Here is a 54,783-nt window from a genome sequence, read left to right as displayed (position 1 = left end):
TTCAGGGTGAGTAAATCATCGGCTAATTTTCATTTTTGGGTGAACTATCCCTTTAAAAGCGAAAGCACAGTAAGGGGGTGGGGGGAAGATAGTTTTTTTTTTTTTTTTTTTTTTTACACACTTTTTGCACACTTGTTTGGAATTATTGCACTTAGGCTAATAATCAGTTATAACCCCATCAATCTAAATCTAAAATAATTCCCTACATACCTAGTAGCCGCCCCGCCCTCAACAGGGATACCTCATGAATATTGTGACATTGAATATAATACTGGGGGTTCCTTGGTTGGTTTATTGAGAGTCTGGGTGGGATCTCACTTGGTTTTTAGTACACAGAAACATATGACAAACAATTAAGTTGACAATGCATATGAATCTTGTATATTGCCTTTCGGTTTTGAATCACGAACTGTGCTCGCCCTGGGCAGTCCAGCCTGGCAGCGGTGACGTCATCGAGAGCTGGGTCGAGCAGCCAGCAGAGAGAGAGAGAAAGCGCGAGAACGCAGCGGTGGAGTTCCTAGGGCCTGCGAATGAAGGACTAGGAGGACAACGGCAAGCACTCTGAACGGTTTTTCCATCGCCCTCTTCTGCATGCACTCACACCGAACGGCCGATTCCATCCGCATACCTTCGTTTCCTCCGATCTGTCCAGAGGCAACCTGTAAAGGTAAAGAACGACGAGCGCATAAAGTTGGTGCGTGAGCGTGTTTGGCAGCTTCACGGGAGGTGTATTCGGTGTTTCGTGGTTCACTGCAATAGAGGTTTCGAGAGGAAAAAGTCTTGCTGAAAAGCGAAAGCGTTATTTAATTCGCTTATAACCCAACATAAGACTCTTAAAGTCATCACACACAGTGATTTTGTCTTCTGAATTTGCCGCTGGTTAAATATTGAATGAAGCTTTTGTGTGCTCACGCCAGTACAATAGCAGCGAGGTCAGTAAGAATCGAGTCTTCGAATCTTTCCTTGCGAATCAGAGCGCATATTAGCGGCTATGGTGATCCCGCAACCAGTTGACGTTTTGCGATATTGTTTGTTTTTCTGTGACACCGTGCAACGTCTCAACGCAGAGCGCATGTTTTACTTGTCAGTGTAGACTTTCTTTTTGTCATCGTAATATGAGATAATCTTGCAAAGAAACACTGCTATCGTAGAATGGTGCACTAGGAGGCAATACCTGTGGGTCCTACAATTGTTAAAAAAGTGTATATTTATTAGGAAGCGTATTCTTTTTGTTTTGTCTTTTTAATATGTATTTTTATTTTATTTTATAGAGAACACTTTTTAACTTGAACAGATACTGATAGCAATTATTATTAAGTGGCCAATATTATGCAGAACTCAATTCAGTTTCTTGACGGAATATTTATTATAAATATTTCATAATATTTTGGGTTAACCTGTTTGGGTGTAAAGATGTTACATGCATTCCTGGAATTGTTATTTACGTTTTCTGCTCAGTGCAAACTATTGCCCTGTAATTATTCTTAACAAACCAGTTTTTATCCTCAAGCTCATCTAAAATACTTATTGCTTAAAAAATAATTCATGCTTAAAAGGATAGCCTGTGTCATCAATGATACTCGCCCTCATTCCAAACCTGTATGCATTTTTATTTTATTTTGCGATGACATTTTGATGATGAAACATTTTGAGGAACATTGGCACCCAAACAACTTTGGACCCCATTGACTTTGACTTAATGGATAAAAAAAGTATTCTGTTGTGTTCAACAAAAGAAAGAAAGCAATACAGGGCTGGACAAAATGGTGAGCTTTAATAATTATCCATTGAATGGCAGTCATCCTAAAGTCAAACTTATGCAAACAACACAATAAAATATTAAATGACTGAAGTAATTGACCTAGCTTCCTGTTGAACATAAAATTGTGTAAATGTTGTTGCTTGGTGGTGTTGTTTTTCTGGGACCCACCAGATGGAATTGATTGGTAGACCTGACAGTTGAAGTAGAAAAGTTTGAATATCGAATTGCAATATCGGTCAAAATCCTATGTCTGCCTGTCTCTTTAGCGTCTGTTACTCAGCCTCTGCCCTCCTGTGAAAATTCTGTGGAAGGGAGCATCCTTGGCTCTCTCTGCTGTATTCTAGACTGTGTGCATGCCGGAGATAAAGGAATTGGACTCTAAATCCTGTAGTTCTCTCATTTGCTACGAACAGGGCAAGAATAATGAGCTGGCACCATTTCCCTTGGTATTTTCATTCGTGGGCTGTAGTCGATAGTGAAAATCCGGTTGGTCATACATGCATTACACCAATATCATAGGATGACTGTGCTAAATTGGTCAACTACAGCTTATTAGGGGATGTGTGATTTTACCGTCTCTCACTCTGCATCAGGGTTGGATGCCGTTCAGCCCATTCATAGACTTCTCCTTCATAGATCAGATTGAAGCTCAATTTAAAATTGTTTGTAAATGTAAAAATGTCATAAGTTTAATGTGCTTGTCATTTATTGGAGTAATACTATGCTGTATAATCCATCTCTTGTCAGTTTTAGATTTTAATAAAACACATTATCACTCCAAGCAAGTTTTAATTTAAATATGAATTAGCTGTGGCTCTTATCAGAATCTTTTACAATGGCACATTAATGGCCTGTAAAGCCTGACATGAAATAAGTCAGAAGAATATTTTTGGAACAATTTTTTAACCCTTTACGAAGAGCAATTAGTTGGTGAAGTGGATTTAGCTACCTACTGAGTTATCATGAGCATTGTAATGTTTGAAGCGGATGTCATAAATGTCAGTAGACTGGGAAGATTTTAAAATGAGCGGTTCATTCATAAATCCGTAAGATCTCACTTGCATGCTGTGGACATTACAATCCAGAAGACAAGACAGAATACAATGAGAGCAGCGCTGAAAGCGGGTGGGGCTATTGAAACATTATAAAATACATTAAAATCAGTATTTTTTTCAAAGGTTAGAATTTGTTGTTCTAAAAAACTAGCCTACAGTGCCATCTGCTGTCAAAAACTAAGCTCAGAATCGATTGGAGAGAGAATCGCGATGCACACCGAAAATCTCAGAATCGATCCACGAATCGCGATGCATCAATTTATTGTCCCAGCCCTAGTTTTTATTGTGTGGTGAAAAACATATAATATGGCTAATGCAATGCAACGACGATTGAGAGATGTACAAATAAACATGCCTGATGTATCATTATTGATTTGCGCATTTTAACAAAATATATTTAACAAATATGATATACGTTAGGCTTTAAACTGAACTGGGTTATGTAAATAGAAGTTCTGTGGCATCACTGTCAGTATCCCCTTTGGTCAAGGGAGTGTGTGATAATAATTATGCTTTCACTCTCTCCTGATTCTTGTCTCTGTTGGGGTCAGCTCTGCCAAAAATAACATCCTCTCTCCAGGTTTGAACTCTGGAATCATGCCCCATTGGGAGTTTAATTGCTGATCATGAAACAGCATTTCAAAGCCTTTCCTATTGATCTCAATGTAGGTAATGATGAAGCAGTCCACACGACTCAGCATTTATGATGGCCCAACTCTGAACCCTAAGAATATTTTAAATTACACCGTGCAGTTTCAAAGCATTTAGTATACATGACATTTTTGTTGGTTAATGACATGACACTCTTTTTTTTGTCATAAGCTATTAATTCATTCAAAAATACATTAAAATATAGTTTTTGCATACATTAAAGCTACAATATGTAAGATTTTTGTAATAAAATATCCAAAAATCACTTGCACAGTGTGATATATTTCCTGCAATTGTGTACTTGGAATATCCCAAAACTTCCCAAAGATTTTTAATTTCAGAGAAATTCCAGTTTTAAATAATGGCTCGTCCCTGTCGCCCTGTCCCACTTGTCGCCATTAGATGTTATTCTAATGTTGATCTAGCTTACTGCTAGTCTCATACAGACAAACTAACACATAGAATAACATTATAACTTTCAACACAGTCAAATGCAGTTTAGTGTGATAGTGTAGACCAAGTGAAACAGCGCTGCATTGTGTGAGTATTAATCAGCACTTGCGGGTAGTTCGGTAGAATGAAATGTCCTTATTCCTTTATATCCGCGGGACTCGCGTGTGGCGCTGATATCTCTCTCATTAGCAATTGCGACCTGCTTCATACCACAGTCATGTTAAAATGTAGTCAATGTATTCACTCATCCATAAACATTATTAGATCCATCAGCATGACGGCAAGTTCCATAATTCCACTTATGCGTCATCAACTTGCACCTTTTTTATTGTTAGTGACTCCTAGCGGCAAAAAAATGACATATTGTAGCTTTAACCTAAATACATTTTTTTAAATGACTATCATGTTTTTAATTTGTGAATTCAAATTTATTTCGATTTTTTTTTTTTATGCTTTACATTGAAAAATATATTTAAAAATATATTTTAAATAATTAATTAAATGTATAGACTCGCATGTTTTATATTACTATCATATATTATATTACCTATCATTATTACACCCTGATAAAGGCTTATTGGCCGCAACGCGTAGTTGTGCAGTTGCTTGTCACCTGTTTTTAAAATCTAAGCCATGAAAGAATAAAGGCTTTTTATATTTTTCTAAAAACGAATTACTCGAGTGCCTTGGATTGTTTTTTCTTATACTAGACCATGCAGGAGTGCATTTTACACACACACACACACACACACACACACACACACACACACACACACACACACACACATTCATATACATTATATATATATATATATATATATATATATATGAATCCATAGGTAGGTAGTGCAGGGCCAACAAGTACAAACTCAATAGCTTATTATAAGAAGAATTCACTAGAAAAGTTAGCTGACATAAATCAGTACATGACAAGTTATTGTTTGTTACCACCGTTTGCTCGTGCACGTCTGGGTTTGAATGCGTTTCTTATGAAAATTACCCGTACACATGACAGGTAGCAACATCGCAAGAAATGCTTTACGTGTGCTGGCAAGTGGCAACTATACATGATTTAAGGGTATTCTATTCATTAGAATATTGAATATTAAAGTAAGTTTACAACCATTTTATTAATGGTTCCCCTTTAAACTGGTATAAAATGATTAAATCAAGGCTATTTTCCCTCATAACCAGATTTAAAGTAAACAACTAGTATTTCCTTTGTTGACTAGCAGCAGCATGTATTTAGATGACTAGTCTCACACATCCCTAGTTTTAAGCTTCTTTTTAAAAAGATAAAACATTTTCTTTAACATGGACACTCTTATTTGTCTTACTAGCAGTGTTGTGGGCTATCAGATTACCCTTTTTTCAAGTAACTAGTAAAGTAACGCATTACTTTTAAATTTAAAGCAAAATATCCAAGTTACTTTTTCATACAAGTAATGCACCTCTCCTGTCCCATGTTGAGAAAAATTGGGAGTAAGGTACAGAGGCGTTGTGTGTAAACATGATGGATATTGTAGTTCTAGACTAAATGTGAGCATGCATTTACTCATCTCACTTGCACAGAACAGATTTAGTATTCCTCAAAATGAATAAAAACAGTGAAATACAGAATCAGAATATTATGCAAACATGCAATTATTAAATATGTTTAAAACAAATATACTGTATTTAATCTCACTTTATTAACCATTGTCTTTTCTGCTGTCCTTTTGATGATCCAATTCAACCATACGAATAAGCAAAAATGATTAGTTATACATCACATTTTGTTTCCTTTTTTTATTTATTTTTTATTGCAAGTTAAGTTAAGTAAGAGTGTTTAACTTTCTTCTTCAACAATCCAGAATGGCAGGACAGCTGAAAGGTTTGTTTGAACTGCGTTCTACTGTATAGACCTGAATTTGCATTTCCTTCTGCCTGAGGCTTATTCATTTGACTTTTGGTGTGAAAGGGCCTTTACATTTGCCAATTTTTGTTTAGTTTTTAAAAAACACTTTTTTTTTTTGTTGAAAAAGTAAGGCAAAAGCATTACTTACTTTCCGTAAAAAGTAATCAAGCTACTTTTTTTTTGAGGGAGCAATGCAATATTGTAATGCATTACATTTAAATGTAACTGCAACACTGCTTACTAAAACATTAGATTCTCAGTTGCAGTTTGTACAGAATTGTTGTAACTGTAAATAATAGCGTCATTAAGAATCTGTCTTTACAGTCTTATGCTCTCTCTCCCATGCAGCGCAGGAACGGAGCAATTTGCAGCTCAGCGATGATGCATATTTTATTAACAGTCTGGGAAAATTTAGCATCTCAATATTTCATCAGTGCACAGCTTGTCGTCTGTGCCAGGAAAAAGTATGAAGCCCTCCAAAAATAGGCTCTGTTAAAAGTTACCTTGAAGAGGACAAATTACTTGAGTTGCGACTCCTTGTTTCTGACAGGGCATTGTTAAAAATCTGGATCTCCAGAATGAACCCCTGCCGAGCAGTGATCTCAGAGAAGACCTTGAGAAAGTTACCTAACTTTGGGCACTGTTTGTGCTGCTAAAAATATTTGGAACAGAAAGATAGCGTCAAGGAAACATCAGGAAAAGATTGTTGTTGATTAACTTTGATCTGATTTTGAATGTCAGATTCAAAATCTCAGGTCATGCTAATGTAAAATTGACAGTGGCAGATTACACAACGTCTGTGTGTTTTGACTTTACGTGATGTGCATGAGAAGCTTCATGACAGTTTTCTCAATGTATACTTCTTTGTTCCAACGTGACTGACAGTGCAAAGAATGTTATGAAACAGATAGTTCTGATCTTTGGCCATTGCGCTACATCTTCCACTATTTGAAAATATATATACAACCCTGCGTGGTGTGCCCAGTTGCCCATGTGATTAATTCTGATTAACACTATCTAATGTATGGTGCTTAAAAGGAATTTTCTGAGTTTAGTACAAGTTGAGCTCAGTCAACAACATTTGTGACAAATGTTGATTACCACAAAAATAATTTTGACTTACAAAAGAAAAGGTTATGGCAAGGCACTTAATTGGGTCCCATTTTTGCAGGATTTAACAGCACATGTAGTATTTGTGCTGCAAAGTTGTTTAACCTTGTAAACCCTGTTTATGATATTAACTGAATTACTTAAAAACAGTATCTACGGACACCGTTAGAAAATGGTTTGTGTTTCAGGGCTGAGAAAGAATATTAAGGCCCCGATATACTCACGGCAAAGTTCTTTCTTCGTTTAGGGGTAGAACGAAGTTCATCCAAGAGTGATGCTTAGGTGAATATGTAAATATGTGATGTGCGTTTTTCTTAATAATAAAATAAGCACACAACAAAATTGAGAAAACAACAAGCATTTTTTTTTAATAAAGCACAAGAAAAGCATCTGATCATAGGAAAGTGGATATGTTTGCACAAGCTCTGCATTTCGGCACTCTAGTAAAGTCACGTTTATTTATATAGCACTTTATACAATAGATTGCTTAAAATCAAGCAGCTTTACATTAAACATGAGAAACAATGTCTGTCTCATTTAATCAGAATAACAACTTCATTTTTTACTATAAAGCAGCTCTTGTGTGTTGATGTTTTCACTCACGGACGAATGAGCAATTGAATATGCACCTAATAATAGTGAACATTTATCTAGGTTAACGTTAGAGTGATGGGGAGTGTAAAAATGGCTAACGTGTTTCAAATGATAATCATGATAATTTGGATTTCCTACCCGACTTAATTACCCTATAGACCAGGCAGCTGTGTTAATGATTTGTCCTTTACAAACTGCGGGATTTCAGCTATTTCTGTGGAGTTTTTTTTTTCTCCGACCAATAAAAGATTGGTTGACTAAGGGGCCATTTACACGACACCGGTTTTGACCAAAAACTGAAAACTTTTTATGCTTTTTGGCCGTTCATTTGACATGACAATGCTGTTTTGGGGGCCTGAAAACACAAACTTTTGAAAATGTGTTTCAAAGTTTAAAGGAATAGTTCACCCAAAAATGAAAATGATCACATAATATTTCACCCTTTACTTCTACTTTCATTTAATTCACCTTCAAGCCATCCTGGGTGCATATGACTTTCTTCTTTCAGCCACACACATAATTGGAGTTAACTTAAAAAATATCCCGGCTCTTCCCAGCTTTGTAACAATAGTGCTGAGGTTTTGAAGCTCTAAAAAGCGCATCCATCCATTATAAAAGTAATCCATACGACGCCAGTGGGTTAATAAATGCCTTCTGAAGCGAAGCATTTGGTTTTGTTAGAAACACATCCATATTTGAAATTTTTATAAACTATAATCACTGGCTTCCGGCAAACGGCCATACACGTTCATGAGAGAATCCATTTCCGGCGGAAGAGTGACCTCTGACCTGACTTATGATGACTTTTGCATGTTCTTGCATGTTGACGACATTTGTGCAAATTCAGAGGTATAGCCTAGTGGTTTGTTTCCATCATGGATTACCTTGACTTGTAAGCACATCTTTTGTGATCTAAGAAAAAAAAAAACATCACCCTTCTAAGGCTTCTATGGCATGTTGGAGACATCATTAGCTTGGTCAACCCGTTACTTTTAATTGCACCTAGCTGAATGTTGCCAATTTAGAAATGTACGTTTGTGTGTCCCCTCAGGCAGAGATGCTCCAGAATATGACCTTTGTTTGTATAGGGCAAGAGTTTCTTTTAGATATGAGGAGAGGTTGAAAAAGAAGTCATGTCTGACCATAAAACAGCTTGTCAAAACAAAATTACTGCTTGTCTCCTTGACTCACTCACACTCTCTCTCTCTCTCTCTCTCTCTCTCTCTCTCTCTCTCTCTCTCTCTCTCTCTCTCTCTCTCTCTCTCTCTCTCTCTCTCTCTCTCTCTCTCTCTCTCTCTCTCTCTCTCTCTCTCTCTCTCTCTCTCTCTCTCTCTCTCTCTCTCTCTCTCTCTCGCTTTTTTCCCACTCCCTCTTGAGTGTTAAGTGTTGGCAGACTACTGACTCTTTAAATTACATAATTAAGTAAAATAACCTTTTTGCTGCTTTCATTGAGACGAGCGCAAACCTACTTTCAGCTGCAAAAGCATCTCATCTTCTTTTGAAGAAGCTTGATGTAGAAGCCCGATCTGTAAAAAAATTATACTATTATGTTGACTGTCTTTTGATTTCTGACTTTCCTGGAACATTGAGAAAACAGGCTTCAAGAGATTTAAAGTTTTTGAAAATATTCTTTTTTTTCTTGTCACCTGGTACATATGAACATGATTTTTTAAAATCAGTGCTGTGAGTGTTGATACTGCATAGTAGTAGTGGGGATGCACCGAAATGAAAATTCTGGGCCGAAACTGAAAATTCTGGTTGTACTTAGCCGAAAACCGAAAAAAATAAAATAATATTTATTATTTTCAATGAGCTTTTTTTGTATAATTGTGTTAATATTAGATTTTTTTTTATGAAATTCAATAATTTTAATGATACTGAATTTAAAAAATACAAGCCAATAAAATAATAACATACATTGAAAGTAGCTGAAATCTAGAAAATATATTGGTAACACTTTATTTGGATGGTCCCTTTTGAACATTATTTTGACTGTAAGTAACTTTGTCACTACTGTACATGTCAACTAACTCTCATTTGAGTATTAGTAGACTGTCTGCTTAATATCTGCTAACTCTTTATTGTGATGGTCCTCCAACAGACATTTGGTTGACTAGAGGTAACTTTACAACTACATGTCACTTCAAATTGTTACACTTCAAATAATTTCTTTCCAAAGATGGTTTCTGTCATTTTAGGTCGTTTTTATCACGCTGATGTATTTTAGTTAGGCTAGTTATTTGATGCTATAAAAATGGGAGTGTGGACTTTTTTCAGGAGGACACTTCCATAACTGTTTTCAGATAATTTAGTTTTTTTAGAATTAAATGAGTCAAATGCTTCCAGAACTAAGAATGCAGAACAAGTTTGCAGTCACTGTAATGTTCTATGGTCTGGTTTCTGGTTTCTGTCTCAAATCCCTAAACACTAAACCTCTCTAAAAGTAGAGAGAAAGATGATGTGGTAATGAAGCAGACAGGAACCTTGATGGATGAGTATTGTTCTGATCACTGCATCTGCAAGAGTTCTGGTAGTTCAGTTGTAGCTTTTAGCTGGCCCTACTGCTGAATGTTGATTTTCCCCCTCAGGCACAGTCACTCTATTTTTACCGACTAGAGCGAGAAGAATCCTTACCCACTCTTGAATCATTATGATTTTCCTCTTTCCAGCTTATTTTAGCCAGCTGATGTCTTCATTAGTTCACATTAAGAATTCACTAGATGTTAATTAGCAATCTTTTTGCGCATATTACATCTTTTCATCCATTTGTGCCATTTTCTTCATGGGTCATACTCATACTTGCGTGACTCATGCTGTACGGTTTCCTAATGTTTACACATGTATCTACATTTTAAGTCTTTGCTGTGTGATCTCAGACCATTTGTTTATTTTTTATTTTCCCTGTTCTAAATTGGTTTATTTTCCAATGGCTTTTTTGGCCAGTATCTCATCACCGTTTGAAACATGATGCAATAAGTTGTTGTTGCGTGCACGAACGTCAGTAAAAATATCCATTTCAGCTACAGAACGAACATGCTTAAACCTGTGCTCAACTGTTTCTCCACTGCTTTCATGACATGACTTGGTCTTCTCAATTGTTCTTTTATTAGCTTCTGAATAATGAAACTGCATGTCATTTCTGATCACACAGGAAACAGAGTAGTGGGAGGAAGCCTGCAAACCATGTTTTGTCATCAGAATGTGTTAAGCACTAAAGATAAAATTAAGCATGTGTGGAATCCTTAAGGACACTAAGCAGGCAATTAATGTGGAGTCTGCATTTTTAATGTTTTTTGGTGGCACTTTTCATGAATAGTATAGACGTTTTGTTGGATTTTATATTTTATAATGAAATATTTATTGTCAAACTTAATATTATGAGCTGTTTTATTTTCAGTTCACTGGACACCAAAATATGCCATTAATGTGCCTTTGTCTTTGGATTAAATTGAGCTTTTCCTTGGGTCTGATTGAGAAAAATGTGTTAAACAACATAAAAAGGATTTGATTTTTGGTTGTTTGTTGCCCACCCGAGCCCTTTCAGTATCGGTTTGGATTATTTAAAAGCTCCAGAGCTTGAACTTGTTTTTTTAGATGCAAATGTAGTGCGTTGGCACAATCACTAGTTTCAGCTCTCACATGTAACAGTTCAAGAAAAGTACAAAAAGATTATTGAACGTACAGTATCAATTTAGGACTGCAATTATGTACCTGTCTGATTACATTTTAGTCATTCACTGTTGCAAACATCATCTCCTTGTTGGCCTGGCTGGTTGGGAGGTGACTGGTGAATTAAGAATTACTGCTCTACATGTCAGCTCACAAAATGAATATCTGGCTATCTGCCAGCGTTTATGGGAAAAACTTGTTGACGAAAGGTGGCATCGCTTAAAATGGACAACCATGTGGTGCAGTGGCCCTCTCACAGGGCCTAAAAATGATTGTTCTTATTAGTCATCCATCTGAGAGCGATGACGACAGTCACAACATCTCTGACTCACACACTTTGTGTCTTTACTCATACATGCAAATACTCAGTGTTTACGCACACATTCAAATTAATTCTGTGTTCAGAAAGCTATTGCTTTCTACAATGTTTTAGGGCTCTGGTGACCAGCAGTTAGAAGGGAACATGTTCTGCCTCAGGGTTATTGATCTGCTTTCGTCCCAGTCCGGGAGCAAAGAGGCATGTGGATTGGACTGCATTCAAATGTCATATATGATCTTGAGTCATTTAACCATTTTGATGCTTTTTGAGAGGAGACAGAAGAGAGGGCATTGTCTATCTATTTTGCTTCTATTGTTGGCTCCAGGCATTCCTGAGGAACAAGAAATTTATGCTAAAATTTACTGAAATGTCCATGTCAGTTCTATCATTATGATACCTTAATCCCCAAATGAATTTCAAATTTGATGTGGGAATGGACGTTCTTCAAAGCAAATGATATCAGACAATTTTGAACCAAAATGTCAAACATGAAAAACAACAACATTTGAACAAAGACATGATTGCTCTTTCACACTGTTGCTGTAATGTTCACTTTAGCTTGTCTTTTATGCAAATTGCAAGGAGATTGCACATTAATTCCCTCCTAACGATACATCAGAACGGGTTGTTTTTTACTCTACAAGCTTTTGTCTAGGAAGCCACATTTGCCATAGACACAAGACAGTCAGTTCCAATGCATTCTGAACACATTCCGTGGACACAGCAGACATACAAAAACAAAGAACAAGTATCTAAAACCATTCTAAATTTTCATTCTTCGTCATTCTTCCACACCCTTTCTCTCCTTGTTATGAAGGAAAATGATTTGCATGCCGAATTGAACAAACATTCAGTCGTTCGGCAGATCCTCCTTTGCACCTGAGATGTCACAACTTATTCAATTAGTTCAAGAACGACTATGTATTGTGCTATTGCCATTCTTTAAAGGCAGAAAAGCAGTCGTGTTTCAAAGATGACCCTGCGCAAAGATGACAATGATTTGTTTACTTAAAAGATTCATTCACAAAATTTCACTGGAAATGTAGATTTACTAAGACCTTCTTTTTCTATTTTGCTCTCGAGGCATTTCACTCGACGCTATGTATACATAAAATTGGCATGAAACGGAAGTTGCGATGATTGTGATGTATATCAGAATGAAACTGCTTCTCGAACAAGAATAGTTGTAGGGCGGTATGATGTGGGAGGAAGTTATTTTGATTAAAGATTATGAGGGCACATAAAAATCATTTATAATCAATACTATATTATTGATAAAAAATTAATTAATTAGACTAATGTGAATGTCCTTGCATTTAGTAGTTTTAATTTAAAAACATTCAGTAGCAAATAACTCTATTTGGTGGAACTTTTCCACTGTAATGATCAGCAAGTGAGTAAGAGAGAGAGAAGATAAGGTTCTCAGCAGTGTCTATTTTAACAAGACACCCCTGAGTAACTTCAAGCTGTGGAAATGAGTGACTCGAAAAAAAAGAAGGGTAAACCTGGCACTAAAGCCAAGAGCAGTCAATGTCTCCGCCGTCCTTTTACTTTTATGCCATTATTTTTTCTTTCACTGTCTTGAAGGTAAAGGTTTCTCTCACACCATCTCTCCTTCGCCCTCACAGGAAATTCCCAATCGTGCGGATTCCTATTGAAATGACTGGATTTTGCCTGTGAAAATTTGGCGAACAACGGTAAATGTGTTGACATTTAAGAGAATGTTCGCTCCTCATCAAAGCAAGTAAAGGATGTTGTAGCTAGTTAGTACTTCATGGAGTATGGGAGAGAGTGTCTTCCATTTTAAAGTGTTTCATATTTCCATTCTTTCACTAATAAGATGCCAGTGCTCTCTTTTGTGATTAACAAAAAAATAACATCACAATTACTGTTTTACTGGAAGCAAATAATGCAGATCAACTACAAAGTTTATTATAAATGTGCCATCTGTAAAATGAGTGCAGGGCAGACTTACATTTTTATAGTGATTGACAAGCCTGTTTTTCAACACATCATAGATGAGGACAGGATTGTTCGTGGAGTGTGCCAAGACATGTTTTCATCATATCTTTTTTTGCGTATTTTATAGTCACCAAGTAGTTTACTTTTGTTGTCCCTAAAAGGGAAGATCTCTTTCTTAACTAAAGTCACATGTATTATTGTAAAATTTATAGCACATTTCCATGTCTGGGAGGTTTTTAGTCTCTCGCTATAAATGTGCATTTATCCTTCCACATTCCTGTGTTTTGGTTATAGTTTTCCTAGCATGCACTGTGGAAAGATTTATTTATACACAGCAATAGAAGCGGAGATATGCTGCTTTCTCTTCAACATGGAAACTCAGAATTCTCTATTCCTAATTGGAAAAGTGGAAAAGAACACAAACAAACTTGAACACGAGCAAACTATGCAGAAATCCACAACTCTGATTTCACTGGATAAGCAGGGGCCTCATTTATGAAACGAACGTGTGATCGGATATGATCCTAAATTTCATGGATTTCATCCTACCGCAAAAGTGAGGAGCAAATCGGGTTTTATAAAGGCAATGCCTGCAGTGAATTATTATTATTTTTTGCCAGTGATTAAAATAATCTGACATTGTTTATTAAAATGTAAAGATAAATAGACAACCAAAAATTGCTTAGCCTAAATATTATTATATGTGAAAATGAGCAACTGCTTTGTAATAATAATTACATAACTGAAATGTATTAATTTTATTTATGTTCACCTTTTTCAATTTTGAATAAACTGCAATTTAGAAAGTGGGATGCATTTAGGAAACTTTTCTGTGTATGAGCGTTTTTAAACCATTCATATGAAATTTTGGAAACTGTCGACTTTAGGTACATTCTATGCATGTCTTCATAAATGAGGGTACAGGACACCTTGTTGACAGGCAAACAACTCAAAGGGAACAGCAGTAGCCATTTTGCTTTCTTTATACAAGCAAACCCTTCATATCAATTGTAAATATCCCATATACAACTATAAACGTAATGAAGCATTAGAGGCAGCAGACAAACAGAAAATTGATTCTTGACAGCTGTTTGTAATCTGAATGCCAAGCACAGTGTGGTGTTAAAGGAGAAGTTCACTTTCAAAAAAACTTTTGCTGATAATTTACTCACCCCCATGTCATCCAAGATGTCCATGTCTTTCTTTCTTCAGTCGCAAAGAAATTAAGGTTTTTGATGAAAACATTCCAGGATTTCCCCCCATGTAATGGATTCTATTGGGACCCAAACGGTAGAAGGTCCAAATGACAGTTTAAGTGCAGCTTCAAAGGGCTTTAAACGATACCAGACGATGAATAAGGGTCTTATCTAGCGAAACGATCGGTCATTTCCAAAATAAATAAAAAAGTTTAAGTTTTATAAGCACAAACGCTCGCCTTGCTCTGTTCTGTGATGCGCGTTCGTGACGTCACGTAATACGCAATTACGTTGAAAAGGTCACGCTTGAAAAATTTCTGTCCTGAAGAAAATGTTCTTTTTGGCTTTTTAATATTAAAACACCCAGGATACGCACACGAAATGGGCATTTTAAACGATAAACTGACACAAATACATTTGAAAATGTGTATATGGTCCTCCTTCCGCACATTTGTAAACGCGTCAAGCGTGACCTTTTCAACGTAATTGCGTATTACGTGACGTCACGAACGCGCATCACAGAACAGAGCAAGGCGAGCGTTTGTGCTTATAAAACTTAAACTTTTTTATTTATTTTGGAAATGACCGATCGTTTCGCTAGATAAGACCCTTATTCATCGTCTGGTATCGTTTAAAGCCCTTTGAAGCTGCACTTAAACTGTCATTTGGACCTTCTACCGTTTGGGTCCCAATAGAATCCATTACATGGGGGGAAATCCTGGAATGTTTTCATCAAAAACCTTAATTTCTTTGCGACTGAAGAAAGAAAGACATGGACATCTTGGATGACATGGGGGTGAGTAAATTATCAGCAAAAGTTTTTTTGAAAGTGAACTTCTCCTTTAAGTTATTTTTCCTCTGGTGCAGTTGCTGAGAGATTGTGAAAGATTTAAGTGCTCTCTTTCTCGCTCCTTTAAGCATTCTGGATGGTACTGTCGTGTCACTCAAATTTGTCTGCTTTTTAGTTTCCTGTTAGCACAACAGTGCTGCAAGGCTGTGTTGTGTGCACCTGCGTGATAGATCAGGATGTGAACGACACTGGCGCCAAGACACTGCAGCTGGACCTTAAGGGATCTGCGGTTTGAACTACCAGATTGGGACACAGTCAAGTATTAAACTGGGGAAGCAGATTTTACATCCCTCGTGCATTAAAACCGTGGGAATTTGGAAAGGGGACAGTGGTAGAGAGAGACGATACAGTGAGAAAGAGATGAGAAGACAAAGGCAGGGTGAGACAGAGACTGAGATACTGTGAAAGACCAGTGATTTCTCGACTAAAATAAGTGTCAGGACTTTAAATGACCGCGTGAGTACAATGGCCAATCAGAGGCGTTTACGATTCCGCTCAACAGTGCTCAAAACGTCACATTTTTACAATTTCAGTACCGACTTGGTGCCAAAATTCATTACTTTTTGACAACTCTATTGCAGTGCTGAAATGCCATGATATTTGGAGTTTAGTCATAAAAACCGACTGAAATTTAAAAAAGTAACTGCCTGAAATTGACATAAGTCACATTGACATACACATGATATCCGTGTATATCAGTCCATTCTTTGGGGGTAAGTTTTTATTGTTTGAAATAGTTATGAAAAGTACAACAGCGCATGTGCAAGTGACTTGAGCGCTTGAAAACAAAGTCCACTAGATAGTGTGCATGTGCTCTTTCTGCACATACAGCCAAAGGAAGTATACATTGAAAGGCTCACAGACTCAACAGTGCGCAAGACGGAGCAGAACGTGGAAAATAAAGTATACCCGTGCCTTTAGACAGGAAGAGGCCGCTTTGGAAGAGTTTGTTTGCTTCAGCATCATGTTTAGGGGCAGGTAAGTGTCTCTAAAATAACAGACTAGTGTACTAGGCTGTAAGTACTTGCATGTTTAACTGCCACAGATATTCTCTTCTCAGAGAGTAAGGCCCTATGAAATTCTGCCTCAAGACAAGTCACCTTTACAATACAGATTGCATCAAAGCAGCTTCACAGTGATAACATGAAAATAATACAACAAAGTTTGTTTCTAGAAGAAAATTGCATCATCGTCCACCTTAAGTAAGGCAGATCAATAATATTGTTGAATATTAAATGTTCCCAACTGAGCAAGCCAAAAGCCAAGGCAACAGAGGCAAGGAACCAAAACTCCATCAGTGACAGAATGGAGAAAAAAACCTTGGGAGAAACCAGGCTCAATCGCTCAGTTCTCCTCTGGCCAACGTATGAACAGTGGTATGATTATGATTCAGGCAGCATTACAGAAGTCAGATTGGATCAGAACATTCAGAATATTATCCAGTTCCATCTGGGTGGAAGTCGGAGTCATCACGCCGGTATGGAGACGAGATTGTTGAGGATTAGTGCCGATGGCTGTCGTGTCAATGAGGCCTTCACAGGGCTGATGAGGCTGGCACTTCAGGGATGCGTTGTGGATGGGTCCAGGCGCAGGTCCACCATCTGATCTGGATACGGCCCGGATCCGGCTGACTTCAGTAAACCTCGGAATAAACAGAAAGACTAACATTAGTGTAGATGCCATTCTTCTTATGATGTAACGAGTACATCAGGTGTTATAGGAAGTGTCCCCCAGTTCCGGCTGACCTAATCTATGCAGCCTAATAATCATTTAACTGATTTGAATAATAGAAATGTATAATGTTCTATATGAATGCCTCAGACAGGGGTGTCGCTAGTGCAGGGAAAAGAGGAACTGTGTACACTGTACAGAGGGACCAGAGGGGGACATGAACGTGATTCCTACCGTAGGGGACACAACCCCGAACGCAATTTGCCCCCAGTGCAACAAACTGTACAGGAGACCCAGTAAACCTAGCGATTCAACTGACCTTAGACAAAAAACTATCTATATATATATATAATATTAAAATATATATATATATATATATATATATATATAATATTAATATATATGTATATGTGTATTTTTTTTTTTACTTTTCTTCAAATCCAGTGTTTAGTTGCTCCACTGAAATACTGTAAACAAGGTTTCGTTGGTGGACCGATTATTCAAAGATCGCTGGACACTAGGTGCACGAAAATCCTGTAGATGTCAGCCACTCAGATTTAGACTTTAAAAAAAAAAAAAAAAAAAAAAAGCATTTCCAGTTTAGTGTGCAATGCAGATCAGGTGGTTAGCGAATAACGGTGTGTGTGGGCGGTCTGTGGGCTTGATGTCGGAGAACCAAACCATGGCAAGAAATACTCACAAATGAAACTTGGTTTGAACACTAGATCACTCTCTGAAACCTCAGAGGTTGTGAGGGTGTTGTAATATTAGGCTTGAAATAGGAATAGGACGTTTACAGCTCATTTGTCTCTTTTAAAAATATGCTGTTGTGGTCTTGAAAGTCAATAATAAGCCTCATCTGTCTTTCTCCTCAGCTGCAATAATGTGTCAGGGCAAACCAAAGCACTCCAGCTTATGTTTGTCAAAGATATGGATCTAGCCAGCAGTAATTTTTTCTGTCTAGCTGTTGTGTTTGTACAAATAGGCTGCACTTTATAGTTGAAATTATAGTGTTTTCAGTGAAAATTGGAGAGCAGAGAAAAGCTTCTTGATATCATCCTTTTCCATTCTACATGATTCTACAAAAAAAAAATTAAGCAGCACATCTTGTTAATAAGAAATGTTTGTTTCTGGAGCACCATATCAACATAGAATGATTTCTGTCATGTGAAACTGAAGACTGGAGGAATTAATGCTTATAATTCATCTTATATACATACGTGTATATATACAGTATATCTTAAAATATAAAACAGTTATTTTGAATGGTTACAGTATTTCACAATATTTCTGATTTACTGCATTTTTGATCAAGTAATGCAGCCTTGGTGAGCATAATAAACTTTATTTATCTTACTGACCCCAAACTTTTGAACAGTAGTGTAAAATTGGCCCATATGATATGTGCACTATATTCCAAGTATTTTAAAGCTATACAAAATTAAGTCACAAATGAGATTTTGAGAGGTAGCCCATTTCTTAAACAAAGGTATTGTATGGTTTCAAATGGACTACTTTTTATGCATTTTATCTATAGCTTTTCTCCATTTCTGGGGCCTGAGGCTATTAAGTCCTCAATCCCGTTCATTAAGAGCAGCTTGAGCATTTTTCAGAACAGCCCCTTTCATGTTTAATGGAAAAACAGGAAGTCATACGGATTGGCCGAAATGTACAGATGAATAAATGATGACAGAATTTTCATTCTTGGCTGAACTATAACTTTAAGGTCACATTTCTGACTTCCTGTGTGTCACAGCTGGCCCATGTGGCCTCACTAGCCCCCTCCTCTCTCTTCATCCCTTCTTCACCTCAGGGTCAAGGCTTTCCCAGCAACTGGGTTACAACAGTGCACAGTCACATGGTTCAACTTCACCGCCTGAGTGCTGAAAAAAATAATAATCCAGAGACACTAGTACTACTTATTAACTAACACACACACACACACACACACACACACACACACACACACACACACACACACACACACACACACACACACACACACACACACACAGAGAATAAACTGACTGCAGTGTGAATTAAGCACAACTGCCAATAATGTACACCCCCTACCCCTAATTTCTTTCTATCTTTCCTTCCCACTCCCTAGTCACTATCAATCATCTCCCTCACAACCGACAATGCAAACATTTATGCAAATTGTTAGAGCTGCACGATTCTGGATCAATTGCGATTCATTATTATTATTATTTATTTATTTCTTTATTTTTCCTTATTTTTTTTAAATAGAGATCACCATTCTCCCACCATTCTGAACAGACAAGAGACAACTAAACAAAATAAGTAATTTACTGTAGTATTAGTTCTGACAAAATGTTAATTGTTGCAGTCTATTTAAAATGTTTCATTCATTTGAATGAATGATTCAATGACATACTTTTTTTTTAACTCACTTGTCGCCACATAGTGGCATTACACTGTAATTGTTACAATATTTATTTGAAGTGCCAAGTTACTTTCAAAAGGGGATCTACTCTAATTTGATCGATACCGTAGACATCAGTGTTTATATCTGAAATTAATAAACTTTTATCACAGTACTTGTGTGATCATTCAAATATTTGTAACAGAAATAATACTGTATGGTTGAAAAGACTGTTTGTGAAGCTGTTTCATATCTACAGTCTACATAATAACTGCTTTCTCTGGGTCAGCGTTCACTGTGATTTTGTCAAAGGTTTAATAAATACGGCCGAATCATTGTCATTTAGGAATGAGTTTGAATCAAGAGTGCGATCTTTTGATGATTAATCGTGCATGTGCAACATGTGCATACCCTGAACACACACCACGTCTAATACCTCTCTCTTCTCGTAGCCTTGAGACACACTACACAGATTGAGAAACTTCATGATTCCTCACTCAGTTTTTTATTCTTTATTTTTAATTCTGTTTAGTACTTAGTACTGCTACTTTTAGTGATCTCAGTCAGTCCTCAAGTGTTGTCTGACTGGCAGGCAGCTATTTTCGAACACAGCAGCCATGTGTGCATGCATGAATGATCAAATGTGCTTCTTGATCAAAATGTCCCTTTGGGTGAGGGATTAATGTAAACGCACTAACACAGCGGGTAGGGAATGTAACCAGGACCAAAAATGTTTTAATGTTTCCGATCTTCTGGAAAATATCAGATCTGTGCATAAGTCTTTGCGATGTAAATGCAGCATCTCTGCTACTGTCTATTATGTTGTTTAAAATTACTCCAAAAACATTGACGAAAAAAGAAGAAAAAGACAAAACCGCTTACTGTTCTGGTTCTTTATTACTGACTGTTTACTTGGAAAAACAGAAGCAGTGTTTAACTACTTGGCACATGTGAAAGCTAAATTTTTCATTTAATATTTATTTAATGTAAATATATAATATAATATGAGTAATAATAATATACTAGGGGTGTAACGGTACACAGAAGTCACGGTTCGGTATGTACCTCGGTTTTGGGGTCCTGGTTTGATGCGAGTTCGGTACAACAGGAAAAAGAAACAAATCCCCAATGGGTGTTTTCTTTTCATTTATTTTGAACAGACAGTATGCAAAATACAGTTTGTTCCACCTAATCACTTTTTAAGTAGTAAACAGAATGCACTCTTGCATAGTGAGTCATGTTTTTTGTAGGGCCGATTAAAAAAATAAAGGCCTGGTTTCACAGACAGGGTTTAGATTAAGCCAGGATTAGTTCTTAGATCAATTAGGGCATTCAAGTAGCTTTTATAAACGTGCCCTAGAAAAATACATTACTGTGTGCATCTTGAGACAAAAGAATTGCACTGACATATTTTAAAATGTGTCTGTGCAAGTTGCTTTCAGTTAAGACAGCTCAAACATGTATTTTAGTCTGGGACTAGGCTTAAGCCATGTCTGTGAAACCAGGGGAAAAGGTATTTAGTCACAATCAGCTACTCAACTGAAAAGCATCTCTTGTGTTATAAAATACAAAATAAATAGAATGAAAAATAAAACTTGTGCAGAGATTATGTCGGTCTTTGCGCGTGGGAGTTCATTAGCATGCTGTGAAAATGGCGCATCCACAAAGTTCAATATTACGCCTAAACAAGAAATCACAGATAGATGAGCGAAAAGGAGAAAAAGAGCCTACTTCACCTTTCCACGAGGAGACAGCGAGTGAAGCGGCACCTGAGACTTCCATAAGATACATCGGCTCAATGTCAAATGATTTTGTCTCAAGCAGAAACAACTTGAAATACTGTCATTTACAATAAAAACAATTGTGCTTTAGTAAAATAAAGAAAACCACCGGATGCCGCTTTCTGCCATCCCGGTTTCCTTTCCGTGAAGTTAGTGGAGCCCGTCACAAAAATTAATCGAAACTCAGCGTATAGGCTACTAGCAAGCTCTTGCATGCCATCTGAACTCTTGTTTTGGCTTAGTGCATAGATCGCCTCTTCTTCCACTCTTTTTCCTGTTGTGGTGGTTGGCAAACAGCATTGCACTACCGCCTGTGCCCCTTTCTGGATTGGAGTGTGGATGACCTGTGACTGACTGTATTCGTCATTTGACTGTAGGCACCGAACCGTGACATCCGTACCGTGACGGTTTGGGACGAATACATGTACTGTTACACCCCTATAATATACTATAATAAAAACTTAAAACTTATAATTAAAATACTTTTTAAAAACATTAACCAATTTCAACCAAAACTTTGTTTCCATATTCAAGTTTTTATAGAGTGTTTATATTAGTTTGCTCTGATGTCGGAATAGTTGTCAAAATATGACATTTTACTTATCAACTCCTGAAATGTTTGTATGTGTGACCCTAGTTCTAGTACTAGTCCTTCTCTACATCCTGTCATAAAGGGATAAAGAGACTGAGAGCATTAAATCGACTTGCGTTTATCATAAACGTGAGCCGATTTAATGCTGTCAATCTCTTTATGGTAATGAAGAAGACTGACACTAAGAGCTGGTGTGAGTGTGTTATTAGTATTGTGTGTATGTTTTGTGTTTGTGTGAGAGTATTGCAGATGTACTGGGATCTGAGAGCACTGTCACCTGAAAAGCATCTTTCTGTGCCTGTATCAATCCCTCCCTCTCTCTCTCTCTCTTCTAAAGCAGAATTTGGCAGCTATTCAATACACGCTACACATGGTAATTTACGGTGTTTGGTGTTTTATGCCCCCAACGGCGCCTTCCAGGCAGTGAGGGGATGGGTAGGTTTAAGGTTGAGGGTAGGGTTAGCTGCCTCTAGGAGCCATTGGGGGCTTAAAACACCATCGAGCGTAATTTACTAAACAAATGGATGAGGACAGTGAAACTCTCCATCTCTTGTTGCTTAATCTTGTATCTTCTGAATCCATCTTTTAATGTGTTTTCACATTATATAATTCACAGTTCAATGCAAAGTGCTTTTTGTGTTCAGCAGTTACTCTATAAAGAAATTTAAAGAGGAGGTATTTAGAGGGGAATGAGATGCCCAAGGTTCTTTGTTGGAGAGCTTCTTTGATTCCTGAAACTGTGAGACTGGCGCACGCTTCTGTTGGCGGAAATTCAAGTGCTCTCGAGTTGTTCATCCGATTGCATCTTCCAGCTGTCGCTTTGAGAGACATCTGCTGAAAACTAGCGAAACCAAAGCTCTCATAGCATCTCTGGATCTGCTCCTGGATACATTAGGAAAATACTTACATGATGGTACAGTGAGGTAACCAAAAATATTCAACTGGAATAGCAAATGGTTTGACTGTGTCAGAGTCTATTTTGTGAACACAACGTGGATAATTACACAGCTGTGTGGATGCTATGGCTGGGTTGACTATTTAAATTTCTTGATTTTAATCAATCTTCATTTTGATTAACCTTTTAGTGTTATATTCACAATATGCTTTGTGCTTTGCTACCTTTGATATGAAACAAAGTCTCAGCTGTCAATTAAAGTCTCAATTTGATCACAAATTCAAACAAATGTCGTTGTAGAATTGTTTAATGTTCAACTGTGGAAATATATCAGTATGTAAACAATGTTACATAATGTTACATTTACCTCAAAAATGACATTGTGTCCACAGCTCATTAGTTAACTAGAAAAAAAAGAGGAAAAAAAACTAGAGTAAAGTATTTTGTTAAATGCATGCACTGTAAATACATATTTATTATATTTTCACTTAACTTGTTAGTAATGTCTTGATTATTTATTATTAATGTCTTGATTTATTTATTATTTATGCATGTTTGAAAAAATCAGTCACAAAAGTAAATTTTCATTACACACTGTAAAAAATGATCGTAATTTTAACGGTAAAAGACTGTAAAAATGCTACAGTGAAAAACTGTTAATTGGTTAACAGAAAGTTTCTGTACTATATACGGTAAATAACTGTGATAGATCTAACGGTACATTTAATGTAATTTTACTGTAACATACCGTTAAATTTACAGTTTTTGAAAGTGAAAAAACAACTCATTGTATAATTTACAGTGAAAAACCGTAAATTGACATTCCCACAATTCCCTGTGACACTTCACATTTGATGTATTTTTGTTGAAATAACTATGTTTGTTTCTTCATAGTTTTCTTCGTTTTTTCTAATCAGTTATGTACATTAGGGGTTTATGTTACATTTAATGTTGTTAAATTAATGTTTATTGCATTTTTAAAATTTCATGTGTTACCATGATGGTGTTTAATGTTTGTGTGAATGACACTGTGCAGCTTCTATATATATTAGTATTAACTTTCTTGTGGAAGAACTGCTTGTGATGAGCTTTGATTGATCATGTGACTCTCATCACTGCTGTGATTGGTGGTTATCAGTGTACAAAACAGATATTAATACTTCAATAGGACGGTAAATTAACTTTATATCATATTACTGAAATTTACTGTTATATTTACTGGATTATACTGTAAAATTGACATGTTGTTCAGAATAGCACGTACATTTTACAGTTTAAACCAGTAAATATAACAGAACTCCAGTGTGTTATATGCTGGTTTAAACTGTAAAATGTACATGTTATTCGGTAAAAGCAATTACTGTTTTGTTGTATATTTTACGGAATTGTTCTGGTAACCCCAGCTGCCAGTTTTTTTCCGTAAAAACTACGGAATTTTTTTTACAGTGCAGACACCATTTAAAGGTGTCTATCAGGACATAGTTCCTTTGAACCCTCCTGCATAAATACCAAGGTTTGGGGTTAACACTGGTAGGAATTTCAAAAGGAGTCAAACTAGATATTGATGCTCTTGAGGTGCTTCTACAGGAACAAAACTGAATCACTACTGAGCTTTTACTTTGAGCATGTAAGACATACTGCTGCACAAATATACATAAATAATGGCCACTGTAAGCTGATTTAGAGAGTTGGGGAGCTGTATATCATGTACAATTTAAAATGGCAAAGCATTTCTTATGTTTTTTAAATTAATAAAAAGGGTTATGAGTTGGGTTGAGTATCCAAAAACTGTACTCAAGTAAAAGTACTTATAGAAATATTTACTCAAAGTAAAAGTAATAATCTTAATAGTTACTTGAGTGAGAGTAAAGAAGTATCAAATAAAAAAAACTACTCAATACAATAACATGTTATTATTAAGATAATATCTAATTTATTTAAATGATTATATTATCATAATTCGTTATCTTTTCAACAAACACAGGGATAAGCATTAATTCTGTCATTTCTGTAGCCACAATATCATTGCATGTCCTTTGCTTTGTATAATAACGTATACAGCTACATTTGGATTACTTGTCAAAATAAAGTGAACCTGCAGAGTTTTGTGTTCAAAGGCAAGTAAAGAGAACCACTGACACAGAGAAGAAAGAGTGAAAACACTTCACATGTGCTCGTGCTCTGAACGCTAACAATCAAATGCACATTGACAGATCTTCTTCCGTCTGTTCTCCAAAATGTAATCAAATGAATGTTTCTGCAGGGGCGTGTAATCAACTGAACTGATAAAGATCTTTATCACTAGCAAACAATAGGATGCATTTTTGCTGATTTCTTAAATTTCCTGTTACGACTCAAGAGTGAGAAACCACTTCAGACGATTCAGTGCATGCAGGAAACTGAACAAATAATTCAAAATGATTCGCAAACCAATTTAGACAGTTTTGCCAACCTGTTTGATCAAGTCTTTGAACATAATGGACTCCAAAGAGTGATTCATTTGTGAATGGGGCATCAGTCATGCAAACACGATGCAAGACTATAAATAAATATAGAGCTAGAGGGAGCATGCAGCTCATTGGCTACATGGAAAGGGCCATCAGTCCACGCATGTATATATTTTTTGTTTAAAAATGACATCCATATATACAACAACCAATAGTGTTACAATAAATTTCTCTGTGCTTTTTTTTGGGGGCTCATCTTCTCTAACTTATTTATCTACTGTATAAGGTAAATGTAGAGTTCAACAAACTTTCTCACTTCTGTTTTTTAGCCAGTTTAGATGATTTTATATATTAGCAGCTGATATTATATATAAGCTGCTCATCTTTTGCGGAAAATAGAGCAGTGTAAGAATGATAAAGCATAATGTGATGCTTTACATTGTGATGGGTGTGTGTGTGTGTGTGTGTGTGTGTGAGAGATCTGGGATGGGTCGCATCAAGCATAAAAACGTGCATTGAGTGGTAGATGCTGTCCATGGCTGATAAAAAATAAAATAAAACACTTACAGAAAACATGACCAATGCATTCACCTACTGAATAATCCCTATACATTTTTATAGAAAACGCATTTGTAGTTTCATTCATGAAAGTCTGAAGCATGTGTGTAATTGATGTTTTTGACTTTGACATGCAAACTGATTTAAAATGAATGCTAAAAATAGTAGGTATGTAGTAACATCATTTAAAGTCATGTGCCTATTTGTAAAGTATCCCTGCCCTTCCTAGTCAGTCCTTATAGTGCTGTCATTTAGTGGAAATGGAGATTGATTTTATTCCCTCCACTTGAATGTGTGTATGCTTCTAAAAAAGTGGATTTTGGATCCATAATCATGTTGCATAACCAGATTAGGATTTTAGATAATTTGGCTGTATGAGCTTAGCACCATGGGTAAGTACAGGGATATAACGCTGCATTGTAAAAAAAAATAAGTGTCCTCTGTTTACCCAGACCCCAGTTTGACAGGTGTCAGTAAAAAAAAAAAAAAAAAGTTTTCCACTCTGTGAGGGCAGGTTTCTCTTTCAACACCACACAAGGAATGGAAAGATCTAGGAGACGACATGCTTGTTTAAGAGGAGATTTTATCCCTTGCTGTTTAAAATGCTGGCTGTCAGGCAGTCATTGTAATTGAATCGACCCTGTGTTGACACATATGACAGCTTTATCTGTGAGTTGACAGGTTTCATGAAACAAACATGAAGATCTGGCAGTGGTTTTGGAAGGTGACTGCTGTGCTTGTTAGCTCTTAAACTTCTAAAGTAGTGGTTTATAGTCATACCTGAGGTTTGCTGTCTTTTGGAAGCTGTCATTTTATATCTGAGAGTAGTTAACAAGACCTGTAATTTGTGGCGTTACGGACGGCCCACTTTAACACACTTGCATTTCGTCATTTTTGTGCTGGCGTTATGGATGAGGTAGCCTGCTGTCACATTAGGCAGGCTGGGGGCTGTTTAATGATGAAGTGGCTAGTGTTTGTGTACAGGATCATGAAGTGTCCACTGTTCGCTGCTCAGCCTGCATCTGTGTTTGTGTGTGGCAGCTGTCAGAGTAAATGGACAACAACGTATTGAGTGTGTCCCTGGAGCAGGAAGCAGCACTGTCACACAGTGCCATCATGGTCCTATAAAGCCTTTTTCACTGACACACTCTCTCAAACACACACACGTACAAGGAAGTCTGAGGGAATGCCACTTATGAGTCCTTGTTTTTAAAGAAATAGCTTGACAAGGAAACACAGGTTTATGTCATGTGTTAATGTATTTTTTGTTGAAAGGGGTAATTTGGGCCAATAGGGTATGGTTAAAGGGGTAGTTCACCCAAAAATGAAAATTAGCCCATGATTGACTCACCCTCAAGCCATCCTAGGTGTATATGACATTCTTCTTTCAGACGAATACAATTTGAGTTATATTAAAAAAAATGTCCTGGCTCTTCCAAGCTTTATAATGGCAGTGAATGGCCGGTTCCATAAAGCGCATCCATCCATCCATCATAAAAGTGCTCCACACGGCTCTGGGGTGTTAATAAAGGCCTTCTGAAGTGAAGCGATGGGTTCGTGTAAGAAAAATATCCATATTTAAAACTTTATCGACTAAAATAACTAGCTTCCGGCAGACGGCCTACGCAAGTCGACTTGCGCCAAAAGAGTAATTTTAAGACATACACACAATTGTATGCCACTTGACGCGATGTATGACGTAGGATGTGTGAGTAGCGTAATTTAATAGAGTAGCCTATGTTACAAACAACATTTTATGTAATCTGTGGTGGAATGCATTTTAAAAGTAGCAAACACAAATACAAATGTGACTAAAAGCTACAAAACACTTATTTTGTGTTCATGGGTTTATTTCTTTAAATGGATAGTTAACACAAAAATGAAAATTCTGCCATTTACTCTCAAACTTTTCACTTATTTACAGTGAGGAAAATAAGTATTTGAACACCCTGCTATTTTGCAAGTTCTCCCACTTGGAAATCATGGAGGGGTCTGGAATTGTCATTGTAGGTGCATGTCCACTGTGAGAGACATAATCTAAAAAAAAATGATTTTTTAACTATTTATTTGTATGATACAGCTGCAAATAAGTATTTGAACACCTGTCTATCAGCTAGAATTCTGACCCTCAAAGACCTGTTAGTCTGCCTTTAAAATGTCCACCTCCACTCCATTTATTATCCTAAATTAGTTGCACCTGTTTGAGGTCGTTAGCTGCATAAAGACACCTGTCCACCCCATACAATCAGTAAGAATCCAACTACTAACATGGCCAAGACCAAAGAGCTGTCCAAAGACACTAGAGACAAAATTGTACACCTCCACAAGGCTGGAAAGGGCTACAGGGAAATTGCCAAGCAGCTTGGTGAAAAAGGTCCACTGTTGGAGCAATCATTAGAAAATGGAAGAAGCTAAACATGACTGTCAATCTCCCTCGGACTGGGGCTCCATGCAAGATCTCACCTCGTGGGGTCTCAATGATCCTAAGAAAGGTGAGAAATCAGCCCAGAACTACACGGGAGGAGCTGGTCAATGACCTGAAAAGAGCTGGGACCACCGTTTCCAAGGTTACTGTTGGTAATACACTAAGACGTCATGGTTTGAAATCATGCATGGCACGGAAGGTTCCCCTGCTTAAACCAGCACATGTCAAGGCCCGTTTTAAGTTTGCCAATGACCATTTGGATGATCCAGAGGAGTCATGGGAGAAAGTCATGTGGTCAGATGAGTCCAAAATAGAACTTTTTGGTCATAATTCCACTAAACGTGTTTGGAGGAAGAAGAATGATGAGTACCATCCCAAGAACACCATCCCTACTGTGAAGCATGGGGGTGGTAGCATCATGCTTTGGGGGTGTTTTTCTGCACATGGGACAGGGTGACTGCACTGTATTAAGGAGAGGATGACCGGGGCCATGTATTGCGAGATTTTGGGGAACAACCTCCTTCCCTCAGTTAGAGCATTGAAGATGGGTCGAGGCTGGGTCTTCCAACATGACAATGACCCGAAGCACACAGCCAGGATAACCAAGGAGTGGCTCTGTAAGAAGCATATCAAGGTTCTGGCGTGGCCTAGCCAGTCTCCAGACCTAAACCCAATAGAGAATCTTTGGAGGGAGCTCAAACTCCGTGTTTCTCAGCGACAGCCCAGAAACCTGACTGATCTAGAGAAGATCTGTGTGGAGGAGTGGGCCAAAATCCCTCCTGCAGTGTGTGCAAACCTGGTGAAAAACTACAGGAAACGTTTGACCTCTGTAATTGCAAACAAAGGCTACTGTACAAAATATTAACATTGATTTTCTCAGGTGTTCAAATACTTATTTGCAGCTGTATCATACAAATAAATAGTTAAAAAATCACACATTGTGATTTCTGGATTTTTTTTTTAGATTATGTCTCTCACAGTGGACATGCACCTACGATGACAATTTCAGACCCCTCCATGATTTCTAAGTGGGAGAACTTGCAAAATAGCAGGGTGTTCAAATACTTATTTTCCTCACTGTAGCTCACAAGTTCATGCTTGATGCACAAGAACCAATGAGGTTTTTCTTCCCGTGCATTAAGCATGCATATTTGAGCTTCCATTTACCATATTTGATGTGCCCTATCTATGTGCGTTCATTAATGTTTTGTTTGTAAATAAAAAGCTAAATTAAAATCTGTTCTTCATATAGATTCATATAGATAGTGTTTGTTCAGAGGATTTGTATAAACTACATTTTATGGATTATTTTTACATTTTTACTATATCTTTATGTACTTTTTGAAGATTGGTAATGTTGATCATGTTGACTTTCAATGGATGGACAAAAGCAATGGTTTAAAGCTATATTTCCTTCTTTTGTTTTCTCTTTCGTTTTCTTATAGTTATGTTGCTAGCTATTATCAAATGTTTATTTTTTTCTTTTCTTTATTCACCCTGCTCATAATGTGGGTTGCTCAGTATGTTCACATGGATTTGTTTAATTAATTCCTTATAGCATTCTGAAATGATTATTCACTTTCTTCTTTTCTTCCAATATCCCTCTTTTTTTCTCTCCTTCATTGTATCTGCTGAATAATTTACTGTGTTTAAGATAGGTGAAAAGGGGAGGCTTTACAAGCTGTTTGAGGACCAAGGCTGCTGTTCGTGGGGAGTGTGTGAGAGGAAGAGAGAGAGACTTGCACATTTAGAGCCGTTCATTAGAAACAAGCTTTACCTCCAGGCTAGCAGGGCTTTTGATCCGTCCTGTCACTCCTGCGGTTGCTGCTCAGTGTCTAGGGATAGCCTGTACAGAGCAGAGCTGCACACTAGTTCCCAAAATCTGCATGGCTGTTCATGAGTCCAGGACACTCTCCATTAGTCTATTAAAAGTCATTTGGCTGGATGAGGATTCTAATTTCTTCTTTTATTTATATTTCAGAGGGACTCCATGAAAGATGTCAGAGGAGGCGATTGTTATTGCCAAGTGGGACTATACGGCACAACAAGACCAGGAACTTGACATTAGGAAAAATGAGCGCTTGTGGCTTCTCGATGACTCAAAAACGTGGTGGCGAGTGCGAAATGCATCCAACAGAACAGGCTTTGTTCCTTCCAATTACGTTGAACGCAAGAACAGTCTGAAGAAAGGTTCTCTGGTGAAAAATCTCAAAGATACACTTGGTAAGACACTTGTTTATTTAGACTTCTTTATCTATTTGTAAGATCCTGACACAATGGCAAATAAGAGTGTCTGATTTAAAGCACATGCTTAGAAATATTGTGTATTCATTAGAGCTGTGGAATATAATCATTTTTTACAAAAGAATAGATTTTTTTAAAATGTAATTAAATAGGCCTATAATACATATTAATCTGCTGTGTTATTGTAAATAAAGTAGGCTACTCTTATTATATATTAATAAAGAAGTTGTGCGTGTCTTTAGGAAGCAAAGCACTTGCATCTGATGTTTCGGTTTTGGTTTTTATGAAAAGATCATGCATAAATGTAAAAAATAAAGTGCAGGAGGTGCACCGTGAGGCAAGTGAAGATGCACACCTCTAGCATTCTTGTTAGTTTCATATGGTTTTGTAAAACTTTTATACTGTTTTCACAAAAAAATAATAATTAATGACTAAAAATTTCATGTGGTGTGTATCAAGTGAAACTTAATAACACATTTTCTTTACACCTTGAATAAATGTGAGTGTACTCATATTAATCATTATTTTCCAAAATATACTCTACCACTACACTATACTCTATTTTTTTTATATTTTTTTTTGTAATTAATACCTTTATTTAGCAAGGATGTGTTACATTGATCAAAAGTGACAGTAAAGACATTTAAAATGTTACAAAAAAATCTAATTCAGGCTAAATTATGTTATTAACTTTCTATTCCTCAACGAATTCTGAAAAGTATCACTGTTTTGACTATTTTCAACACTGATAATAATAAGAAATGTTATCTGAGCACCAAATCAGCATATTATAATGATTTCTGAAGGATCATGTGGCACTGAAAACTGGAGTAATGATGCTAAAAATTAAGCTTTGCCATCAAATTAATAAATTACATTTTTAAAATATATTAATATAGAAAACATTCATTTTAAATTAGCTTTGAATGGTAGTGTATTTTTCCAGGTAACAATTAGTATAATGAATTATTAATATTATCATCATCATAAATATAATATAAACTTTTTATTTGATATTTTATTTAAATTATTCGATTTTTTTAGAGATTGACATGTATTCATGAGGGCCTGCAGTGGTCCTCTCTATGATATTATGTCCATGTTTTTGCATGTTGGTTGCACCACTTGATATTTTCAGATATTAATAAGCAGTGTTTTTTTCCCCCTTTAGAAATAAAAATACTGCCGGACTGCTTAATTAACATTTTCTTTTCAATGATTTTATTTTATTGATGAGACTTTTTTTCTTCATTATGATAGTTCCATCTCTCTGATATTTCTGAATTATTGCCTGTTTTCATGTGAGAAATTGAAAACCTTCAGAGATGCAGAAATAAAACCTTCAACATCAAGGGTGTGTAAGCAGGAAGCAGTAATTTAGAGGCTTTTTGTTGTAAAACCTAATTAGTTTCCCATCTGTTAATCACACAGGGGAGAGAGGTGAACGATCGATCAGCTGTGTCTTGGGGCTTAGGCCTAATGTATGTGTTAGTTTCGAGGAGTCAGACTCAATTCTCCTGGCTGTGAAATGGAGACTAATGTGTCCCAGGATTTCCAGCGCTGATCATGCAGTGTTGACTTCGTTTTGACCTCTGGGTTTAATGGGTCTAAAGTTGGCGTCAAAGCTGTTATGCTGTTATTTGCAGAATCATGTGTTGATATCGGGGAGGTTCCAAGTACTGTCATAGAAACCTCGCCTTTGATGCTTTGTTTCGCACAGTGGTAACTTGTTTTTATTGTAGTGTACAATTGCAGTTGTTGTTATTGTGGTGGAGTGTCTAATCGTCACACACAGTGTTGGGCAAAGGTACTTTTAAAAGTAATGCATTACAATATTGCATTACTCCCTAAAAAGTTACTAATTGCGTCACGTAATTACTTTTTTTGAAGGAGAGTAATGCTTTTAAATTATTATTTTTTCTCACTTGGGCTGGGCTTGCTTGCTCGTTTGTTTGTTTTTTATATAAAAAAAAAAAGTTAAATTTTTGGCAAATATAAAGGCCCTTTCACTCCAAGAGTGGAATGAATAAGATTCAGGCTGAAGGAAATGCAAAATCATGCCTTTTAAGTTGAGGCTGCAGCTCAAACAAACCTTTCAGCTGTCCTGCCATTCTGGATTGCAGAAGAATAAGACGTTTAACACTCTTTATTCAGCAATAAAAAATAAAAAAAAGAGAAAGAAACATCTCAAGTTATTTTTGCTTATCGGCATGGCTGAATTGGATCATCAAAGGTCAGCAGCAAAGACATTGGTTAATAAAGTGAGATTAAATACATAAAGTATATTTGTGTTATTTAATATATTTAATTATTGCAGATTTGCGTAATATTTTGAGTTTGCATTTCACTGTTTTTATTCATTTTGAGGAAAACTGAATCTGTTTTTGTGCAAGTGAGATGAGTAAATGCATGCTCACATGTAGTCTAGAACTACAATAACCATCATGTTTAGACAACGCCTCTGATTTCTCTCAACATGGGGACAGGAGAGGTGTCAGTCAATAAATGGTAAAACAAAGTAACTTGTGTACTTATTTAAAAAAGTAACTCTGATATTTTGTTGTAAATTTAAAAGTAATATGTTACTTTACTAGTTATTGAAAAAAGTAATCTGATTACGTAACTCACGTTCTTTGTCATGCATTACCCCAAAGACTTGGTTTAACCACCTGGGATGAACAAGCTAAAGACAGTTGATATGCAGATGGTAGTAAATGAGCCGTGCGAATGGCAGTTGCATATTTTCCTCAACGTCCTGTTTAATCTTCACATCAACTACATGGTTTAAGCAAGCACATTTCATGGGCAAATTAAACTGAAATGTAGAACGTTTGATTTAAAATAGTGTTTCAGTCTCATCTACTCTTATGGTCAAAAGTTTGGAATCATTTAAGATTTTTTTTCCCAAAAAAATACTGTAAAACATTGTGAAATATTATACAATTAAAGATAGCTGATTTCTATTTTAATATATTTTAACATTTAATCCTGTGATGGCATGGCAGCCATTACTCCAGGCTTTAGTGTCACACAATCTAATATGCTGATTTCGTTAAACAATTATCATTGTTATCAATGTTGAAAACAGTTAAGATTTTTATGGAAACCGGAATGCTTTGAAAAAGTTCAAAAGAACAGCATTTACTTGAAATAGAAATCTCTTGTAACATTATTTATAAATGTCTTAACTCTCAGTTTTGATCAATTTAATGCATCTTTGCCCAATAAAACATTGTCTTTATTATTTTAATCCTACTTAACCCAAACTTTTGAATGGTAGTGTATCATGATTTCAACAAAATATTAAGCAGCAAAATCATGTGACACTGAAGACTGGAGTTATGGCTCCAGTAAAATATATTTGAATAGAAAATAGTTATTTTAAATTGTAATAATATTTAACAATATTACTGTTTTTACTGTATTTTGATCAAATAAATGCTGTCTTAATGAGCATAAGAGACTTATAAATATTAGAAAATAATTGTTTCCAAACTTTTTTACTACATGTTTTTTTGTACGTGCATGAAGAATTCAAACAGGCAGGCAGATTTAGCAGCCATCAAGATATCTACACATATAAAGAGAGATGCTTGTTGAGTGCAAAATCAGCACTTTCGGAGACAGACAGAGCAATTAAGGACATCCTCAACTCCATTTTGCTTTCCTGCTGACATCCATTTGTAAGATGTCCACTCACACACAAACTGCACCACCCCTTTCTTGTCAGGGTAAATGGGCCCCAACTCTCTACCCTTTTGACCTTAACCTCTCTAGAACATCCTTTTCTCCCCTCCCTCACTTTCCTTATGAAGATTGTTACATGCTTCTCTTAATTACTGACACATGAATCTCTGCATGGAGCCCAAGACAGGAAATGGGAGGATGGAGGGCAAGAACCTCTGCAGTGAGACTATGCAGCATGTGTCACTGTTTCTTGTATATTTAAGATCATCTGTTTTGATGGCTCTTGGTTGGCTCTGGCTTATTTTGGTAATTGGCAGACCATCACTGGATGACAACATGAACTGTTTAAAAGTAGAGCTTGCCAGCTTAATAAAATGCCACCTAGGACTTCATTGTTTGTAGCTTAAATCTAAAAACCAAATTGATATGTTTTTTTTTTGTTTTTTTTTAAAGCTAACTGTAGCACGGTAGAGGTTGTGTGGGATGGTGGAAGGTCTGGGTTAGTAACTAAAATTGTGGGTTCAAACCCACACGATAACTATATTAGCGTCCACTCCACACCATCGGACGGTATAATGTTCTGTTTATTTTATGTCGTCTGCCTCTTTAAATGCTTGAGCTCTTTAAACTTGAGTGGATTTTGATTTTCTGTCAATATTTCTTATCATTCATAAGATAAAAAAACAAAAAAAACATCTGAAAGTGGTTCCAAATTCCAACGATATTTTTCCTCTGACGTTATCGTTATAGCTGCAGTGTGAACTTCGCTATTCTCATAGAATTAGAACGATTAAAACTTTATAGTAATAGTTATCATTATAGTCATTGTCCTTGGTATAAATAGCTCTTTACTCCAGGGGGCTGTCCTTGTATTAAGAGTATTGTGAGCTACTTTAGGAATAAGCGTCTGTTACATGATACTTGCACCGTAAAAAAATTAATTGCAGCACAGTCAGTGCCACATTAACACAGTGCATTAACAGAGCTATTACAGTTTATAGAGAACACAGCTGTTAAAGGGATAGTTCACCCGAAAATGAAAATTCTGTTATGATTTAATCACCCTCATGTTGTTCCAAATCTGTATGACTGACGTTCTTCTGTGGAAAATAAAAGAAGATACTTTTAGAAATATCTTTTTTTTTTTTTTTGTGACCAATACCAGCATTCTTCAAAATGTATTTTATGTGTGTAAAATACACACACATATAGGTTTAAAATGACATTAAAGTAAGCAAATGATGATTTTTTTATTTTGTGTGAACTTTTACCTTTGGCTCAGAAAACATCAGACAAGCAGCCAATAGGACTGCTTGAAGGTCACAAGATAGCTTTGTGTGAGAAACGGAGTGAAGTTTAAGTCACTATTCATTGATAATCTTTTGCCACCAAAGAGCTGTCAACTGTAGAACCACTGTGACTGGATCACTGAACATGATTCCTGGTATATTCCACTTTTCAAACTGGGTTGAGAACCAGCTCTGGCACTAGGAATACACATTCCGTGGAAAAGGTGTGTGAGACACTGAGATGAAATTAGATTTTTGGGGAATCAGTCAGATTCGTAAGTAAACTGTTTTCAGAACCAGATTTTTGAACCAGACAAAAATAAAAATAAATAAACAGCCACACGGGTTTGACAGGAAGGTGAGTAAATAACAGATTTTTTATTTATTCTATCACTGTTCCTTTAACAAAACACTGAACCACCTCTAATGGCTCTTTTACTTGCCACTGAATGCGAGTCAAAAGCTGTGTCATGACTGTACAGGCAGCCTCAATGCTTGGCCTTGGGTGTCATGTTTTAAAAGCACATCCTCTTTCCCAGTCTATTGGCCTATCGATCTTCTGTGGACAGAGTGAGGACAGCTCTCTCACAGGCTCTTTGTTCTTTCAGTGTGCTTTGATAAATGTGCTCATCCGCTGTCTGTGACTCTGACTCAGAGACTCTGTGTTTATGGGCTACATAAATGATGTGTGTGCGCGTGCTGGTGTATTGGTGTTTTTCACCCTCTTGCCTCATAATGTCATCTGTGTCTGAGGTCATTCAGGCAATGCTGCTCATGCATACGGCTCCTGCTTTCATCCCTGCACCTGATTTGCAGTTATCAAGGTTAACCTCCCCTCTCTGCTCATCCATTGTGACAAGGTTACCCTTTCTCTGACAGCCTTCATCTGTCTTTCTCTCCCTATTATTATTCTCTTTTCCTCTGTCTTTTCCAGGTCTTTTTTCATATCTGTGTATAAAAGATTTTCTCTCAATCAGGAAAGTCTGTGAGCTGAGACTTGGAAAGAGATGGAAAATCAACAGGATAGTAAAAAAAAATATCCATGTGGTTCCAAACATGTATGACCGACTTTCTTCTGTGAAAAACAAAAGGAGAAATTTTGAAGAATGTTTGTGCAGCCCCTTTCCAACTCAATGACAGCGAAAGGGAATGGACAAAAGGAACAAAACATCACTACAACTATTTAATATAAGTTGTCCATTTGATTCATGCAACATATTCTGAAGCTGTATGATAGCGTTATGTGAGGAATAGACAGAAATTGTTTGTAAAGTTAGTCGCTGAAATTATTATTTGTAAATCGTGTTGTTGTTGATACTTTATTGATCCTTTACAAGAAATCACATTAGTGTACATTCAAATATGTCATGATGTGTTGCGGCAGGTTTGACCTCAATGATGTTTGGTCACAAGACAATAACCAATTAACTTTGACGTCATTGACATCAAACTGGTCTATCATCTTGATGTCATATTTGAATGTTCGTTTAGATCAGTGGTTCTCAACCAGTAGTCCGGAGCCCACAATGTGGCCTTAGCAAACTTCCAATTGTGTCTCAAGTTGACTTAAAATGATTTCTTATTCTAATTCACCCCTCAAAATGGTTTTATTTATTTAAAGCCTGGATGTATTAGGAAGTCATATAAATTAATATTAAAACACCATATAACGATTATAAATTATTTTCTAGCTATGCCAAGCTCTAAAATATTGTCTATTTACACCAATGCAAATAGCCTGCCTTGCTAGTGAGCAGAGTTAGTCAGAACTACAAAATAAATCCCACTGATAACAGATCAGTGATGTGGAGAGTAAGGTGGGTGGCGTTAGCGTTTCCTATTGCATAGCAGCTCAGAGAATATATTAATAATGTGGAAATAAATAACAGGTATATAATAGTGGGAATAAAGTGTTTAATGGTTAGAGTTAGGTGTAGGGGAGGGCTTAAGGGATAGGGACAAGTAATAAGGCAGCATCCATTTATGATTAATAAATATAATCATATACACTGAATTTGTTATTGCATACTGTTTTATAATATACTACTATACACAGGTGCAAATAGTATCTGCCACTATTTGCGCTAAGTATAGATAGCATCTAACAACAATTTAAACTTGGTTAAAAGAAAATACCGCTATTTGCAATTAGTGCAAAGAAAATACTTTCTGTTTCCATTTACACATAACATTCAGCTCTTAAAAGTTATGAAATGTAATTATTTTAATTATAATTATTTTATTCTCTTTTATATGGACATTCCTAGTATCTGCAAAATTGCAAGTAAAAAAAACCCCCAGCTCATTACATCAGATAAACCAGTGGAACCTACTGCATTAGTCTACATTGTTGTGGACAATAGGTGCCTTGTGGTCAACATTTTATGTAAAAGAGATAATTAACATTCTGCTAAATAACTCTTTTGTGTTCATAATCATAAAAACAAAATGGGTGATTTTTTACTATTCCTTTAAGATTACTGTCTGGCATTTTGTGTCATACTGCAATTGACCATTAACTTGTTACACAGATTCTATTAAACCCATTCAGGTTTTATTCCTTGGTTTTAAAGTGTTGCACATAGCTGAACACGACAAATGGATTAATTTTAGTATGTTTATATAAGCTCTAATGTTCATGCATATTCTTTATGAAATACTGTATAGTGCACATTGTCATAAATAACATCAAAGTTAAAAGTATTGTGAAAGCAGACTGCGGTTAATTGTCCCACCCATGTTCTCCTCTGTTGCAAGAGAGGTTTGTGCTTGTCTGCACCCGCATGATTGAACACGCATGATTGACAGATTGCCTCTTTCACTACACACTGTCTTAACATATGGTGCCAGATTTGTAGAAAAATATTGAATAATTCATCAGCCACACCGATCAAAACCACTGCGTCTTGTGTGATGAGTGTTAAATGTATCGGTGTGGCTAATTGTGAGTAAATTCACTTGTTTGGAAAAATCTGCCAGGTGATGTGTGAGTTGAGAAAACAAGACATCCCGTTCTTTCGAATTTGAATGTATTGTAGCCAATGAAATCACAGAAGGGCCTATGAATGAAAGGCTTGATCATCTTTTTGCCTATAAACAGCAGCAGAATGACTCAATCTCCCCAACCAACCCTAAACAGACAGACTAATGTTTGTTACCATGAGTGTTAGAGAACACGCTTGACACTTGGTGTAACTGAAACACCTTGCCTAATTTCCGACTTCAGTCTAGATTAAGTATGTATTTGAGAGTTTTGTCTCACATAAATCAGAGACCATAGATGTTTCACACTGGCTTTAACAGGGCTCCAGACTGCAACCTTTTTTTCTTGCCGTTGCAACAAAAATTTTCTGCCATTTCTGTTGCATATGAAAAACATCAAAGGGCAAATGAAATGAAAACAGAATGAAACCGCTTCATGTTCGAGCTGCACTGCGCAGACAGTTTATCAGCTCTGATATTAGACAGCGCAGCGCTAGTTCAGAACAGGTTTACTCTTGGCCAATCTTGACCGTGCATCACTGTTAGTTGGGAGGTCCAGTGAGGAAGCATTTCAATTTGCCTGCATTATTAAAAACATCGCTGTGAGATCTAGTGAGAAGATTTAAAATTTGAATTCTCTGTTACAAACCATATCAGATCAAACGGAGCTGACGTGGAAACCAGGATAAATATTGTGTCATGAACGAACAAGTTGTAGAAGGCTTTTTAGTCAACAAATCACCAACATTCACCATGGATTTAATGTAGCAATGCTAACTGTAACCATGGTATTGTGGCAGAAATAGTAAAATGTTTTTTACATTAATCATTTTGGAGTTCATACAACCTTTTGAGAGTGAAATTCAATCACTGTTTCCAAGGACATTCTAATGCTTCACACTTTTTCCACAACTTCAAAGCTCTAAATATTATCCATTTTAAATGTCATTTTTAATGTGAAGACAAAAAAAAAATGGGGTTTTATGTTACTTTTGTTAATAAAAGTTCATTTTATCTGCATCTCAGCTCAAGCTCAGTGCTTTACTGTCAAATGTGCATTTCCAAAAAATAAGCATGTGATATTATTTGTTACTGCACTTATTAATGCAAAATAATAGTAATTTTATAATTAAATTACCTTTATAATTTAAAATCCCCCCACCCCCATTGCTACCAAATCAGGTACTGGTGCCACCAAATGTTAGTCTGAAGCCCTGCTTTAGTGTGACTTCAAAATCCAGCTGTTAGAGTTGCATCCTGCTGTCCTGAGAAATTGTTTCCATGGAAAAAAATTGACCTTAAAGCCTCTGAACCTCTGTCTTTAGAGGATTCTTTTTTTCTTTTTTTTTCTTTTTTAAGCCAGCACTTTCTCATGTCACAGTATGCTAATAGAGAACATCACTGCTTTAATGAAGCATTGGGATCATCATACCTGAGGGACAAAATGTTTGAGGTTTCTCTTTATAAATGTGTCCTTCGAGAGATGTCTGCTTCCTTCTGGTTTTGTCCTACTTCTCTTCCTGTTTGTTAATGGTGATAAAAAAGGGAAAATTATCTAATATTTAAGAGGCGTATTGACCTTGGCACACAGTCATGATGGACTTCAGGATTTTTTATACATAATAAAATTTGCTGTTTTAGGTTTTTATAGCATACTATTGCACATTGCTTACCACCACACCACTGTTTTTTAATTTATTTTATTTTTTAAGAAATGATAATGAAAAATTGTCAAACTACTCTCATGTAATGAAAAATCACACTATCTACTTTCTAAATGCATGTTATTTATGTTATTGTGGATGGGCCTTATCTTAATGGGCCATTTACACTACACCGTTTTCATCTATGGGGAAAACCTTTAAAAATGGAAAACATTTAATCAAAATGTCTTATCTTGAACTTCCATAAGTCTTATGGGCTTGGAACAACACGACAGAGTGATGCCAGAATTTTTATTTTTGGGTGAACAATCCCTTTAAGGGTTTTTTTTAAAGGGTTTTAAGGGTATATAATTTCCTTTCCTATAAAGGGTTAAATTACATTCAATATCAGTTCTGAAGGAAAAAAAACCCCCTGACATACACAGTTGCTCCAGTCATTAGGAATGCACAATACCAGACACATTCCTCCTCATTTGAATAGAAACGCGCCATGTGTGAATGTAAACCATCATTCTTAGCATCCCTGTCTCACAACACATCCTTAAAAATACACACATAGTATATCATGCTGCTTTTTGCTCATAAAAAGTAGGCCACTCCCCCCCCCCCCCCCCCCCCCCCCTCTCCCCCTCCCTCTCCCCCTCTCCTCAGTTGAGCGGACACATGAACACCTGCACTCTTTCTCTCTCTCTCTCTCTCCTCCTATTCTTTCGTAGTATAGAGAGGAAGTTATTGTCATTTTGTATTCTCTGCAGGTGTGTATTGAGAAAGAGGGAGGAGTTTAGGGTTGGAGGTTGAGGAAGTGTGTTTGTGTGTTGTTTACTGAGTAGGGAAAGCAATGGTGAGATGAGTGTGTGAAACCGGGTGCATGGATCATCTGCTACAGGAAGGAAACTGCTAGGTACTGATATTTGTGGTTGTGTGTTAATGTGTTGCGCACATGTATTTCTTTACTATACACAACTGAGTCTATTTTAAGTGATGGGTCAACATGTCTCTTGTTTGGTTTGATCGTTATGTTTACACTCTGATAAGCAGCAACACTGAGATCTGCATCACATCGCACATTTATTTCACTGCCCATTCGCAGTATTCACAATGCCCACATAAGAGGTATGGCTCTGCGTAGCAGAAGCATTTGTGCAAGCGTTTCATATTTGAAATTGTATTGCGAGGCTCTGGATCTTTAGAAAAGCATGGTTTAAAGGGATAGTTCACCCAAAAATGAAAATTAGCCCATGATTTACTCACCCTCAAGTCATCCTAGGTGTATATGACATTCTTTCAGACGAATACAATCGGAGTGATTTTATTTAACTCCGATTGTATTCGTCTGGAAGAACAATGTCATATACACCTAGGATGACTTGAGGGTGAGTATAAATCATGGGCTAATTTTCATTTTGGGGTGAACTATCCCTTTATGTTTGCCTGGTTAGGAGCAACAGAAAATGTGATGGATGAGGTTTAAGAATGTAGAAGACACTAAGAGGAAATGTGGCTGGCTGCAGTGATTATATCACATGTATTCTTTCAGCAGGAAATGATTAGTATTGATGAATTTGCAGCGCTAATCAATATCCCTGGCCTTTCTCTTCTACTTCTAATTAGCAGCGCTCAGAGGCTCGAGTTTTACATAAATACTGTGTCTGATGTCTAATACCCATCTCTCTCTTTCTCAGGCCTGGGGAAAACGAAACGCAAAACGAGCACACGGGAAGCCTCTCCAACTCCCAGCACGGATGAGTACTCCTCTAATGGGGGCGGGGCTGAACGAATATACGACTTGAACACTCCAGCCACGGTGAAGTTTGCCTACAACGCGGAACGGGAGGATGAGCTCAGCCTGGTGAAGGGGGTGCGGCTGATGGTAATGGAGAAATGCAGTGATGGCTGGTGGAGGGGCAGCTATAACGGTCAAATGGGCTGGTTCCCCTCCAACTACGTCCAAGTGGAGGAGGAGGTGGAGGACACTTCGGCCGACTTTCCCGCTGTCTTCTCCTCACAGACGGGCCTCAGTAACGGTCAGAGTCCCAGAGTCCTTCACACTGTTCAGACGCTCTACCCCTTCAGTTCCGTCACGGAGGAGGAGCTGAACTTTGAGAAGGGCGAGACAATGGAGGTGCTGGAGAAGCCAGAGAACGACCCAGAATGGTGGAGGTGTAAGAACTGTCGTGGGCAGGTGGGTCTGGTGCCAAAGAACTATGTGGTTGTGCTCAACGATGGTCCGTTATCGACGGCCTTGGGCTCCCATTCCCAGCAGAACAGCCACACGGGGCCCTCCCACACAGGGAAATTTGGCGGAATGGACTGGTACTATGGCAACGTGACACGGCACCAGGCTGAGTGTGCGCTGAACGAGAGGGGGGTGGAGGGAGACTTCCTTGTGCGAGACAGCGAGTCCTCTGTGAGTTGAGTTTTATTTGGATCTAATCAAAATGCAGTGACCAGATAACTGCTGTCAATAGCTGTGAATAGCCACTTGAGTGCTGTGCAGTTATTTGTGTCCATGGTGTCATTTGCAGGGTTATCATTATCTAACACTAAAACTATTAAAACATTTTCTTATGAATATAAATATTAGATGAAAACCCAGGAGCAGAGGTGGACAAAGTACACAACTTCCTTACTTGAGTGAAAGTAGAGATACTACTGGTCAAATATTACTCTGTTACAAGTAAAAGTTGTAAAGACCGATTCTTACTTAAGTAAAAGTACAGAAGTACTCGTTTTTAAAAGTACTTAACTATCAAAAGTAAAAAGTAAATGTCAGTGCATTGTTTTATTATTGTTGCATTGTTGTATGTAATACTTAAAGTACCTTATGCCTTTGAATCTATGCCTGCCTACCTACCCTCATATCAATATCAAATTTATTTCTAGAACACAGTTCCAGTAGTGGGATTGAATGTGAGATTGAATAAGTGCACTCAATAACGTCCACAATGGTTTCGGACACCCAAATGGCTGTTCCCTCAAATAGTGCCCTATTTAAAGTTTTTGGGCATTTAGTATAAATAGGTCACCGTGATTTTGCCAAGTAACACATGTTCCTGGATCAACATATTTTGTTGATCCTGGATTAACATTCCTGCCCCAAAATTTAGTCCTAACCCTATCCCTACCCCTAAACCTAACCCTACCCAAACTTTTCCCTAAAAGCTGAGGGAAATGACAGGTGAATAACAGTGATGTTGAAGCACCTCACCCTGGTTTTAAGCCTAAACTTGACATAAACTGTAAACTTGTTCCTCAAATCTGATTGGTTGATTGGAAAGTTGTTCCAGGATCAACAAAGATGTTGATTCAGGAACATGTGGTACTTGGTGAAATCACTTTCATCGTATAAATATGTTAGCCTTACTGTTATCTATAAGCTAGTGTGCTCTAAAACAATGACAAAATTCGCATTTAGAAGACAAACCCAACGTTGAAAATGAAAATCGGGTTGACGTCAGAATCCAACATCAGTCAGGTTCTGACATCAATACGACGTTGGATGTTGACGTCAATCTGACTTCGGGTTCTGACGTCAATACGACGTTGGATGTTGCCAACTTTCATTTCCAACCAAAATGCAACCCCTGCAACCAAAATCATCCCCTGACTGACGTTACAACTTTTTACTCAAGGACCTTTACAGACATGTAGTGGAGTAAAAAGTACGATAATGTAGCGGTTAAAGTAAAAAATTTCCAGAAAAAAATAATACTCAAGTAAAGTACAGATACTCAAAAAGTGTACTTAAGTACAGTACTCAAGTAAATGTACTTTATTGTCCACCTCTGCCCAAAAGCATTTATAACTTGTTTTTGGGATCTACTAGAATAAGTTTTCATGCTTGAATGTTCAAAAAACACTTTTCCTTCACATATTTTACATAGTTGCAGCACCTCTCTTCCTAGTCTGCCAGTAACGCTCTGTTTAGTTCTGGTCTCTGTGAAGCCCCTCTTTCCGAAAAGCACAATGTGCTCTGATTGGTTGACTGGATCAGTGTGTTGTGATTGATCAACCGCTTCAAGAGTGTTTGGGAAATGTCACGCCAGATCCAGGGTGGAAAAAAAACTTGTCTCTTGGACATGGCAACAATACACTACTAACACAACTCAACCAGGCCTCGTCCACAATATTATGCGTATGCCTTGGCGGGGAATTATTTAAATGAGGAATATTGTGACATGTACGTTCCTGGAAGAAAACTGAAGACTACAATTGAGGGTTTTTAGGGAGTTCAGAAACAGTACTTATTAATATAGAGAATAACTGCCTTTGGAAGTGCTTTGGAACTTTGCAGACATGCTCAAACAGCAACATTACATAAAGTTATTATATGTATTCTCTATGTATTCAACCTAGAAAGTTGAACATGTAAAAAAGCATAACAGGTCCTCTTGAAGCACTAAAATTACCAACTCGTAATGAATTGTATTGTGGTTTTGTCTTTTGGTTACTCAGATTACGCAGATTAATTTTGCTGTTAATAGTGTTGCCATAGAAACGTATAATTCTGAGTCAGAGGACATGAACAGCTCAGAGTAAAAACACCCAGGTTGTCATTTAGTAATTATGAGAATTAAAATATGTTTTGAAAGCATCATGTGTGTCAAGGTAAAAAAGTCTCTTAAAATATGAGATAATTTGACTTTATGACTAGGCGAGGTTAGTTCAGGTTGTAAAATGTCATGTGGTGCGACTCTAAATACTTTAATTGATGTTTGTAAAAAAAAAAAAAAATTTAGTTAAAATTAATGATTGTAGTGTCATCTACACTCTGTGATTCATTCACGTCTTCAGTGTGTGAAGAAAATGTTGTTTTTACATTAGTTTTACATAAGTTTATTAGCTCTAAAATGTCAAGTTTTTCTAAACCAGCAGAGTACATTTTTAAAAGCTTGACATTTAAAGTAAATTTCTTTATCGTGGACACATACAGAATGTCACTGAAATGAAAGTGCCTGTCAATCTAGAGCAGTTGTTTTCAGACTCGAAATCTAAGGCTTATGGCGCCATCTGTAGGCTGAAGCTCGCTAATGAATATTCTGTTTCTTTCTCTCTAGCCAAGTGATTTCTCAGTGTCTCTGAAAGCAGTGGGGAAGAACAAACACTTCAAGGTGCAGTTGTCGAATGGAGTTTATTGTATCGGTCAACGCCGCTTCAATTCTATGGATGAACTGTTAGAGCACTACAAGAAAGCTCCCATTTTCACTAGTGAACATGGAGAAAAGCTTTACCTGATCAAACCCCTCCAGTGACCTTCCACACACAAATGAGCCTTACAACCAGACCAGATCTGACCTCACACTGAGCCAAGTGATCTGCAACTCCTACCTAACGCTCATTTCTTACCAGCAAACAGGGGACTTGCCGAACACCAACCCACTGGAAAATCACAGGAATTAACTTTACTGTTGATTTAGAGTAATGATGCGACGTATCCTTTCTGTCCCTGTGTCTCCATGCTACTTTAACTGATGATCTTTTCACCTGGAGTGGTTCACGAAAATGAATATCGCCTTTTCCAAGTGATAATGTAAGCACTTGCCCATTGCCTTTTGACCGACAGCTCAATTTCTGTTCACACTACATGAAAGCCAACAGATGTGGCCTTCATCTGATACAGCCTGAGACTATTTTGGCAGCACAATATTCAAGGTTGTCACGGGACAAGTGCAAGGATACAGACACAGAGGAATTACAGGAAACTGTATGTACATAAGAGTTGCCAAAGAGAGAGTTGGTGACAGGTACTAGTCGCCTCCTGCTGGATGAACTGAGAAATGCCAACAGGAGGGTCTTTATAAGATGAATGTTTTGTAGATGCTTAACCAAATGTGCCACCTTCACATTCAAGCACCGCTAATTTGATATATATAAGAGAACTATATCCACCTCATTCAGATTCACACATCGGTATCGATAGTAAAGTGTTGGCATAGACCTTATTACAGCAAAACTGTTAGTTTCCATTTCGAAAGGGCACCATTCAACGAGAATGGTTTGGTCTATTTACAAATGAGTTCGTTCTTCATTTACTTTCCAAACTTTTAAAAAAATATGGTACGTCTGAATGTTACTGAGCATTGTTATTTAAACCATGTTTATTTAAGAAAAAAGCTTAAGAAAAGTTTATTTAAAAAAGCTGCAGAGAAGGACAGTGTAGTCCGCTCCACATCCATGATAGCTGTGCAAAAAGTTTAAATACTGTTGTTTAATTAAACACTTTGCAAGAGTATTAACAAAGCTGTGTGATTTTTATGGTTTCTTGGTTGCATACACTACCATTGAACAGTTTGGGGTCAGTATAAGATCTTTTTTACTGTTTTAAAAGAAGTCTCATGCTCACCAAGGCTGCATTTATTTGATCAAAAATACAGTAAGAACAGAACAACTGCAAAATATTATTACAATTTAAAATAAATTATTTATATATATATATATATATATATATATATATATATATACACATACATGCATACACACACACACACACACACACACACACACACACACACTTTTTTTAAATGTAATTTATTCCTATGATGGAATAGACACATTTTCAGCAGCCATTCCAGTCTTCAATGGTGCTCTTTTGGAGCTCAAGATCATTTCTTCTTATTAATAATGATGAAAACAGTGGTTCTGCTTAATATTTTCATGGACACTCACTGTGATTTTTATTTATTTATTCCTCAAGATTATTTGATTAATTTAAAGTTCAAATGAACAACATTTAAATCTTACTGTCCCTTTTGATACGGGTCGTACCACTGCGAAGTAGCCCAGTAATACCTGCGTGACTCTTCATAGACATAAACAGAGAGAAATTAGCTCCGGCTATGTTCTTCCTTAAGATGCATGCAGTTCTGTTTATTAACTGCTAGAGCACCAAAAGTTACGGACTGCAGCTTTAAAAGAGCGTGTGGAATAAAAGAAAGTTCTTGGGGTTCGTGACCATAGACATAGGCCTATGATGTCTATGTTTGTGACACTTGAATTTGAAAGTCAAGTTGAGAAAGTGTGTTGCATTGTGGGATACTGCAGTCTGTGCAATGTGCTCTGTTGTAGAAGGCCATCCAGTTATATACATCCGCTATAGGCCTACATACCGAATATTATTTGCATATTGTGCAATATACTGTAATTACAGTATTACTAGTATAGCATAATTGAGTGTAGCCTCCAAAGAAGTCTTTGTGTTTAGACATACTGGTCACTGGAGGGCGCTGAAGTATTATGTCATTGCAGAGCCATATAATATAACAGGTTTATCTTGCCAACTTTTTGTAATGTTCTGAATTCATTGTTTTGTCTGCCAGCAAATTAGCCACATGTTGAAAACTTTAAAAACATGCAGAATATTTTCTTTATTTTTATTAAGTAATTACTGTTTTATGTCAGTTATAACACACACTGCCACTTTCATTTACTTTGCGTATACCCAATGGTAGAGAACCTATAACTTATAGTTTGAGTCTGCTTCGAAGTCCAGAGGTTTGTGGAAGCTTGTTTCCGCCACTGAATAAAAAATAAAAAAGGAGATTGTGACTTTTTGTCGTACAATCCTGACTTTTTCTCTCAACTGTGAGTTTATATCTCACAATTCAGTGAAAAAAAGGGAGAATTACAAGTTAGAAAATTGCAATTGCATGAAATAAAATCAGAATTGTGAGATATAAACTCGCATTTGTAAACTATGACACATACAGACAACTGCAGTATTCTAAAAGGGAGAGGTGGAAACCCAGAGAAAAGCTTCTAGAATATTTGGAGCGGAAGGACACTACTTGAACAAGGGATTCTTTCAGCTGTGGAGAAATGTGTGAGAATCCCCTGCAAACAAAGAGCTATAGAGTGAACGAGCAAAGAAATGAAGGGTATGACATATGAAAGGTCCATGTGAAAGGTAAACAGTTCCAGCCCTGACTTGGGGTTCTACTTAAAGGTCTGGGCTCCATGACACCACAGTTGGATCCAGGAACAGCTGCTACAGGTAATCTTAGGCAGACACACTGATGTAAGAATCCTTTCTGTGGTTCCTTTAATGCAATCATTTTTTCCTGTTTTATGTTAGAATCTCTTTGAAGTTTGAAAATAGAAAATTGACTGTACAGCCTTATATTGAGTGTGTTGCCATGCTACTTTCAGGTGACCATGTTTCGTCTGTATTTCTCATTCTTCCTTTGTGTGGTTTGGCTTGGACTGCTCTCTTTCACAGGTAGGAAAACCTGACACTGATTATGTACACTACCATTCAAAAGTTAGTTATTGTGATCATTAGTCATTTTTATTTATTTATTTTTGCTCACCAATACTGCATTTATTTGACAAAAACCCAGTGAAAACAGTACAATTGTGAAATATTTCAATTTAAAATATATATTTTTATTTAAAAATATAATTTATTCCTGTGATTGCAAAGCAGAATTTTCTGCATCATTAGTCTTCAGTTTCACATGATCCTTCAGAAATCAATCTAATATGGTGATTTGCTGCTCAAGAAACATTTCTGATAACCATCAATGTTAAAAACATCTGCTTGCAGACTTAGTCTTGCTTTGGAAACTGACACCGCTCAAAAGGACATTAATTTGAAATAGAATAAAGTTTTTCCTGTTACTTTTGAACATTCTTGCTGAATACAGTTATTAATTTATTTTAAATCCTTTGAATAGTAGTGTATAGGAAAAAAGGTCTTCATAAATCTTCATCTGTATTCATCATAAATCTGTATGTCTGCAGTGTGCATTGAAATTTTGTAGAGAAATTTTAGTATCACTTTCTATGAAGCCTGTTTATGGTATAACGCACCAAAAGCATCGTACGCCTATTTGTCGTAGAACAATTGCCACCAATGGTCTCTACGATCAACTTAGGCTTACGGTGCTTTTGGGAAAAGTCAGTGATATTGTTAAATATTAGGTATCCCCAACTAAGCAAGCCAAAAGGCAACAGAGGCAAGGAACTCCATCGGAAACAGAAATGGAGAAAAGAGAAAAAAGAGTGCCAGTTCTCCTCTGGCCAGATGGACAAACATGGTGTGGTGTAAATCAGTTAGAATGCATTATAGTACCTAAAAGTAATAACCACTATATATATGTATATATATTGGTTATATAAGTTAACTTTTAGGTACTATAATGCATTCTAACTGATTTACACCACACCATGTGTGTGTATATATATATATATATATATATATATATATATATATATATATATATATATATATATATATATATATATATATATTTATATATATATATATTTATTAGGGCTGTCAATCGATTAAATATTTGAATCGCGATTAATCGCATGATTGTCATGAGTTAACTCGCGATTAATCGCACATTTTTTATTTGTTTTAAATGTACCTTAAATTAATACTTTTCAAGTTTGTAATACTCTACTCAACATGGGCATGGATAAATATGGATGCTTTATGCAAATGTATGTTTATTATTGAAACCATAGTCAACATAGAGCATGAAGACAAGACATGTTTCAAAGGTCATAGATGTTATTAGACATGTAGAAAGAACAAAGAAATACCAGGTTCCCATTACTTCTCTTTCTTTGCACTGAGCAATTTACTAACACAAACATGTTTAGATTTTTGCATGACAGGGCAGCTCTTCTGAAAATGCTAAATGTATATTTATTATTTATTATCACATTAGTTTGTCTCTCTCTCTCTGCCCATTTTGATAAAGCTAAATTCTCAATAAAACTGTTTTCATTGGTATATTTTACTGTTTCTGTTGTCAAACAACGGAATGAATATGAAATAGTGACTGAAACGCGACCCATTAAGACATAACCAGCTCTCCCTTCCAAGATGTTAATCTGCACAAAAATCCTGATAATCGAGCCGTCCTCTGATGGAATCAAATACGATAAAGACAATATGTGCTGTGATTTCGGCTATACTTGCATGTAAAATTAGAGAAGCAATATAATATCTGTGTTTAACTGAATTAAGCAGCGCGAGACGCAGAGAGAGAGAGAGGTTCGCGCTTGTGCGTGCGCGCGTGCTGGGAGAGCGGTACCGGTAGATTCTCAGAAACTAAATAAGGTTTGGGCGCTTTTTTGAAGGGAAAAAATCGCTAAAGGGGTCTGCAATATCGCTAAGTTAGCAACACTGTGTATCTCCATTTCTCCAACTAGGGGTTGGGCCACGGGTCAAACAGAAAATACGCGCTGCGTTAATCGCTCGTTAAAAAAATAAAATATAAAAAATAAAAAATACATACATACATGCATATATATATACATATATATATATATATATATATATATATACATATACATATATGGTGTGGAGTAAATCAGAGTAAATCATATTTATATATATATATATATATATATATATATATATATATATATATATATATATATATATATATATATTTATTTATTTTATTTTTTTTTATTTTTTTTTTTACAGTGTGCACTTGCAGTGTATTTACACAAGGAAGGACTTAATATGGGTTAGGTTTAGGGTTACTGCCTAGTTATTATAGTTGTATACAGTGCATGCAGAATAGGACTGTAAAATAAAGTGCTGTAAGTATTATGCAGGCTATTATAAATGTTGTTACAATTGTTCATGAAATTATACATATTATAAGAGATCTAACATATTATACGACATATAATAAGGCATTATGTTTGCATTATGCAAGAAGAATACTATTATAATGCATTAAAATATTTAATAGAAAGTGTTCCTGAAATTTTGTTTTAGCACTCAAGTTGGAGCCTTTATACTTATTTCAATATTTTTCTCATGTGAATCTGTTGTGAGCTAGACAAGAATGGCAAAATTGCATAAATGACATAACAACAGCTAAAGGCTATCAGGTTTGACGTACTTGTTTAGCTGAAATATGCTGGCTTTGTCAAACATGCTGAAACCCCTGAAAGAACATTGGCAGAACATTGAGATTGAAAACAGACAAAAGCTCATCTGTTCCTCCCAAACATGGGACTGCTTACCGAATCAGACAGCTCTGCTTCTTTTTACCTGAGAGTGAGTGAGTGTGTGCCCAAGTTTACCAGTCGGCTGCTGTGAACATTGAAGCTGTGACAGACAAGGATAACAGATGAATAGGAGCTTATAAATAATGCGACATTCTTGCCATTAAATCAAGACCTTGAGAAGCTCTCAAGGTATTTGCACCCTATAGGCATGAATTGAAATTTAGTCTAACCTTGTTTGTTCTTTCTTCAGATTTACTAAAAACGGGGCATCATTGGAATGATTACTCTTAAATTATGATCAGTGCATTAATTTAAAAGTCACATTGCTGTCTGCTTTCCTACCAGATGTGTCAGCAGTCAGCCACATTCTATTATTGCTTCACAAATACACATTCCCCTCGGTTTCTTGCCTTAAAAAAGTTATATTCTTTTTGATATATATATATATATATATATATTCAATGTCCCTCTGTTTGTTTGCCTTACAGGGGCAGAGGAAAACCATGGTGAGTTTTAAATCACTTTATAAACTATTTCATTTGTAACCTGTACTGTGAGGTGCAATGGGTCCTAAAATATGACAATTGGGGAAAAAAGTATGAAAAATGTATAGAATTATAAAATAAGCCATATAATTTCTGCAAAAAGAAATGTGAAATAGCTTGTTTATATTAATAATATTTTTTGATGTAAAATTAAGGCAGCATGAGGGTCCGTTTAACAAATCCAGGGTCCATATTTCTTTTTTTAAATAAATGACCTGTGTACATATTTTAGTAGAAATGGTATGCATATTTCACAAATGAATCCCAGTGTGCATCACTTTGCACCTTTCACAGCAAAGCCATTCCTTCCACAAGAGCAATTAATTGGTATTCTGAATCATCTTTTTCTGCCAACTAAACAGTGAATGTGGCTTTAAACCCAAGGTCTTTTTATTCCACAGCTACTGAAAATCTAGTGAACTCATTGAATGATTTTTTGTATGTGTGATAATTATAATGGCCTAAATGAATTTGCAGCATTTTGAATATTATTACAAATTAGATCCAATTAACTCAGAATAAGCCTTTTGTCATCGCACATTATAGCCTTCGTGATTCAGGACCCATCACAGTGCATGCAAACAAACAGATATTTAGGAAAGTGCTGTGATGTTTTCTGAAAGTTGAAAGGCCTTTTACCCCGTGCACCCGATAGTAAACCATTGATGTTCTGTATAAGGATCTGTTCTTGTATCGCTCTTGTTGACCTCTTTGCCTTCTCTCTTGGCTCACAGCTGAATCAAGGGAAAAAAGGAATGTGCCTAACTGGGCAATGACTTCTTCAGACTTTTTCGGCTGGATTGAAGAGCTGCGTTCTCATGCTGGTTATGACAAGATCGAGGAATTGGCCAGAACTTTCTGGGCTCACTTTCCTTCTGCCAGCCGCCTGGGTTACGACCCTCCCGCTCCAGAAGAATAACGCCATCTGAATCTGAGTGTGTGTTATCAAGACCATTTGCCCGTTTCATTATGGCACGGCTCTTGGAAAAAGAGACAAACAGCCAGGGCAAGATACCCTGAGAAAGGGTTTTTTTTTTATTTGTTTTTTTTTATATGTTGCATAAAACCTGTTATGTAACATCATCCAAATCAAGTAAAAGTGTTCTGTTCACAAACTGTTTTTTATTTATTTATTTATTATTGATTGGAAAAAATAGATATTTGTCCTGGTTCTTCTTTAAGGTGCCCCTGTTATGCTATTTAAAATCCTTGAACAACTGGTACAAGCAATCAAACCACTCCGAACCCAAACATCATCCACACTGTGGTATTTTCCCCTATTATGCTATTTTAAAGTGTCCTAATTTTGTTTTGGAGGACTCCTACAATAGGTTTACATGCATCCCAGGTCAAAAAACACAATTTCCTCATAATATACAGTATTGCAACATCACCTCATTTCTAAATGTCTAAAACGGTTCAATAAAGGATTCGGTCTATCTAAACCCTTCCTTACCGAGAGCTTTGCTCTGATTGGTCAGATGGCCCAGTCTGTTGTGATTGGGTTACTGCTTAACCATGTGTAGGAAATGAAAACCCATATCTGAATTTCAGCTCCAGAGGATTCCTCAGCACTTGTATACACAGTGATACAAATAGCGTCGGTTCTCCCGTATCAATTACCCTGAGTCCTCGTCCTCTGGAAGTGCATGCAAAGTGGATTTTTCTTTTTGCAGCACAGAAAACAGCTTCTTCTCAACATGTCAACAACACACACCAAACTCTTCCAGGCCTCAGCTACAACTACAGTGCTTGAGGGTGGTTCAAAATAGACATATTTACCATACCATAGGCTGTCATTGTGCAGATGTGTAGGTTCATGCAGGAATTAAGACTGGAATTACTGATGACTCGTTTCAGGCAGTTCAGACTTGCTTTTTTCTTTTGGGAGACAATAACTCAATTTATCGTGCACTTTAAAAAATGTTTACATTCACAAACATCTATATATACACATACTGTATATATACAGCTATATTACACAATAGGCAATATCCAAAAAGGCATAATGGGGCACTTTAAAATACATGTACACTGCATTTGTTCTTGCTATGAATTAAATGTAAATGTGTGCTACACAGAGTAAAAGCAGCAGGGCAAATATCCATTATTCAGCAGCACAACAGAGCAGGCAGGTGTTCTGTTATCAGCTGGGAATGCAGTCCAGGTGTTAAGAGATGACCCTCTGAATAAGGGTCATCTCCCTCAGGACAAGTACACGCAGGAACATGTTCTTATAATAACTTCAGTGTACTATAGTATCAGTATAAGTGTAAGCTTTTACACAAAAACAAGGAAATATAAACTCTTATATCATGAAAAACACATTTTCAGTGATTTTCTTTATAAGTTAAATTTTCTTTTAGCTTGTTTGGATATTAATACTTAATATCAAACCATTTGACTGTAAGGTTCAATAGTTGGCAGCATTTAGTGCATTCAGCAGTTAGTGCATGATGGATAAACAATGAACAACATTTTATTACAGCATTTGGATCTAGACTAATGTTTTACAGCATTTATTAATCTAATGTTACATTTTTGAATTTATATTTTAAACATTAATGTTAATTTATACATTTTAAATGTAAAAAATTCACGTAGTAGTATATCAAATAAAATTTGTTCCTCGTTATTTTGTTATCGTTAGACATATTGTAAAGTGTTACCGGCTCTGATGCTTCCAAGTTGGGCACATGTCTCTTCTGCTCACCAAGACTGTATTTATTTGGTTAAAATACAGTAAAAACAGTAATATTGTGAAATATTATTACAAAAGAATGGTTTTCTGTTTAAATATATATTTATATAAATGTAATTTTATTATGCCGATTTAAGAAACATTTGGGTTGCACTTTATTTCGATGGTCCACTTTAGTAATTCTACTAACTATAAGTAACTTTGCAACTACCTAACTCTCATTAGAGTATCAATAGACTGTTATTAGACTGTTAGGTTAGGTGTTAGGGTTCGGGTTAGTTGCATAGTTACTTGAATGTCTGTTAGAGGAGCATCAAAATAAAGTGTTAGCAGATATTAAGCAGACAGTCTACTAATACACTAATAGCTGCTAGTTGACATGTAGCCTAGTTGCAAAGTTACTTATAGATAGTAGAAG

General features: G+C 36.5%; 2 protein-coding genes across 3 annotated transcripts; both read left to right on the top strand.

The window, feature by feature from the left end:
• The first annotated feature begins 301 nt into the window (after positions 1–301).
• Positions 302–46,388, top strand: nck2b (NCK adaptor protein 2b). Its single transcript, XM_084129279.1, has 4 exons — positions 302–667; positions 30,255–30,496; positions 41,822–42,546; positions 45,197–46,388. Exons 2-4 carry the CDS (start codon positions 30,271–30,273, stop codon positions 45,389–45,391), a joined length of 1,146 nt encoding a protein of 381 aa, XP_083985405.1. The 5' UTR covers positions 302–667; positions 30,255–30,270; the 3' UTR covers positions 45,392–46,388.
• A 1,552-nt stretch (positions 46,389–47,940) lies between these two features.
• Positions 47,941–52,773, top strand: otos2 (otospiralin 2). Of its 2 annotated transcripts, none has more exons than XM_084129282.1 (4): positions 47,941–48,153; positions 48,285–48,354; positions 51,608–51,625; positions 52,399–52,773. In XM_084129282.1, exons 2-4 carry the CDS (start codon positions 48,291–48,293, stop codon positions 52,581–52,583), a joined length of 267 nt encoding a protein of 88 aa, XP_083985408.1. In that variant the 5' UTR covers positions 47,941–48,153; positions 48,285–48,290; the 3' UTR covers positions 52,584–52,773. The 2 variants fall into 2 exon arrangements, with proteins under 2 accessions (XP_083985408.1, XP_083985407.1); XM_084129281.1 differs by having other exon boundaries at positions 47,942–48,129.
• The last annotated feature ends 2,010 nt before the right edge of the window (positions 52,774–54,783 follow it).

Source organism: Abramis brama, assembly GCF_963993115.1.
Source record: "Abramis brama genome assembly, chromosome: 11".
Lineage (NCBI taxonomy): Eukaryota > Metazoa > Chordata > Actinopteri > Cypriniformes > Leuciscidae > Abramis > Abramis brama.
This window is presented reverse-complemented; position numbering and strand designations above follow the sequence as displayed.

Bases quoted from the DNA above. Each gene is read 5' to 3' on its own strand.
- otos2 (XM_084129282.1), top strand. From the start codon at position 48,291: ATGTTTCGTCTGTATTTCTCATTCTTCCTTTGTGTGGTTTGGCTTGGA.
- nck2b (XM_084129279.1), top strand. From the start codon at position 30,271: ATGTCAGAGGAGGCGATTGTTATTGCCAAGTGGGACTATACGGCACAA. The intron at 30,497-41,821 runs GTAAGACACTTG...TCTCTTTCTCAG, and splicing joins AAATCTCAAAGATACACTTG to GCCTGGGGAAAACGAAACGC. The intron at 42,547-45,196 runs GTGAGTTGAGTT...CTTTCTCTCTAG, and splicing joins TGCGAGACAGCGAGTCCTCT to CCAAGTGATTTCTCAGTGTC.